Source organism: Leiobunum rupestre, chromosome 4 (assembly GCF_980474605.1).
Source record: "Leiobunum rupestre chromosome 4, qqLeiRupe1.1.hap1, whole genome shotgun sequence".
Lineage (NCBI taxonomy): Eukaryota > Metazoa > Arthropoda > Arachnida > Opiliones > Sclerosomatidae > Leiobunum > Leiobunum rupestre.
In genome coordinates, this window is record NC_143387.1 from 63,928,555 (window position 1) to 64,000,643 (window position 72,089).

Below are 72,089 nucleotides of genomic sequence, written 5' to 3' on the forward strand. Positions count from 1 at the left end.
TAAAATATCATACTCTTATAAAAGTAGTATCAAAGCCTTGTAGATGGTTTGACAACACTACTACAAATGCGCTGTAGAATTGTCTTCGTCGATTGGATTTCAAAATGTTTATTTTCAATTTGTATTGTAAACAATTTCATTGGACATTTCCAGGCTCCAGATACATTTTTCAAACTCTGTAACGAAGTTGCCACAGCTCATGAAAACCGAGGGGCAGATCACTTTGTTACAGGGGCTCCTAATAATCACGAATAAAAATGTAATCATGATTTAATCATTTTTATTCTTTGTACAGCCAACTCTACAGATTTAATTTTAATCTAATCATGATTTAATCATACGAGGGTGTCCTAACAATCATTTGAGTGAACTGCCCCTCGTGTAAAACACGGAAATCGTGAATTTAAAAATAGGCCTTAAAACGTCTTGGAAGGTAATTTTACTACAGTTCTATGAAACATTATTATAGTTTCTTGTAAGTTCTGGTATTTTTTAATATTGCAATATAAAGTTTATTTTCGTTAAATTATAACCTTTATACTAAATTAAATAAATTATTTTCTGATATTAGTAAAATGTAAAGTAAAGAATTGTCTGTTAATGAGACAAAATGCTACGGCACGGTCAACAATGCGAACCCGATCGAGTCATTCATAAATTGGATGTCCGAGGCTTGGTCACTTGTGGCCTTGATAGTCCGATGGTAGTAATCTCTCTCGCTTTAAAAGAAACTTGTATAAATAATCGTCTAATTTTGGTCTTAAAAAGACCAGGGAAAATCACCAAAAATGGTCAGGAAAACTAGGGTGAAGTCAGGGAATTTCAATTTGAAAATATTGTGACTACCCTGTATTAAGGGTTCACACAATTGTTGGAAAATTTTCAGGTAGCCCCTCCCCTTTTCACCACTAGACGTAGCTCCACCCACAAAATTCAACCGATTGTGTGTCCCTTTAAGTCATTGTTTAGTAACGGATTTTTGGTTATCTTTATTTTACTTCAGGAAGTGTCACTTAAATAATCTAGGTAAAACCCGTTAAAAAACCTAAAATTTAACACTTCTTAGGAAACCCAAAATTAAACCCTATAAATAGTTAAAATAAATACTAAAATCATTGAATTAAAACGGGGTCACTTTCCCCGAAGAGCATCGGGGGGTTTCTTAACCCCAATAAACAAAGTCTACGGTCAAAATGATCCCAATTTTCATGAACACACCCGAATATTATCATTCATATCTTGGAAATAATAGCGACAATAACGGAAAAATTGAATCGCCTCAAGCTAGGGTATTCCGTTGAAAAATATCGCACGAAACTGTGCCAACGTGCAAAGCGTCACAACCTATCCTCTAAATTCTTTCCTATTACAAACCTGGCACCTTCCAAAGAGGGAGAAATTAGCTAAAAGACACAAGAAAGGGGAACGGGGGGGCGACCATTCATAAGAAAAACTGGCAATAAATTAAAGATAAAAATCCTCCTTCGATCGGAATATTAATCCTAAAATTTGCTACTAAAACTTTCCGTTTCAAGTTCGCGAAAAAATGTTTTTTTAAATTTTACCGCCCCCTCCCGCGTTTCTTATTTTAAAACCACGCCCATATTTTATTGCGCGCGGAGTGTGCGGAGGGGCTTACGAGCGAATGAGCGGGGGACGACAGTACCTACCACCCCTTTCTTTTTCCTAGTATACGCGATATCCGGCGGGCGCTCGTGACGTAGCCGGCGTATGGCATGACGTCATTTTCCTCCCCTTTCGACCGCCCTCCTCTCTCTCTCTCGAGGTGGCCAGAATTCGAGAATGGAGGAAAGGGGGGGGGGGTAGACGACGGCGATGGAATGAATGTAGAATTAAAGTTACGACGCGAACGGGGGGGGGGGTGAAGTGAGAGGAGGGAGGAACACCTATAAGATGACTGAGAGTAAAAAAAATATCTGGCTTTAGTATAAAATATCCCCGCGCTCATGGGTTGGCGTTAATGTCGACGCAAGTACTTTACGGAGGAGACGCGATTCACTCTTTTTCGCGCAGTCTCTAAGGATCCCCATCAATTGCCTACTGTCAGGTCTCTCTCTCCCATTCACTCCAAAAGCGGAGAGGAAACTTGATACGGCGTTGGCCCTTTTGTTTTATTGGCCATCAGTGATTTAAAAGCGACCGCGTTGTCCGGTTTGTCGCGGTCGGTTTGGTCGTCAATGATATTTAATATTATTAATTAACAATTGTTATCCAAATCGGTTCTCGCTGTCATTGATGGTCCTTTCCGGGACCTCGTTATTCGCGTCGGACTTGATGGAGAATTTCGGGAAAAGGACTAAACGTTATTCGTCCAGAAACGTTCTCGAAGATAAATACGTCGTCGTCATTCCTAAGGAATTCGGATTCTGTTTCGTTGGTAAGTGAATGATTAATTTTTAATTAGTTTTAATTTAACTGACTAATTTTTTCAATTTTATAACTATAACTTTTAAGCCTATTTAATTTGTTTTTAAAGTTTTAAGATAGTTTCATTTGTAAGAATAATTATAATTGTTGTATTGTTTACATATTTATTAGCTTATCCTTCAAAAAATATTTTTGTCGATACGTTCCAACTTTATTTTTAATTTTTTTTTATGAAATTTACTAGGAGTTTCGAATATTAAAATCCCTTTTTTAAAAAAATTATTATTCAAAAATGTTTTTAAAAAATTAAGAAATATTTATCAAAATTGTATGCTCTTGAAAGTGTTTTATATTTATTATTCGCGTTGCGGTTAATTTTTTTATATTGTCAAAATTCGTTGACATTAATAAAGCTAAATAAATTCATCCGAACCTCATTTGTAGAAATATATGCCGTTCGTATTTACACTCGACTTCGTAAAAACCCGATTTAGCGAAAAGGTCGGATATCAATAGAGACTACTAAATTAACGATCCTTCCTTCGCGATATTTTGTTTCATTATTGAAAATACGTAGAGGAACTTATGTTCAAATACAAATATCTATCCCGACTCCTTTACAATTGGAAAACCCGGTACCCGTTTCGTCCTGTGATGTAACAATTTTTAACGGTAGTAGACCGGCCCGATCTCGTTGACTATTCGCCCCCCCCCCCCGTTATTCTCCACCCCTTTTTTTGTAAACCTTTTAAATATCTCTCGCCCCCCCCCATCGAGTTAGCAGCACGTGGTCTGTGAAAACACGTGGGTACAAAGGCATAAATCCTTCGTTCGCCGACTGAACTTCGAAACGGCGGTTTGTTCGTCTCATCTCCTGGCGTGGCGTGGCTTGGCTGGGATGGGTACGTGAGTGGCCCGCGGGCCAGCACCCCGAGGGCCGCCGAATCCCGTCTCTCTTTGATCCGAAAACTGGAGGGGATGGCTATCATATCGACGTGACAGCGACTACTTATCATCAGTTAACTAGGATCTAGTAATTATCGGCCCGCCTTGGACCGCAGTTTATACCCAAATCGGTTCCCCCGTAATATTTTGTGTCGTTTCTGCCCCCCACCTCCGCTCTCTGCCCCCGTGTGATGAGTTTACTGGGTTCTTCGCGTTACCAAAAAACTTTGGGCCAAAATCTTGTTTTCCGTTCCCGTGATTAATAGTTATAATTTATAGCATTCTTTTTCGGCGAATGTTTGAAGAGGATATTTTCGGGGAGTGATGTTCGGGGCGGGTGGCGTGTATTTAAATGAGACTCAATCAACTTACCCCCCACATTACGTTTTTATTCATAATAATGTTTTTATTTTATTTTGTAGAGCTATACAGAATAATTATCATAAAAATATAATATCTACAGTTAATTTTAAGCCATTTATTGTAATATTTTCAAGTTGAACAGATTGGGCTGATACATTAATAAATTCAGTTGAAGTTGATTTAAAATCGTATTAATAAATTCGAAAAAATATTAGGTTTAAATTAATATATTATTAATTAAATCGTAAAAAATATTAATACAAATATTTTAGGGATCAATTAGTATCGTATTATTTAAATCATGAAAAATATTACTACAACAATATTAATATTTCTTTAATGCCGTATTAATTGAATTGTACAAAATATTACTATAAAATATTAGGGTTTATTTAATAGCGTATTAATTAAATCGAAAAATATTATTACAAAAATATTTGGGTTTAATAAATATCGTGTTAATTAAATCGTACAAAATATTACCAAAAATTTTTAAGATTTAATTAATGTCGTTGTAATTAAATCTTAAGAAATATTGCTACAAACTATTAGGGTTTATTAAATGTTGTATTAAATCATAAAAAATATCACTACAAAAATTTTAAGGTTTAATTAATATCATACCGTATATTACTACAAAACAGTATTATACAGGTATTGAGATTATTAAAAATTTAATTTTACATCTCATTTTCTTGGTTTAAATTTTTGTATATTAATTTAATAAATGTAATTAAAGTTGCATTAATAACGTACGAAATACTTTCACAAAAATACAAGTTTTAGATTTTATTTGTGCGAAAAAATGCGATCTTTAGATTTGTTTTCTGCAAAAATGTAATCTTTAAATTTACATGTCGTATTCGAGTGTAACTGCTTTAGGCTGTTAAATTAATAAGTATAATAAAGAAGAAATATAAATTTAATTTTATATATTTTATGTTTGTGTATATAAATGCCATATTAAAATTTTAATATAAATGCCATATTAAAATTATAATATAAATGCCATATTGTAATTGTAATATAAATGTCATATTAAAATTTTTTACTCCAATTTAAATTTTAGTTTATAAAATTAATTCATACAAGTAGCTTTGAATTCATATCGTATAAAATATTACTACAAAAATATAATGTTTTGAATTTCATTTGAACCACATATGGGCGTTTTATAATTTGTTATTTAAAACGGAACTTTATTTATAAGAATGAGACCTGTAAATACGTGTTTTTCTCCTGGTGGTACTCGTTAGAGCTTATCCCCATAACAAGTGACCATTACAGAGAGTCGCCTTCCAGGAGAAATACTAAAAAAAACCTTATATTTCCAAATATATATTTTATCTCTTTAACGAATTTTTAAATTGATAAAAATGTTAGATATAAAGTAAAACATTTAATGTAGGCATATAATTGCGATTCGGATGCATGTGTGATATTTTGACATTTTAATGGGGGTAATTCGGAAAAAAAAGCCAATTTAGGGATGCCAGACTCTTTTTGAATAGAACAAGCCAGATACGTTGCTACCGTCCCCGTCAAACCCAAACCCTTAATGTATTGATGTCTTTAGCAAATCCTGGTAATATTTTATCCAGGGAAAAATTGAACTAATTCTTCAATATTTCGACTCGAAGCTGACATTGATAAATAAGTAGTACAATCTCAATTTTGGGAAAAACCATCGGTAAACTTAATTTTGCCATTGGTCAGCGAAACTCCTTCACTGGTCACTGATTGGGGTGAAGTAGAGTTCCAGGATGTTAGTCGTATTTATTTTCTTCGCCATGGTTAACAATTCGTCTCATCTCTCGTCCTTCCATTACATCGAGACTTGAACTGGCATCATGTGCACGTAAAATTAATAAGTACTTAATAATAAGGGTTGACATATGGTATCGTTTAACTTCAATTTTAATCTGGCATCCATATGGCAAATTTTACCCTTAGTTTCGTTGTATTATATTCTTTCGTTGTAGTGTGTTGCGTGTTTTTATTTCGGGTTTATCGTATTTATGATTACAATTGTCTGGGTTATGTATTTATGTAATTATGGTTATTATTGTCGGGGTGATATGTTTAACGTTCATAATAGGCGCTTCAATAAATACCGCTCTCTTTTTCCCCCCATCCTACGCGCATGCGTGCGATTCACTGAATAAAATAGTCGCGTGTTTATGTTAGTTTTATTTGTAAGGCTAAAGTTGATAGCGCGCGCGCATTTTTTTCTTTGAGGAGGCGCGTGCGAAATTTAACGAGCCCTTCTATATTGAAATATTGAACAGCGTGCGCTTTAAAAAGTAACGCTTTTACAAGTATGTCCTGGATCTCTTCTACTTCTACTTAAATCACTGAACAAGTTTTATTTAAACGTCTATTGCAAGGTTCGAAAAAACCCGGGTTTTTAGTGGATTTTTTCATTTGGATGGGTATTTTATTTTAGTATACAATTTCCATATTTGTATTAGACGATATGTAAAAGTATACGGCAACTGCAAAGCTGAACCAAAGGACTGGTAGGAGTACTAAGTTATAAAGTTATAAGTTTCAAGTTAACAAGCAAGTTAACTTTCTAAAGTTTGTATTACATTACAATTCAGTCTAAGATAAGTGGTCATTGCGCATTGAACTAGTCGGTTTTTCATTTAAAATCTGATGGGTGGATTTTTTTAGGTTGGGTTTTTTTGTTTTCGAACCCTGCATAATTGTCGGGGATATTTGGGGGGTTAGTATTGCGTATTATAATAAATGTTAAACTCAAATATGGAAAACTACGCCTTATCACTCCACCTAAACTCTAGTCGCTCAGTTATAGTACTAGTAGTTAATGCTAACTGCGTATTTAGTATATAGTAAAGTATCAAAAATTGCGACTCTATCATTTAAAATAAAGCGCACTGAAAATGGAATATTTATCGAAGATATATTAAACCATTTGTATCGGTTGTATACTATTGGACCGAATCCCGTTTGACCGAATCCCATTGAACCGAAAAGTATTTTCGTTTATAGCCCAACATGGCGGGATTCAGTTGAATGGGAAATTTAAATCTGGTTCGTTTTCACTTCGGGTAGGTTAGTTCAGGTTGGGTTAGGTTAGGTTAGGTAAGGTTGGGTTGGGTTAGGTTAGGTTAGGTTAGGTTAGTTCAGGTTGGGTTGGGTTGGGTTAGATTAGGTTAGGTTAGGTTAGGTTAGGTTGGGTTAGGTTAGATATGGTAGGCAACTATTTCACGTCGGGTCTTATCAAGGTTATTTTCCAAAATTAAACCCGAAAAATATCAAATTTCAAGGGAAAAAGGTCTAAAAATACACGTCGGTACGAAATAATAAATATTTAAGACATAGTTTAGTCCAAATTAGATATACTATCGTCACGTAACCTACGATATATAAATATGTATCACTAACGGTATATTGAATGAAAAACGCGCAAAACGCAGTTTTCGGTCGATTGGAATTCGGTTGAATGGTACATTCGGACGAATGGGATTTCGGTCTATCACGTTCAATTGATTTGCCCTCGTTTTTTGTCGACGCTTAATCGTGAAATCTGTAATCCGGGTTTACACTGGCTTCTTTCCCCCCTTCAAGAATAACAAATTGAAAACGAAAAGACGGCGGAGAAACCTAAATAGAATTCGAACCCAACGCGCCATGATGAAGCATTTAGAAAGTATTTACAAACTTCGAAACTAGGTCTGTCCCCTGATCTCGAAATGTCTGCATAATGATCTCCGTTATTTTCACCGGCGCGTTGCCACTCTCTGATGACACCTCTCAAAGTGACAGAGATGGAACGGCCATGTTCCAAAACACGCGAGATACGGTTATTCTTCGTAAGGTTTCGTATCCGGGTGCACTCGTATTCTAGCCTCTGAGATAAACGTAAAAAATACCTTTGCCAAAGAGTTCCCACGCACTTTTTTTCCATTTTATTTCTGCTCGGTTTCTTAGACTTTATATACTTAGTCTTTAAAACGAGAAGTGTTTAGCCAGAAACCACTTAAAAAATTTAAAAGTAAGGCTTTATCGGTTTTACCCCGAATTGTTTATTTATTCCAACTTTTTAATTTTCTCAGCTCTTTATCGTCTTCAAAGATTTTTAGTTTCACAAACTTGATTTAATCATAGCGCTATTATCTAATAATTTACAAAAATTCTTATCGAAATCATTATTTAATATTTATTTTATAAACGTACAAAGAACCCTGTGAAATCTGTTGGTTTTATACACTAATTAATTATATAATTAATGAGCTCAAAGTAACAGGATTCTTACGTAAGGCTAGTCAACAGATTATAAGATTAATAGCAAAATTAACGTATATTATACATTATTATTTTTATTAAATTATATATTTTGTATTATATGTAATATAATATAATTAGCGCAATATAATTAACGTAATAAGAAACAATAATGAATTTAGAATTAAATTTAATTACTTTTAAAGTGACTCGTAGATTAACGCATTTTATCTTGTAATTCAATTTGGAATATTAGTAGAGAATATTAAATATATGCGGATGAAGATTTACCAAATGATCTAAAAATTAAGACAACTTGAGTTTAGGTTTTCACTCGGCAAAAATAATTATTGTAAGAGGTAAAAAGTGAAATAATTAGTTTAAGTTAGCGAATATTCTTGGGCCAAACCCACTGTATGCCATTAAGAATTGTTTTAAATATTTAATTAGTATACGAGATGGGCTCCAAAAAGTAATCAAAACAAACTTTAAATAATAACTTCGGTAGACGGCGCTGCGGGTCAAAATATCCATTAACAAATTTAACAATCGGTGTTAAACTCCTGTAGTGGCAAGAATTTCCCACCCAAATTCTTAGATAAGTCTAATATTAAAAATTATACTCATCGAGACTAGACTTGACGCATTTTTTCTCTACGATACCGGTATTTAATTGCGTTTATAACTTCATTAAGGGAGTTATTTTTTATTTTAAGTCTTTTTTCTCTCTCTCCGATTATTATTATTATTAACGCGCCTCTTTTTATTATTAAATTTATTATTTATCTAATTATAGACTTTGCTCAACCAAAATGATTTTTTCCCGCTCGTTCCCGTACCCAACCCAACTGCAGGAATTTCTTTTTTTTTAATAATTTTAATTTTTTTTTAAATCGTTTATGGAAAAATCCACCCATGCTAATAAAACTCGATATTATTTTTCATATAGTACTGGTAATTAAATAAATACCATAGAAAATATATTACTGTTGGTCATCGTTTTGTGAAACGTTTATTTTAAATTTTCAATAAGGAACAAAATATGGTTGTTAATTTTCCGGAAAAATAAAATGCGGAAAACTTTCCAGAAAATTTTCCGCAAATCGGAAAAATAAAAAAATTAAACATAAATTACTTTTCAAGGGATTTTAATGTTTTAAACTTTTTATCGATTTAAAATGACTAATATCAGTAAACATAATACAAAACATTAATAGTGTTACATTTCAACCAGTTTAAACTAGTCTATAGGTTTAGTTTTACTTTTAGATTAGAAAACATTAGGTGAAAATGCCGCTTTATTTAAATTTGCAAACAATATATTAGACAAATCATGGAATGAAAACGTTTTTAATATTTTTCGGAAAAATACGGAAAATTTTCCGGAAAAAAGGCCTCGGTCATTTTCCGGAAAATTTTCCGACTTACAACAGTAGAACAAAATATATATGATTAATGAATGTTATGGATTTTTTAGCAGTTTACGCCTACTTTACTAGCAGGTAGACTTTTATTATATATATAATAGTAATATTTTATTAAAAAAATATCATTGTTTTTAATCAATAAAATATTATTGTTATAAAATTTTATCGAACATAATTAATATTAATCAAATTTTATCGAATAATATTAATATTAATCTAATTTTATCGAATAATATTAATATTAATCAAATTTTATCGAATAATATTAATATTAATCTAATTTTATCGAATAATATTAATATTAATCAAATTTTATCGAATAATATTAATATTAATCAAATTTTATCTAATAATATTAATATTAATCAAATTTTATCTAATAATATTAATATTAATCAAATTTTATCGAATAATATTAATATTAATAATCAAATTTTATTGAATAATATTAATATTATTAAATTTTATTGATTAACAATAATAACATTTTATCGAATAATATTAATATTAATCAAATATTATTGAATAATATTAATATTTCATTGATTAGTATTAATCAAATATTATTGAATAATATTAATATTTCATTGATTAGTATTAATAATATTTTATTAATAATATTATTTAAAAGTAATATATCATTTGTACATTTCTATCGTTGTTGTAGTCAATGAATGGTTTATTGTGGAAGAGATTGCAATGTTTCTCTCCTGTTTCCAAAATGCGGAGTCACTGCTCAGGAATTCCCCAAATTTTTGCCTGTTCCCTCTTTAGCGCCGTGCCCAAATGAATACAGTCTCCTCTTCCTTTCGAAGCTCCCCAATAACTTCCACTCTCTTCGCTTTTCGGACCTGTTCGGACATGAAATGTTTCGAGGTGGACGTTTAGAACATTTAGCCCCGCTATTTGGGGAGGGGTCATTTCCTTCGTGGGGCGGGGGGGGGGGGAGCCACCCCAAAACTCACTGAAATATTTTAAGGCCCTAGTCATAGGACAGTTTTCGTAAAAATGAGTGTCGAGTAGATTTTCGGAAAAGAAAATTACCTCTTTTTGTGTAGGATACGACAAAGATTTCCTTTGAACTCGCCGTGTTTACAATTCCAAAAAAAAAAGATTCTTTACTTCGGCTCCTAAGCGAAATTATTTGGTGAAAAACACCTCAATAAAGATGTCAATATTTTTGAACCTTCGAATCAGCTTACACTCTCTTTATTGTAAGTGTTAAAATAAAAACGAATGGCTTTAGTTAAAGAGTTAGTTACGACGTCACAATGACGTTCGCGACGCCCTCTTTTAAAGTTGCATAAAATCAACAAGTTTCTTCATTCGAATTTCCAACGCGGGAAATCCCCCTTTCGAGTCGTTTGTCGGCTCTTACGCAACATTCGCGAGTTGTTAAATCCATTCTTGGCATAAACTATTCTTTGGAAACTAACGAAATTTATTTTATCGCAGTTCTGTTCGGAGTGACGCTGTTACTGAGCACGGCTAAATGTTCCTCGGCCAGTCCAGTCTGGTCCAAACTGACCAGGGTGACGAGGAACTCCGAAGACAACAACTCGTCCAACCACATCCTGGCTCCGGAGGTGGCCGAGAAGGTCAAGAGGCCTTGTCCGCCGGAGTACTACGAAGACGAAGCGGAAGGCAAGAAGCCACGCCTAGTGGTGGGTCGCAGTTTGACCAATTACCTGCGGACGGGTCTGCTACCCGAAATCCGATTGATAGCGGATCGGTTCGTCAGAGAGGTGAGCTTTCGTGTTCTGTCTTCTTGAGGGCTCGATTAAAATGGTTCCGCAGTGTTTATAGCTAGTGTTGGCTAGAAAACGAAACGATCGGTTACCCATATGGCGATTTTATAGATTATTCGGTACCAGTTTAAAATACCGATTGTCACAGAGTAATAAGATAAAAAGTACCGATACCAATTCGACTCATTTTGAAATTTTTTTAAACCGATTTTCTTAAATACTAGAATTACACTGTAATCTAGCTAACATCAGTTACACATGGTCGGGAAAAATCGGCATCGGGAAAAAAATCCGAAAAATGTGCATCGGGAAAAATCCGGAAAATCGGTATTAGTAAAAGTAGTCAAAATCGGTACAAGTATTAGTAATAGTCGTGAAAATCGTTACAAGTATTAGTAAAAATCGGGAAACTTGATATTAGTAAGAGTCGTGAAAATCGGTACATGTATTTGTAAAAATGGGGAAAATCGGCATTAGTAAAAATGGGGAAAATCGGAATTAGTAAAAATGGGGAAAATCGGAATTAGTAAAAATGAGGAAAATCGGCATTTGTAAAAATGGGGAAAATCGGCATTAGAAAAATGGGGAAAATCGGCATTAGTAAAAATGGGGAAAATCGGCATTAGTAAAAATGGGGAAAATCGGAATTAGTAAAAATGGGGAAAATCGGAATTAGTAAAAATGGGGAAAATCGGAATTAGTAAAAATGGGGAAAATCGGAATTAGTAAAAATGGGGAAATCGGAATTAGTAAAAATGGGGAAAATCGGCATTAGTAAAAATGGGGAAAATCGGCATTAGTAAAAATGGGGAAAATCGGCATTAGAAAAATGGGGAAAATCGGCATTAGTAAAAATGGGGAAAATCGGCATTAGTAAAAATGGGGAAAATCGGCATTAGTAAAAATGGGGGAAATCGGAATTAGTAAAAATGGGGAAAATCGGCATCAGTAAAAATGGGGAAAATCGGCATTAGTAAAAATGGGGAAATCGGAATTAGTAAAAATGGGGAAAATCGGCATTAGTAAAAATGGGGAAAATCGGCATTAGTAAAAATGGGGAAAATCGGAATTAGTAAAAATGGGGAAAATTGGCATTAGTAAAAATGGGGAAAATCGGCATTAGTAAAAATGGGGAAAATCGGCATTAGTAAAAATGGGGAAAATCGGCATTAGTAAAAATGGGGAAAATCGGCATTAGTAAAAATGGGGAAAATCGACATTAGTAAAAATCGGGAAAATCGGTATTAGTAAAAATCTGGAAAATTGGTATCAGTACCGATTTGCCATATCGTTAAAAAGTCAGTTGAAAGTCAAAATCGTGATCGGTATAGCGATAGCGGGCCGCAGTAGCATATTAGGCGTAACGATGAGCCTCGGATCGTTGGCATACAGAGCCCAACCTTTAATACCTTACTTAATTGGTACGGTTCCTCGATCAAAATTCTTACCCCAAGTTAATTAATTTTTCGTAAATCATTAGTAGCGCTTGATATGGAGTAACTGGCGTTAGGCTCGTGTCTTAATAACAGGGAACTGAAACCAAAGATTTCTTTGATCCTCTTCTCCGTGAGCGGATGATGCGACAATTAGGAGAAAAAATCGACGCGCGCCTTTCTCGAAGTGCAGAGGCTACTTAATTATACACGCGCCATAATAATTAAAATGAAAGAAAATTGACTTACAGATCATTACGGAAAACGTATAACGGATTCGGGCAGATGTTACGTTGTTGCCCCTTAATGACGATTAACAACTAATTAGGAGAAAAACCCAGATCTCTCCTGTCATGTTGTTCTCCGACACTTGATATACCCGTTTGCGATCTTAGAAAGGGAAACTCGCTTTTTAAATAATACCATAAGTCACTTTATAAAAATAACAAAAACATCTCCGATTTCCATAGTTATTACGCTATCAATTTAAGTTAATTTAGGTTTCTAAGTATTCTCAAAGACCAGAGATGCCTGATTTGGATCAATTTGATTAAAAAAACCTAATTAAAACAATAAAAATACGATTAAAATCAATAAAATACAATTAAAATTTAAAATCCATAAAAATACGACTTAAATCAAATAAAATACGACTTAAATCAATAAAAATACGACTTAAATCAATAAAAATACGACTTAAATCAATAAAAATTCGACTTAAATCAATAAAAATACGACTTAAATCAATAAAAATTCGACTTAAATCAATAAAAATTCGACTTAAATCAATAAAAATATGACTTAAATCAATAAAAATACGACTTAAATCAATAAAAATTAGACTTAAATCAATAAAAATTCGACTTAAATCAATAAAAATACGACTTAAATCAATAAAAATACGTTTAAAATCAATAAAAATACGTTTAAAATCAATAAAAATACGACCAAATAAAATAAAAATCAACAACCTTTCCAAAACTAAGTACATTGGTTTGGATTGTTAGTAAGAAATTTAGCATTAAAACAATAGGAAGTTTTGTCCTTATCGTAATAATGTTACTTATGACCCCGATTTTAATCATACGAGCTGGAACACTGATCAACAGAAACTTCAAGCAGTCAAATTCAAAATTCCACAGAACAAGTATTGTCATTTTTGCTCAAAATATAATTCTTCCCTTTCTAAGTTTGCACCGAGTATATTCTCATCTCTCAAACAGAAACAAAATGACAATTCCCTAATTTGATATTTTTTAAGACGAAGGCGCTAATGAAACATTTTGAGGAGCGGCTCAAATAATTATATTTTTAGATATATTCACAACAGCCTTAAACATTCTGTTTACATTTGTGGTATTTCTATTAAGCTGCGCTAATGGATAAAATATCTCCGGTTATTATATGGGATAGAATTGTTCAATCTAACCTGTTTAAAACGAGATTTAAATCAGACTTAGACCAGTTCAAGACAAATGTAAAATCAGCTCGAGTTCAATTTAGGACCAGCACTGCGGCACTAATCTAGGACCAGTTTACGACACTTCTAGGACTAGTACAGGATTGGTTTAAAGTTACTCTAAGACCAGTTTGAAACACGCAAAGGACCAATCTAAATTCAGTTTATTACCAGTTTTAGACTAATATAGTGGAATCTAAAATCGGTCTAGGATTAGTCCCGGATCAAAAAAGTACCAGTATAAGACCAACCAAATATAAGATTAGGACCAATACTGAACCAATCTAGACGAGGATAGTACCGGATTTACTGAAGGTGGGGCCCTAATAGGTAAGGAAAGCATAACCTCGCGTGTCCCGAAGCTGAGATTATGTCCCAAGAACAATTAATTTTCAAACAATAAAGCAACAAGCCTGATATGTTTTTCTCTTAAGCCGAATCAGTGAAATATATCCATTGATTTCATCAGTGATGGGGGCCCATAGGCCTAGTAATCCGGCACTGGACGAGAACTAATTTTATGATCCGTTTAGGACAAAGGACTAATTTAAAACAGGCACCAAACTGAAACGATACTATAGGACCAGTTTAAGATCAGCTTAAGACTATTACAGAACCAATCTAATATCAGTCTAGAACCTGCAGTCAGGGACCCAGTTTTTAACGAAACTTTAAGGAAAGGTAACTAAACTTATAGGCCCTAAATAGATCTTCCCTGGCGAGAGAATATAGAGTATAAAGCATATTTGAGCGCCACCTAGGATATCTGGTTCCCTCAGGAACTGTTCCAAGGCAATTGCGAGAGTCGCGGATCGGTCTATGAGACATAAATTAAATTGGGGAGCGGGGAATTTAAAGAATTCGCCGACGCGAGTGGAAAATACGAGGGCAGTGATGAGTACCCCGAGCGAAGAAATATTGCGAGCTCACGGCGTACCTCGCATCAGTTGCTCGGTCACGTAAACCTCCGCCCGCCGTTCACGGTCACTTGAGGGTCAAGAATGGGCCCTAAATCAGGGACAGGAACGATACCCAGTTTTAATTTATAAGCCCCCCTCCTCTGTTTTCGGGGCCAGCGGATATCGCCGCTAAATAACTAGTTTTAAACGTAGCGTAACCGTAAAAAAGCGACTGTATTGACGTCCATTATACCTGCCACGAGTAATTAGCAGTTCAGACGATATAATTAAGATACCCATTGATAAGTTATGTCGCGTAAAAAAATGTCGCGCGCGTAATCACGGTACTCTAGCCGTATCTATCGTAACCGGTATCGTACAAGACCGATTATTAGCGACAGCACCTGGCGCAGTTTAATTACACATTAAACAAAGTGTAGCCCCCCCCCCTCATCATCTTAGGTGTCCTGCAAGGTCATTTTTAGAGACTGGGAAATGTTTTTAAACATCCAGTATACGCGTTGTTATCGCTTTTGAACCGAGTTTGATAATTAACTGGCGCGGGCTTAGAGCGCGTGCTTTTCTCGTTGCTGTATCTATGGGCGACTCAGTAATCAGTTCGATATATCCTTGATAGAGTTGTCTTTAATTGAAGCGTAGTAAACGTTCATCGATTTTACTGAAATTTTCGACGTAGCTTGATCTAGCAAATTTTGATTTCAAATTTTTATTTGTTTTTTCGAGATATTTGGGGTTAAAATTTATAACACGCGTATCTATTGAAAACTATGGCCCCGTGATAAATGGATAAGCGATAGCATAAATTGCAAGGTATACGGGGTAACACGAGGGGTCGGACATTTACCAAAATCCCGTACACTTTGTCTAAAATCTTTGAACTCTCTCTATGGTAAATTAACATTGAAATCCCAAAATCATTTCAAAAAGTAATGAAAAAATCGCCAAAATCTCTACGAAATCCCGAAATCCCGTACAAAATAATGGCAAGTGTCCGACCCCTCAGGGTAACATTTATTTCGGGAAACATTTTAATTTTGTGATAAGTTATGTTTTTAAATATTTATACTTTTTTTAAAGAAAAATATATTAATTTGTTTAAGTTAATTAAGCGACGACTCGGACAATAGTATTAGTATTGTGTAAATTGTGACTAGAAAATTGTAAAAATAATTAAAGACTTAGACTAGAACACTTTTTTAACCTAGGCTTAGTGAAGCAGCCCCTATGTTTTGACCACGGCCAACCCCGATCGCGGAAGCGCGTTATAGAAGTTGGCAGTGCTATGACGAATTTTCGGGAACATTTTAACAAGTTAACTAAGAACAAAACAATTTATGCTATCGCCTATTTTCAATCCCACCAGGAAGGTCTAATTAATACCCATAGGAACCATTTTAATATAACCGCCCTTTGATGGTGTGTAACGAATTATAAATGATTTACAATATCTAAAATTTGGTTTTGTTTCTGCGTCGATAGCGTCCGGAATACTGCAGCTACGACTACGCTCGATTGACTCATTTGAAAAGTCCGGAATCTTTGCAGGTACGTTTTCATCAAGGTGTTTTTGACTTCGGTTAAAGAATTGATTTTGTTGTTGGGGGAATTATTTAGTCGTTGAATGTGTTAATGTAATAGGTTAATATTAATACGTGATACATTTGCTAAACTACAGGAACGTTTATAAATATTAAACCATGGATTTGCTATTAAAGGGACATGATTGAAAATTAAGTAGCCCCTCCTTTTCCGAAAGCCTCGTGTTAGAAGATCCGACCAATCATATTCTAGGAAGACCGCAACAATAGGTGTTTCTATAAAATAAAACGATAGAAATTATAACAATAAAATATTATCATCTACGTCACGAGCGCAAGTTATTTATGCGCTTTACTTGCACGCGAAATTTGCACGCGGGTATCAGATTCAGAAGGGTCTCGCGCGTGCTCTCTACCTTCAAGAGCTACAGCTATGGTTACAGCTAGTGACGTAGACAAAACATTGTCATACGACCTCCCGTATTTTATAGATGCACCTATTTTATACAGGGTGTTTAAAAAGGTTATGCAAAAATGTTAAGGAGTTGTAGGGGGTGAGATGAGAAGTATGCCTGTTTTTCCCCATTTTCCTACGATGAGTTAAAAGAGCGCCAGAGAGCTTCAAAGTGTGGCCCCGGGAAGTAGGCTGCAACAAGTGCAAAACCAAGCTGCAGGGACTTTAAATACTGTTTAAGTTTACTTTTTTTAAGGTGGTTACCTCGATTTGTTAACAAAGTCCTTTTTTTACCTATCACACGAACCCAAACCTTAATGTTCGCGTTTCCTTGTTGCTTGGTTTTGCGCTTGTTGCGGCCTACTTCCAAGGGCTAGTAGGACACATTTTGAAGCTCTCTGGCGCTCTTTTAACTCATCGTAGGAAAATGGGGAAAAAACAGGCATATTTCTCAACTCACCCCCTACAACTCCTTCAAATGTTTGCATAACCTTTTGAAACACCCTGTAGATTACCTCCGCAACTGGACGAGGACCAATTTTATGATTCGTTTAGGACAAAGGACTAATCTAAATCAGTCAGGCACCAATCTGAAACGATACTATAGGACCAGTTTAAGATCAGCTTAGGACTATTATCAGAAGTAAATGAACCGAAGTTATCGAAATAGCGCTCAGAATCGGATGGCGGTTTTCTTAAAAAAATGATGAGAAAATCGAGTCAAATAAAAGCTAATTTCCATCCCCGTCTTTTGACGCGATAAATTGCACTTGGGAATTGTGGGTATAGCTATTTCTATGCATAAAATATGGCTTCCTAAAAACAAAAACAGTTTTTTTTTGCCTAGGAGCGCGCAAAATTTGAAATTCGAGATCAAAATTTATGTAACTTCATAAAGAAACCCCTCCAACATGGGGAGTATAGCAGTCTGATAACTTCGGTTCATTTACTTTTGCTATTATAGAACCAATCTAATAACAGTCTAGTACTTGCAATCAGGGACCAAGTTTTTAAAGAAACTTTAAAGGCCTAGGTTTTCTTATGCCTGTCACCCTTTAAATTTCCTTTCCTTCCAAACAAATACCCTGGTGGTAGGCCAACAGCAGAACACGTTGGTCTACCACCAGGGTATTTGTTTGGAATAAAAGTAAATTTAAAACGTTACTGGCAGAAAAAAACCTAGGCCTTTAAAGGCCGACTACATAAATCTTCGGTTTACTCTGTCTTTCACTGGAAGTAGGCTTACTGCAATACACGTGCGCCATGCAGTCAGCCTACTTCCAGTGAAAGACCGAGTAAACCGAAGATTTATGTAGTCAGCCTTTAAGTAAGTCGCTCTCTTTTGGATGGGTATGTTAAACGTACGATCCCATATCTTAATGAAGCTCTTCTCTGTCCACTGTTCAGAACATGACCGTCAGCCGCGTCATGGAGTACCAGTACGACTTGCTGGTGAGACACGCGGCCAACCTGCTGCACATGTACGACGACGAAAAGAATCGTCCTCTGGATTGCGCCGACGACCGCAACTACGCCAACTTAACGGGCACCTTCGAAGTCCTCAACTCGCGCATGCGCAACATCTTGTGCCACGTCCAGATCATCTCGCACAGTTTCCAATACCAAGTGGACTTCAACGCCACGGCCAACTCCGCCTTGGATGACTCGGGCGTCGTCTCCTACTCCGATTGCGGGTCGAGGTTGACGCGCTACTGCCAAGTCGTCAAGAGTTTGTCCGCCTCCGTCGAGACTTTCGTTCAATACTTGACCTTGACGAACAACGCCGCCTCCGAAGATGGAGGCGCCACCTCGAGGTGACCTACGGTACTGGCCGCGCCTTCATCTTAACACGCTCTATACTTCAAAAAAAAACAGCAACCTCAGGAATATTAGCGAAGACAGAAATTGCAGATTTGTGTGACAAGTTGCGTTTCGTGGATACTTAAAAGAAAAACTTAATAAAAAGTGGTTGAATATTTGCACGTTCTTAAAGGTCACTTGACTTAAAATGTATACCCAAGGTACCTGAACCATTTATGACAACGAAATTACAACTATACAATTTGCCAAACTTAAATCCCTACTTTAAAATATTATTATATATATATATATATTATTTTTTTTTAAAAATGGCGAAGTACTTTTTAAGGTGACAATAAACCGAGGACGATCTTATAATTAGGTTTTTTTTATATAATAACAATTAACCACATGGAAGCAGTGGGGACAAGTTCCTAAACTAAATATCAAAATGTGGAGAATCTCAATTAAATATTTGAGGAGATGGAGGAATCAAAAACCACGCCATTCTAGTGTCTTAATTTTTGCCAAAAAGAATGTTTTAAACTTAAAAAGAAAACGCTTCGATCGTAGAAGCGACATTGCCAAGCAATGATGCCAATTTTGAAACTGTGATCCTGTCAATTGAACCCCACATCTCATACCCCCCATCTTCGTATTTTAAACACTTAATTTATTTTCTTTAATATTAATAGTATGTAGATTTTATTTAAAATTTACAACTTTCTTCATTTTAACCGTATTTATAAAAAAAAAGACACTAGTCAACAGTTACGATCCGATGAAATCATCGACAATTGTTATAAAAACCTGACCAAAATTTCGCTGTCACAAAATGTACCGTATTTCGTTTAAATCAAACAAGTTTCTTTTTTAAATAATTTATTTCATTTTTTAGATAATTTATTGTACATGCGTATTTATTTTCTAATAAGTGTATTATATTTTCACAATGCCATTTTTGCGTGTTTTGTTTGAAACATGAAACGAAGCAGAAAAATCTAGTTTTTTAATAAATAAATGAATATATTTTAAATAATATTTATTGTCGTTATTTTCCATTCGTTAAAAGTACGCGAAGAATTTCGTAGTAAAAAAGCTAATGCGAATTTCGCATGTCGTTGGCCAATTTGAAGTTGGCGATATAAAAACGTATTAATTGTTCGGAGTAACCATCGGAAAATTCTGTGTCGTTCAAACCGTGGTCGTTATTACGCATTACGAATTTATGAGAATTCCGAGCGATGATACGGCGCTTAGAAGCACTTTGCCGCGACTTCTGACGACGAAAACAAATTCGACCTTGAACGGATTTTCGGTATTCAAATACAAGAGAAACAAGAGACCGCGTTGCTTTCTCTGTTTAAAGACCACCCCACGTTTATTCACTTGTTATAGTGATAGCACCAAACCAAAATCATAAACAACCTAAATGTGACACTTTCAGCTTTATTTTTTCTAGCTTTATTTCTTCGCTGACAATTTAGTAAAAGCATTAGTAAATGAATATATAATATATATATATATAAAGAGAATATATATATATATATATATAAAGAGAATATCAATTAGAAATTAGATATATATATATATATATATATTTTATAGCAAGAAAAAATTTCTAGCTATTCTCTTTTATTGGCGAATTAGTAAAGGGATTAGTAAATGCATAAACTTGAAATTAGTATTACTTGTAAGGTCAGACAATTTGAAATTTCGCCAACTTGATATTGATTTCGAAACCCTTTGTAAAGTACCTAAGCCTCTTTCTCATAATGTAAACTAAATACGTTGCTACCGATAATTCGATATTTTATCGATATTTTCGCATCACAAAAGGATGTAGCAATATATTTTTTGGAAGTATCCTAATTATCGATCTTACGCTACTTATAATACATTATACGCATGATAAATATTTAAATAATATTCAGAAAATTAAATTGATTTGCATGTCTGTTTCTTAAAATAAGATTTAACACCTTGTAACGTATATCGAAATCTCAAGCTCGTGAGCCAAAATCGACGTGTTAATTTACTAGGAACCAACGTTAGTTTTCGGTTCAATTATAGAGTCGTTGTTACCTAATAATAGTACTGGAAACGGCACTGGCAATATACATAACTTGTTCCAAATACTAAATTTGGATAACAACTACCGACTGAATTTTTTTATCACGAGCTAGAATGAGCTTTACGGTAATTAGGAGGTCAATTTTGAATAAAATATTTAAAAACGTTAGTGCAAACGAAGGCAGACTTTTTCCGTGCCTTAATGAAATGTCTAAAAATTTAAATATTACAAAATGTATAATATAAATTGAAAATAAATATAAAATATTAAATTTAAATTGAATATAAATATAAAATATTAAATATAAATTGAATATAAATGTAAAATATTAAATATAAATTGAATATAAATGTAAAATATTTAAAATAAATTGAATATAAATATAAAATATTTCATATAAATTGAATATAACAGCAAAATATTTCATATAAATTGAATATAAAATTAAATTATAAAAGGTTTAATTTAACATAAATATAAAATATTATAAAATGTTTAATTTAACATTAATATAAAATATTATAAAATATTGAATATAAATTGAATATAAAATATTGAATATAAATTGAATATAAAATATTATAAAATATTGAATATAAAATATTATAAAATATTGAATATAAAATATTATAAAATATTGAATATAAATTTAATATAAAATATTGTAAAATATTTAATATAAATTTAATGTAAAATACAAAATATAAATAAAATGTAAAATACAAAATATAAATAAAATATTAAATATAAATTTAATATAAAATACAAAATGTAAAATATTTAATATAAATTTAATATAAAATACAAAATATAAAATATAAAATATAAAATATTTAATTTAAATTTAATATAAAATACAAAATATAAATAAAATATTTAATATAAAATACAAAATGTAAAATATTTAATATAAAATACAAAATGTAAAATATTTAACATAAATTTAATATAAAATACAAAATATAAATAAAATATTTAATATAAATTTAATATAAAATACAAAATGTCAAATATTTAATATAAATTTAATATAAAATACAAAATGTCAAATATTTAATATAAATTTAATATAAAATACAAAATGTCAAATATTTAATATAAATTTAATATAAAATACAAAATGTCAAATATTTAATATAAATTTAATATAAAATACAAAATGTCAAATATTTAATATAAATTTAATATAAAATACAAAATATAAAATATTTAATATAAATTTAATATAAAATACAAAATATAAAATATTTAATATAAATTTAATATAAAATACAAAATATAAAATATTTAATATAAATTTAATATAAAATACAAAATATAAAATATTTAATATTTAATATTTAATATAAAATATTTAATATTTAATATTTAATATAAAATATTTAATATTTAATATAAAATACAAAATATAAAATATTTAATATTTAATATTTAATATAAAATACAAAATATAAAATATTTAATATTTAATATTTAATATTTAATATAAAATACAAAATATAAAATATTTAATATTTAATATTTAATATTTAATATAAAATACAAATTATAAAATATAAAATATGATAAAATAATGATTCTTTTAATTCGGAGTGTCTCCAGTACGGGTCATCGTACCCTCATGGACATCCATAGACTGGACGTTGGTAAGACAGTCGTATGATCATTTCGTGAAAACCGGGTAGAAGAAAAGCCTTGCAGCAGGTCCATGGATATTTGAAATATCGTTGTCTCGAAGAAAAGTAATAAAGCAGAGAGAGAGAGAGAGAGAGAGAGAGAGAGAGAGAGAGAGAGAGAGAGAGAGAGAGAGAGAGAGAGAGAGAGAGAGAGAGAGAGAGAGAGAGAGAGCCGGCCAGATCGGAAAAGGGGACTCGAAAAGCCTCTCTAGCTATTCCCTTGAAATGGGTAATACACCTTTCGCTCAGGTGTTTCCTCTTTGCTTTTTCTCTTTAAAATCAATGGAGAACGTATCGTTGGCTCAGACTCAAAACGTCGTAACTTCCAGTTTTACGAAAAATCAATTTAAAAGTTTTGAATTGCTTGAATTTGAAAACGGGTACTGCAATCTAAATGTTGTAAGATTTTCATTTACCGTATGTCCGTATCTTTAAACTCAATTTGCTAAAAAATATTATAGTAACTTAAAAATTACTAACAAGGAGAGTACCCGAGGTATTTATTGCTGATTTTGTTCAAAGTCGGGCGTAATGTAGACCTATATGAGATATGAAATTTCCCAAAAGGGGACGTTGCACTACCCAGTCGATTTGCCATGGCAACCGAAAATGTTTTTGACCACTTAAAACAAAAAAATCTCCATTTAAAAAAGCATGGGATATTCTCGGTTTCACAGGACCTACGGAAATTTAAAAAAAAAATTAAAAACACGAAATGGGTAATTTGGACCACATTTAGGTAAATTTCATCAAGTTTGGGTAAAAATGGCAATTTTTGGGATAAAATTGTAAGAATGTTTGGGTAAAATAGGGAAAAAATCTTATTTTTGTTTTAAGTGTCCAAAACATTTTCGGTTGCCATGGCAAAACGAATGGGTAGTGCAACGTCTCCTTTACGAAATTTCATATCTCATATAGGTCTACGTTAGTTAGTGTAGGGGGCTGTTGGCTCTCGTGTCATGAAGGGCTTGGCACCACCCTCCTACGCATTGTAAACCGGCCACCTGTTTAATGGCATTATAAGTCGCTAGAAGACTTGGGCCTAAGGTCGTGCCTTGGGTATTAGTCTAGCTGATTATTATTATTATTACGCCTGTCTTTGAACAAAATCGGCAATAAGCACCTCGGGGTAAGTTAATATTAAATTAAGCTACATTTTTTCAAAGTCATAATATTGCAATTTGACGGTTAAATATCGTAGAAAATAGATAAAACCAAAGCGTTTTATTTTAAAAGCAAGTTAATCCATTTTTATCCTCATAATATTGCAAACATGCATTGTCCGTTCTATAAAATAGAGTAAATTATAGTAAAGATTACACCATTTTACGCCCACAAATGTTAAAAACCGAGTTTCGACGAAGTTAGAGTTACGATGTTTTTAAACTCAGGTAACGATATGAGTCGTTCGGAGACTTTGTTTGTAAGGGGGGGGGGGGAATGGATACCATTTGATGAAGGGGGTGAGGGTCAGAGGGGGGCGTGAAACATCGTCTGCTCTCGCGTGCTGCTAAACGCTTTTCCCTAACATCCTTTATAGAGAAGAGAGCCCGGATTTTCCCAGAAATTTTTACCTAAAAGTTTCACTTGTTTTTTTGGCGCGTTTCAGTGCTGGGTAATAGACCAGCAATTTCTTTCGTCGATACATTCTCACTATAACCAGCTCCTCGGTACCTTTTCTGAAATTTCTGACAATAAGATAAACTTTACGTTGTTTTAATATACAGGGTTCTCAAAAGGTTATGCAATAATTTGAAGGAGTTGTAGGGGGTGAGTTGAGAAGTATGCCTGTTTTTCCCCATTTTCCTACGATGAGTTAAAAGAGCGCCAGAGAGCTTCAAAATGTGGCCTACTAGCCCCTGGAAGTAGGCAAAACCAAGCAGCAGGGACTTTAAATACTGTTTAAGTTTACTTTTTTACGCTGGTTACCTCCAATTGTTTACAAAGTCCTTTTTTACCTATCACACGAACCCAAACCTTAATGTTCGCGTTTCCTTGCTGCTTGGTTTGGCGTTTGTTGCAGCCAGCTTCCAGGGGCTAGTAGGCCACACTTTTCAGCTCTCTGGCGCTCTTTTAAATCATCGTAGGAAAATGGGGGAAAAAAGGCATACTTCTCAACTCACACCCTACAACTTGCATAACCTTTTGAAACACCCTGTATAACAGATAGACCCGTTGAAATTACACTAAGATAGAGATTGTGCCATAAGTAACAATATAAAAATAAGTATAACCATTCCTAATGGGTTATTGCTCTGACCAATCCTTAAACTCGCAAACCGAACTGAGTATATTATTGTCCTGGGTTTTTTCGCTTGGCCATATTTAGACACCAGGGGGCTCTTTGCTGAACCAAACCTGGATTGAGCAATAACTCTGAAAATTTCGGTTAGGATTTTTGGTAATTGTCATACTTACTTATTTATATTATGTTACTTATGCTAATACGCCATACTACATTTTGTATACGAGAAACAAAATTTGTATAATAACTTAATATTCGTAATTTTGTGGATTTTACTGGTGACACTTACAATTTTCCAAGTGATTCATCGACATGGTATTATTCGTTTTTAGCGATTAAATTTGGAATGATAAATATTAGAATGACTAGAGAGGAATTGCTTACACGTTTTCGGGGAAATATTATTTCATTTAAACTTAATTTTTTAATAATTTTAACACTATTAAATTTTATCCATTTAAAAATAATAATTTTTCATTATTTACATAAACAACTAACTCGCAACTTACGGACTTAAACATTTTTCTTAGCGAGCGTGAGTGTAATGTAAATTTACATTTTACACTCACGCTAGCCAAAAAAAATTTTAAAGTTAATTTACATCTTTACGTCTGTCGATTTACAATGTTTTCCGATTAGTTTCGGGTTTTAACAATCTGTTTTGCTATTTGCCCGGTATTAACTGCGTTATCTGATAATATAACATTGAATTCGTACATTACAATATGTATATAATGCCAATTAAACCACCACTTATATTTGAACACCCTTATTTTGTTATTGTCGACAAATTAATTAATTATTTACGTGTACCGCTTTTCATTTTGCCATTATCAGTGAAAACAATTGCATTTGTTTTTCGGTTGACCTTGACCAGTCTTCTCAGAGTCCTTTGTGATCGAGAACATATAGGCATTAAAATTGGCATGTCGGCTTCACTACTAAACGATAAACGAGAAGCCAAATCGAAAAAAAGTGGGCGTTTTCGAGTGAAATTCCTCGTGGCGTGCGCCGGGCCCGGTTATCGCGTGCGGAAACAAATCTAGGCCAGATCGACGGAGCCTCGTGTGATGAGCATTTTTATTACCACTTCGGTACCACTAACCCCATCTAACGGGAAAAATGCGCGACTGTAAGCTGAATAATGCGCGTTTCGTTGCTTGTGTGTAAAAACGTTGTTCTAATTATAAATGTTAAAATTCCGATCCATGGTAAATTTAAATTTTAAAAATAAATAGATATCAAAGGAGCTGATACTTCATGGATATAAAAATGTTTTTATTAAAGTTTTTCGGGAGCTTTCAAACCGTGGTCCTTCGTCAGCCGTTACATCTTTAATACTGAACATTAATACAGAAATTTACAAAATTAAAAATTAAAAAATAAAAATACTTAAAAAACAATTCTATATCCCTTTGATATTAAACAACATTACCCCATGCGTCTAGTACTTTTTTTTTAATTTTTTAATTTTATTCCCCCCACCCTTTAAGTTTATATTTCCTCTGTCTAAATTTAATTCCCCCCTATCGTTAATATATACCGCCTCTTTAAAACATCGGATATAGAATTGTTTTTTTAAGTATTTTTATTTTTTAATTTTTAATTTTGTAAATTTTTGTATTAATGTTCAGTATTAATGATGTAACGGCTGACGAAGGACCACGGTTTGAAAGCTCCCGAAAAATTTTAATAAAAACATTTTTATATCCATGAAGTATCAGCTCCTTTGATATCTATTTATTTTTAAAACGTTGTTCTAAAATTGTAACTTAAAATATAAAGTTTAAAGAAATCGGTATTTTAAGATATTTAACAAATTTTGCATTATTTTATTATATTTTATGGGAAAGATCAGTCCAAATTGTTTTTGAAAATATTGAAAACGTAGTTACAATAAAGTCACGACTTTTTAGTTATCAGGTAAAGGATTTCCACAATTTACTGGCAAATAGTTCTCTTTAACTTTATTTCGAGCTTGTATTTTCCTTATTATTTATTTAAATAATTGTTTAAATTATATGATGAATTCTGATATTTGTGGCGAAAACCACAATCTTCTATCGCAAATAGTCGCGAAGATATCAAGGTTTTACTACAGCTTTCTTTAAAATATTTAAATCTATATTAATAATATTAATATTTAAATCAATACCACTAAAAGTGTATTTCGCTTTGAAGCTTCGATAAACGCTTCCTATTTTGCATAAATAACAACTATTTTATTTATTATTGAAAAAAAATTAGGGTCTTTTAAAGGAGACGGTATGAAAAATAATTGAGTTACTCATTTTTCGTGACTCAGGTGAGCTTGTAGATATACCTGGCGAAAGAGGTATTCAATATATAGACCCCGTGATTGTCCCGTAATTTAGTGGCTTTGTCACGCTAAGGTGACTACGGATCCGGAAAATCCGTTCTCCGGCTGCCGTAGTTTAGGCTCGATTAACTTGCAACTTGAATAGAAGCTAGGACGGTTAATACGATTCCTCTATTATTATTATTTATTTAAACAATGCTCCGCGTGTCGTTGCGGTGGATCGTGTTATTTCAAAGATGAGGCGAATCCGGGGGTGGCCAAAGGTGACTTCCACACTCGGAGAGAGGACTCAGCATTTTTTTGTCACTCTTTGTTATTTAATGATTAGTCTTTTGTGACTTCGGTCGTAGTCAGTTTTCTATTGGGTGACTCACGGCAGACGCGGTTAATCGCAATACGCCTGCTTTAGTATTAGTCAATTTTAAAATTCCTCCTCTCTATTTCGTTGCGTTACAGCCCACTATTTTTATTATTTAATGTTAGCGGTTCGTTAAAAGTGGAAGCTTAAATCTATTGTGTTAGATTTTTTTTGTGGTTTGTAGTTTTTAAATAATTTAGCCCTATAGCGTATGATACAACATTGAATAAACAAAAGTAATTATTTAAATAAACATAAATTTTAATATATTTAACTTTAATCAATGCCGTTAAATCTATTTACGGGAAATTTAATTTCCTTGAGGAACTTATTGAAATTTAAAACATTTAAAAAATAAAAACTTACCTGTTACGTTGGCTAAAACAATTTTTAATTGTTGAATCGTAACCTAAAAAATTCGTCTTTGTTAATTTACTACGTACTTGTTATATCAAATACAATTTACCAGATATTTCAAATACAAGTTACCAGATATTTCCAATACAATTTACCAGATATTTCAAATACAAGTTACCAGATATTTCCAATACAATTTACCAGATATTTCCAATACAATTTACCAGATATTTCCAATACAAGTTACCGGATATTTCCAATACATTTTACCAGATATTTCAAATACAATTTACCAGATATTTGAAATACAATTTACCAGATATTTCAAATACAATTTACCAGTTATTTCCAATACAATTTACCAGATATTTCAAATACAATTTACCAGATATTTCCAATACAATTTACCAAATATTTCCAATACAATTTACCAGATATTTCCAATAAAATTTACCAGATATTTCCAATACAATTTACCAGATATTTCCAATACAATTTACCAGATATTTCCAATACAATTTATCAGTTATTTTAAATTAAATTAACCAGATATTTCAAATACAATTTATCAGTTATTTTAAATTAAATTAACCAAATATTTCAACTAAAGTTGACCAGATATTTTAAATGTAAATTTCGTTTTAAATATCTGTTAAATTTCATTTTAAATATCTGTTAAATTTCATTTTAAATATCTGGTAAATTTCATTTTAAATATCTGGTAAATTTCATTTTAAATATCTGGTAAATTTCATTTTAAATATCTAGTAAATTTCATTTTAAATATCTGGTAAATTTCATTTTAAATATCTAGTAAATTTCATTTTAAATATCTAGTAAATTTCATTTTAAATATCTAGTAAATTTCATTTTAAATATCTAGTAAATTTCATTTTAAATATCTGGTAAATTTCATTTTAAATATCTGTTAAATTTAATTTTAAATATCTGTTAAATTTCATTTTAATTAGCTGGTAAATTTCATTTTAAATATCTGTTAAATTTCATTTTAAATATCTAGTAAATTTCATTTTAAATATCCGGTAAATTTACATTTATCTGAAATAACTAAAGAATTTACAGTTATATGAAATAACTATAAGGAATTTCCAATTATTTATTTCTAACTAAATTACTGGTTATTTCAATTTTCAAGTAATATGGTATATATGTAAAATATAATATTTCTTTCCCATTAGATTTTTACATGATCTAACCACAGAATGCGGTTTAATGTAATCAAATCCATTTAATTCAAGGAGTCCAAAGGAACTTCCGGTCCTGATTCCTGAATCGGAAATCACCTTTTCGTTTGTGAGTAAAACCAAATTTTTGGTAAAATTCTCCGAATCCAAGACGAGATATTATACTATAGATCCAATCTTAACATCTACCGTATAACATCTCCCACAATATGTGAAATCTCTAATCTATAGAAATTGCACTATTTTCACAATCAATATATAAAATAAGGCTCATTTATTATAAAAAAATCAATATTTTTGGGCGATCCCAAAATTTTATTTAATATAGAATTAGCGAATTGAAGATTGCAAATTCTTATCACTTAGCTTGTAAATGAAATTAAAAGTACTTTACTCTTAATCATAAGTAACTTGATATTGGTAAGTATGGTTTGGTTTTTTAGACATTTTAAACAATAACAACCTTCAAAACGAAGCTAATGTTAATAATGAACATTTCGATATTTCGTCATTATTTCGTCAAAGTAATCGTCATTTGCACTTTTGAAAGCGTTTTAATTTTCAATAAGCCTTGGTAGCTCCAAAGACTAGTAACAATAGAAAAACTAACGTCGAGCAGTGGCCTAGATAGAGGGGTTTAAAGTTTAGCCCCCCTGGGTTTAATCAGCTAGGCTAATACCCGAGGCCTAAGTCCTCAAGCGACTTTTAAAGCCCTTAATTTAGGTGGCCGGGTTACAATGCGTAGGTGCTTTGATGAATTTTTGACGTCGACCTAATGGGTCATGTCACACTTATGGAAATTATTTTTCTTACCCAACCCCACTTGGGAATAGCTTTAACTCCTTCCGCGTTGAGTTTGCAAGTTCTCTCCCCACTGGTTTAAGGGGTTTTCCCACGAGCTCTTCAGTTTCCCCTTCTATAAAAACTTGTTGAGGTTAGCGGTAATAGTTAGTGTAGGGAGCTGTTGGCCGGACTGACATTGTTAGTGATCTTGGGCCCATAGGCAGATAAGGAGTCTGGGCCCTCTTTTCTCGCGCTGCATTTACTCTTATCCCTGGAACTAGGCTGTGCCTGAATTTCCCTGATTCAGCGTAGAAGTCTGAGCTCTACCGTTATATTACTAAATAAAAGCTCTTAACAATCGTCGACTAAATACGCGATAATTACGCAACATTGCGATTTAAGGCTGCGTCCGTAAACTGCCAGGCAGAAATTTTTGGTAATTTTAAAACCAAATCTTCTACCTAGGAATTTCTCCAATATCAATTACGATTGATATTATAGATTTATGCCCTCGAATACAGTAATTACGGTCACTGGAAGGCCCCTAGGCCACGGCATAGGTTGGCCTAGGTGGAAATACGGCACTGATTGTAACCCGGCCACCTGAATTAATGGCTTTAAAAGTCGCATGTTGACTTAGGCCTAAGCGGCTGTCCCATGGCAAAACCTTTTAACCAACACGATCGTAATTTTGAGATATTTGACTTTTTCAAAACCTAAGTTAAAAGATTTTAACGTGGTTTTTAATGCGAAAATTATAAAATCCAAAACCATTTTTTAAGTCATAAATAGTTAAATATTTACGACTTTTACCTGAAACTTTTACAGTACTTTTGTGCATGCCTTAGTAACACAGATGCGTAAAAATCAAATTTTTCCAAAATTTGTTGGTTAAAAGGTTTTGCCATGGGGCAGCCGTAAGGTGGTGCCTTAGTTATTAGCCAAGCTGATTATTATTATTATTATTATTAAAATATTCTAAGTTTTCACTTCCAAGGAAGTTTTACCCTGAAATTTGGCGTTGAGAGTGCATGGGTCGTGTCACACTTATGACGTGTTATTTTACTTATGGTGAATTTGAGTTTTCACGGAGCGCTGGAATAAATTCCGGCGGATCTAATTACGCGCCGATTGTCATCTAGTCGTCCCGCCTTTTATCCTGAACGGACATTTGGGGGTTCCGTTTTGAATTTTATAATGACAAAATATTGGCTTTAAGATTAAATTATATACGCTCTGATCTCAGTTTCTATCGTATGGGAGAGGTCTAAAATCAAAAGGCATTACTTTTTAGTTTCCATGCACCTAAAGTGTAAAAGGAAAGCTTAAACAAAGAGATTAGTTCGACTTATCAAAGAATAATAGGCATTATTGTAATGACTAGGCCATCAATAACATTGTTCGCAAATACTATGACATCCTTAAATATTCTAATATATAGAATTGAGTTTTTTGATATGATGTGTATGTCTGTCCTTCGTTATTTAAATTTAACTAGTACGGATGTTAAATTTAACTAGTACAGATATAAAATGTAACTAGTAAATATGTTAAATTTAACTAGTGCATATGTTAAATTTGAATAGTATAAATGTTAAATTTAACTAGTGCATATGTTAAAGTTGACTAGTATAAATGTTAAATTTAACTAGTACATATGTTAAATTTAACTAGTACAGATGTTAAAGTTGACTAGTACATATGTTAAATTTAACTAGTACATATGTTAAAGTTAACTAGTGCATATGTTATATTTAACTAGTATATATGCTAAATTTAACTAGTATAGATGTTAAATTCAACTAGTACACATGTTAAATTTAAATAGTACATACGTTAAATTTAACTAGTACAAATTTTAAATTTAACTAGTAAATATGTGAAATTAAACTAGTATATATGTTAAAGTTAACTAGTAAAAATGTTAAATTTAACTAGTAAAAATGTTAAATTTAACTAGTATATATATTAAATTTAACTAGTATAAATGTTAAATTTAACTAGTATATATGTTAAATTTAACTAGTACAGATTTAAATTTTTGTTTAACGCTATTGAAAAAGTATTACCGAGTATTAGATAATTTTAGAAGCGTAAAACGAGTATGTATAAAATATAGGTATATGAAAACATTTTTAAAGAATAATTTGGGGTATGCCTCAGTTTTAGTTCATGTAGAGTTATTCGATTTCTATTTACACTTGAAACACTAATTTCAGCTGGAGTTAGAATTAATAATCAGCTAGGCTAATACCAAGGCACCACCCTAGGCCCGAGGCTCGTAAAAGAAAAGCATGCCCTAGGCCCAGGTCATCTAACGACTTTTATTGCCTTTAAACGGGTGTCCGGGTCACATTGCAAGCCTTTCATGCGACGCGAGCCAACAATTAATTCGATTTTTATCTAAATCAAGTTATAAAAAGTAACTTATTTAAATCACCTATTACACTTTAATGTTTTTATGAAAATGCCCGCCAGTCATTCTATGCGACCTCCCCTTTTTAATTACTTCCCTGAGAGTGACTCACCACCAATTAGATATTGGTCCTTAGATAAATACGACAGAATAGCTATCATTAATGGCGTGCTTGTATCGAAACTAACCTATTGTATAACTGACGGTATTTTTTACATAGGTGTTTTACCCGCCATGTTTTAATATAACCAAACGACCTTGACTTTATAACGATAAATATTTATAAACTATGTAATACAATTTCCGTAATTATCGGTACTTTTTAGTGACGTGAAGTATTGCGTCTAATACTAATTTCCACGAGGCCATCTATCGGCTTTGAAAAGAACTATTTTGAAATGAGTAGCGGGAGGTCGATTATCGATATGGTCTAACTCAAACGCAATGTTTTAGCACTTTTAATATTTACAGAAGTGGATTTGCTTCCGATATTTACAGGAATAGATTTACTTCTGATATTTACAGATCTAGATTTACTTCTGATATTTACAGATCTAGATTTGTTACTGATAATTACAGATCTAGATTTGTTACTGATATTTGCAGATCTAGATTTGTTACTGATATTTACAGATCTAGATTTGTTACTGATATTTGCAGATCTAGATTTGTTACTGATATTTACAGATCTAGATTTGTTACTGATATTTGCAGATCTAGATTTGTTACTGATATTTACAAAAATTAATTTGGGCTTCTGACATTTGCAGAATAGGATTTGCATTTGATTTTGGTAGAAATGGATTTGCTGCTGATATTTGTAGAAATGGATTTGCTACTGATATTTACCGAAATTGATTTACTTCTGATATTTACAAAAATTAATTTGGGCTTCTGACATTTGCAGAATAGGATTTGCATTTGATTTTGGTAGAAATGGATTTGCTGCTGATATTTGTAGAAATGGATTTGCTGCTGATATTTGTAGAAATGGATTTGCTACTGATATTTACCGAAATTGATTTACTTCTGATATTTACAGAAATTGATTTGGGCTTCTGACATTTTCAGAAATGGATTCGCTTCTGATATTTACAGAAATTGATTTGGGCTTCTGACATTTTCAGAAATGGATTCGCTTCTGATATTTACAGAAATTGATTTACTTCTGATATCTACAGAAATAGAGTTGGGCTTCCGATATTTACAGAAATTGACTGGGGCTTCTGATATTTACAGAAGTTGATTTGGGCTTCTGATATTTGTAGAATAGGATTTGCATTTGATGTTTGTAGAAATGGATTTGCTTCTGATATTTACCAAAATTGTTTTACTTCTGATATTTACAAAAATTATTTTGAGCTTCTGATATTTACAGAAGTTTATTTGCTTTTGATATTTACAGAAGTTTATTTGCTTTTGATATTTACAGAAGTTGATTTGCTTTTGGTATTTACTGAAATTGTTTTGGGATTCTGATATTTGTAGAAATGAATTAGCTTCTGATATTTACAGAAAATAATTTGGTTATGTACAGAAATTGACTTGGTCTTCTGATATCTACAGAAATTGATTTTATCTTCTAATATCTTAAGAAATTGATTTTATTCTAGATATTTAACGAAATTGATATTTTTAACACAGTTCAGAGATTTGGCTTTAAGAATAATATTGAATCATATATAAAAATTATATATTTTTAAGATTGTCTAATTTTGCACAATTTATAAGGCCAATAAATATTACTAATTCATCCTATTTCTATCACTTTTCCCCCAATTGTTCCGATGTGGTGGCTGATATGCGACATCGTTGTGAAATAGGTATTTGATACGATCAAAAAAACTGCAGATCATTCTATAAGGTTTATTACTCAACGTAGGTTAATACCGGATATACTAGCCCTACTTATTCTTCCTTAGCGTAACCTTTCAAATATGCATAAATTATTTCACGCATTTAACACAATCATATTAATTTTGTGTACAGTTTAAATTAATTTTCTTTTAAAAACATTCCATTGAAATGTCGTTAAAATCTTGACGAGGTGTTGAAACCTATAGTGCGTTTGTACTTATAGGGACCTTGTGTTGAAACATGGAAGAATAAGTAATTATTCTTCCATGGTTGAAACATGGTTGAAAAGTCGATTTTCCGTGTAGATGTTGGCGCCATCTAGTGGCTGTTACCGACACTAAAACAGGGTGAATTCGAGCGTGTCGTGAAATACGCGGGTTTTTTTGGTAAATTTTTATTTTTATTCTCTTGTTAAAATTGAGAAGAATAATGATAATGATAGCATTGTTAGCGATAGTTAACCCGGCTTGTATTTTGTGCGGAATAATTCTTCGAAAATTGACGAATTTTGAAGCTATTATAGAAAAACTTGCGTCATTTTACGTTTAAATAATAATAAAACGGTCCGCAAAACCAGATGAAATCTGGGAAAATTTAGGGTAAACCCGTTCTTTTATCTAAATTTAGTTTATTTCTGAAGCGTTTCTGACTAAATGACACGATGTTTTCAACTGATTTAGAACGTGTAATTTTAAATATAAGTTGATTCCTTATTTGCGTGCGGGTGTAGGTAGCATCTGCCATCTATAAAGGTTGTTTATAAATAATTATTACTTTCATTATTCTATAACACAATATAAAATAAAATATATTTAAACTTTAGGTCACGTTGGATAATCGGGTGAATTTGTGTTATAAATATAATGACATAAATTATTTCTCTAAATTTCACATTCGCTACCAGGTGTCACTACGCTACAGTGAAATTTCTTGACATCGATTTTGATAAAATATTTCGAGGAAACTCATAGAAATGTCAATCCCCGTCTGTCGGTGTTATAAAAGATTTTTCAAATCCGTAATGGGTAACCGTGTGAATGTTGAGTACGTTTTCTGCCACCAGATGGGGTAAGAATATCACTCAAATAAATTGTCTATAACCAAAGGAGAGTAAGAGTCTTCACACTTGTGTTACGTGTTTATAAGTGTTGAAACCAAATGTGACATAATTACTAAAAATTCCTATACTTTTCAATGCTAAAGATTTACTGAATGCTACTATCGAGATAGACTACATAGATGGCTAGGCTAGGATGGACGATGCACCTTTTTTCCTATTTGTTCTTTCGTGTTGGTATTAAAACGTTGATAGATGCCGGTAGCGTTTCTTAAAAATTGATTTAAAAATTATGAAAATTTATGGTTTTTGAGTTGGTTTGTCGAGGTTAAGATTTAAAATAAAAGTAACTAAATGGTTAATCAAATAATTAGCGATGTTCCTAATCCCCCTCCTTAAACTTTAAATTGTCCCGGTTTACCATTCAGGGTTCATACAGACCTGGAAAACCTGGAAATGTCAGAAAGGTCAGTGAAATATAGAGGTCGGAGACGGTTAATCATTATCCATGATTAAATTAATTTTTTTCGGGAAAAAAATTTAAACAAAGAAATTTAAAGGTTAATATTTCGGAAAATGATTAAAAAACATGTATTATTCGGAAATTTTGAGTTTTTTATGGAAAAAAACGTCGTTTTTCCGATTAATTTTACAAATTGATCAAAAAATTAATCGGATAATACAGAAATATAAATTACTTGATCAAAACGTTTTACGAATAATTTTGGGAGCTTTATCTATTGACTAAAAGTTAACCATCCCCGACCTCTAGTGAAATATCAGGGAAATTCCATTTTTTTTGTAAAAAATTAGGGAAATTTGGGAAATTTGTGAGAGTTCAGAAAGTTGGCTCCAAGGCAGTAGCGATTTTCCCCACAGGCGCACGAGGCGCGCGCCCTAGGGCCCCCGATTTTTAGGGGCCCCATTTTAGCCGAAAAACCTAAATCCGGAGAAGCTCCAAATCCAAAGCTGATACTTAAAATAAATTAGTTCCACTTATTCTAAAATTCCGAAAATTAATAATATTAAAAAGATTTCCATTTACCAGTGAATCACAACAGACTTGCAAATAGTGATATTTTTAACAGGGGCCCTATGGGCTCTCGGCCCCCTTTAGGTTTATTTTATTTGAAGGCCACTGGCCTAGGGGGGTGGAATGGGGGAAACATCTTAAAAATAGGGAGGAAATATACTATAATAACAATTGGTTACGTTACTTTCGTAAACATTAATTGACTTTAAAACGTTAACTTTAACGCTATAGATTTCGCTCTCGACTAGAGGAGGAATACAGCGTTTCAGCAACGGCGTAAAAAATATTTTCCAAAGTGTCCGTGAAGAGTTTTATAACTATTTTTATTAAATTTGGGGGCCCCGGTGGCCCGCAACCCACTTTAGGATGATTTATTTTAAGGTCCCCTAATTTTTTTTAAGAGCCAATGGCCCCAGGACTCCCGCTATTTCCAAGTCTGAATCGCAACAAAAAAATTCTGCTCAATGTCATTTTCAGCTGAGAAACGCTGTATAAACATGATATCGATATTGACAAGACTAGGGATTAACTCCTTTAGTTTTTGATCTACTCTAAAGCAGAACGTCTCGAATCGCCATCACAAATGTATGAAAATATACAACGGGGTTTAAAATCTACATTTCCGAATGTTGAAATGCTATTACAAATTTATCTAACTATTCCTGTCAGCATATTTAACATCATTACTCATAAGTATGCCACTGTATTTTATTTATTCCATTAAAAAATCTTCACTAATGGTTTGTTTCACCACGAACCAGTAAAAAGGTGGATTACGTTAGATTTTTACCTTTTTATTAATCCTAGTAATTTTGGGAGTCACACTATTGGCTACTTAAATATTTATTTAAGCCAATGGAAAACTTTTAAATTGAGAAGGAATTTTTGGTGACGGAATTTTAGTCAACCCAATGGAGATTTATTGAAATTTAAAAAATTGCTCGGTTTGTGCGGATGAAGTTAAATATTGAGTAGTTTAGGAAAATAAAAGGAAAATGACCAATAAGTGATCGCTTTCCGAAAATGGAACAAGTCGTCGAAGTGGGATATTCCACCAGCGTTATTAAGACCCATATCAAGCCTAGAAGAGTTAGACCTAGGCTCAAAAGAATCTGCAAAGACTCCAAACTTGTAGATGCGCCAGAAAAGCTCAACCTGAATTTCAACTATTTTTTTCAATAAACCCGCTTCTTTTATTTGATAATGCAAACTAAAAGTAAACAGAAATTTTCCTCAATATTTTAAAAGAAAGACCACAGAGTCTGAGTTCGAGTCAATAGAAATTGAAAAGTTATCTGTACCAACGCCACAACGAAATACGACATACATATAAATGTGCTAAATAGCTTTATTTTTTGTAATAAATTTTTTAAACAAAATTAAATTTATATAAATAATAATTTATTTACATCAACATTAAATAAAATTTTCAGGCCATACTCAGCTACGCTATACGTTATCTGTAAATTCCTAAAGAACCCCCCCCCCCCCGAAATGAAATCCTGGATACGCCCTTGGCTTAAATGGCCTTGTGAAAAAAAGGGCCCCAAAATCAAACTGTGCCTAGTGCCACAATTTACCTTAACGCGCCGCTGCTCCATGGAATACAAATTTGCATCAATAATTAGTTTTTCTTATTAAAGATTTGACTTTGATTTATTGAGCCATTTTAACTTAAATGACAATCATGAAATGAGTTACTCTGTAAATCTTAGTTTTTTTTTATCTTGCACCTGGAAAAATCAGGGAAATATTCGTGGGAAAATCTGTATATATCAGGGAAATGGGGGGGCAATAGCTGTATGAATCCTGTCAATGGTTACCTAAGACTCACGTCTTCTCACGCGATTGAAGGGGATGCCGGTTACGTATTCGACCATAATGATCTCTACATAGGCATTCTCCATAATTATAAAAAATTACATTCCTGGTTAAAATTTAGAGTTAAATAAGTTTAATGAAGTTTAATTCGATGGAGAAGCAATAATTTTTCCAAACTAAAGTCATAACGGACGTGACCAAATTACCGGAAGCTTGAACCTTTCTAGTAAGTGGTGACTATTTCCTTATTAAGCCTTTTCCACCGACCAAATGTTGGGCATTTCATTAGTTCCCCTTACATTTAAATGATTGTAAGCGCCAAATATCGCTTAAAGGGAATATAACCTGCAAAACAATCTTTATGGAAGACCCCTTCAATTTTTCAAATTTTCCTGTACAGTGGCGCCAAACATTTTTAAAGTCAAAGGCAAGAGCGGCCAGAGCTGAAAACGTTGGTGTTCCACACCAAACACCTGAGATTAAATTCCCTTTAAGAGACTGTTTCAAACGGATATCCGTGGAAAGTGAAAATCGTTGCAGAGGAATCGGATTTAGAAATTGTTTTACCCGCTACAAGCGAGCGTGAGAATATCTCTTTAAAGGGAAACTCACGGAATGTCACGTTTTGTGTAATTTTTTTTATCAGTTTTACTTGCCGTTTGATAGAATAAATTTTTGAGATAAAATTATGATGTTCTTAAATTTGTTTAGAGCAATGGTTTGATTAACTCTTTAGTTATTTAAAAACAAATTTGACAAATCTGCTCAATATCACATATTAAAAAAAAATTATCCAATTTATTATTATGAAAAGGCCCCTGTTATTAGAGATGGCCATGAATCTATCCGAATCTTAGAAAAAAATTGGAGAGCGTGGAGACATCTTTTAATGGGAACGGAAGCTAAAATTCAAAATAGCGAAACAATAACGTCGTCAGAGAGCCATTATAGAGTATTATATTTAGACTACTTTAACTCTGTTTAGTGAACTTTAACCTAAATTATATATCCCATATAAAATATACTGTAAACAATTACTATAATTGAAGTTATTGACAAATTTACAAACGAGCCAATCAACGCGAAGCATACTTTTATGTCCCGCCTTTTGAGTCAAAATGTAGCTTCAGCATCTTGTTTAGATTTCGACGCTAGCGACATCCGTTGAAAAAAAGAGCTACTTCACCTAGAGCCGACACTTGCTTTAATGCCTAATTTTTTTTAAATTGGCGTTGTAAATCATTAGATCTCGATATTTATAGCACTTTCCAAACTATGTTTTATCATTTTTATGACACTTTCAACACTTCTAAACACGTAACGGCTCTTAACTTTTAATTTGTTTATTTTGTGGCCGACTTATGAATTAATACTCATTTCTGATTAGGTTTTATTTATTTTAGCAGAAAACTATATAGGTATACACTTGGAATGTCTAAGGAAGATTTTTACGGCCGTGATGAAGCTCGTAGTCATGGTTATTATATTATTAGCTTACCTGATTATCTCTTTTATAACCATACAAATACCGGAAACTAGGTATCACAACGCTTCAAAATATTAAGTACGATAATAAATTGAGGTTTTTAAATCCATTGTTTTATAAGCCTTTTTTTGCGCGGGAAGATCGTCTATTTGTTACCATGACGACGCATTCTTTTGGCGTCAAACCTCGAGCCAATGAATTTGAAATGTCGTGTTACGTCTTACACGTGACTTGACGTAGTTAAGCCCCGCCTTTTTCTCGACGCGCTTTCGTATCATCGTCCCAATGGAACCTTAGACATTCCAAGTGTATACCTCTATAGTTTCCTGATTTTAGAGATAAGTTTCCTGATTTTAGAGATAATTTAACAATACGAAGGGAGCCTGAAGGAGGAATGTGGGGTGGTTCGCACTTTCGCCTCGCAGCGAGAGGAGCCGGGTTCGATCCCAGCTTGTGGCACTGGGTGAAAACTCGGAACAACTCCTCCTGTGTTGAATTTGCAAGTTCTCTCCCCACTGGTTTCCCCTTCCATAAAAACTTGTTGAGGCTAACGGTAATAGTTAGTGTAGGGCGCTGTTGGCTCGCGGGGCTTGCATTGTGACCCGGCCACCTGATGACTTAGGCCTAAGGTGGTATTAGCCTAGCTGATTATTATTACTCCATCTAGTGTCTGAAAACGTTACTTAACATTCAAAGGGTCTCCCTTCAGCCACTAGGACGTGTGCTCTAGGGAAGATCCTCGACTCAGTTCGGATTTGGTACTCCTGGCGTAATTGAAGCCGCTGCCCACTCTACGTCAATCAGGATCCGAAGGTCCTGATTGGAGTGATTGACGTAGATAGATTTTCTAAACGCGTTTAATATGATCCATCGCGACCGTCTCCTCGCGTGCGTTTACAAGGAGCTTCCAGAGCTCTTTCTCTATTGGCGGCAATTCTATAAAGTCCCAACTCATCTTACTTACGGGGAATCTCTAATTGCTTCTGAGTGGCGTGTCCAGCGAGGCAACCATTGGGTCCATTACTTTTTGGTCTCCTTGTGTAGAACATCGGAAATACCTGGTACCTGGATTCGACTCGTCGCTAGGTGATATCTCTAATATCATCCTAAATTACCTATCTCTTCTCCAACATCTCACTTTCGACATCGGCCTTGAAATTAATCCGTCCAAGAGCGAGCTCCTAGTTCTCAATCCCGGCGGCCTTGAAGAACACTACTACAAAAGTATGTTAGTCCCGCTCCAGGAATTAAAATTGTCCCTGGCTCTGAGTAGTACGTCCTCCTGGGTACGCCCCTCGGCCCTTCAAGGGTCGCGGTGTGCAATAACTGGTGGCTTTACCGGGGAGTCGGGGTCTGGCTCTTGTCACCCATAAGAGCGGTGGCACACTGGGAGATGTTAGCCGTGATTAAATAGCCCTATCTCCCCTCCGTCTTCGGTCAGGTAGGGGCTGAAAACTGGTTTTCGGCCCAGGCTAACAGAGAGGGTCCAGGCATCCTGTCGCCTCGGAGGACTGGGTAGCCTGTTGCGTGGCCCTCCGTATGAGGCGCTGTGGCCCTGTTTCCCGGCCTTGTGGGGCCCACCGGGATCTCCGGTGCCAGCTCTGCCGGGTTACGCTGGGCCACAGTGTGCCCGTCGTTCCCCTTTAAGCACCGTTTCTAACGGGCTTTGGCTCCTTACCTACGTAGGTAGGGTGCTGGCTTTCGATGCTAGAACATCTGCTCTGTGTGAAATGAGGGGTTGGTCGTCCCATTGCTGCACCTTCTGCTGGGTTGGGCGACTCGCGTCGAAGGTGGTAGGGTTCTCTCGCTGCCTTGGCTGTTATGTCACCTGTCCGGGCTGTGGACGCTGGAGTAGGGCATTATGATGTGCGCTCTGTTTGCGGTACACCGGGCTATAAATCTGATCACATGGTTGCGCCCCTCTCCGAGCAAGCTGTTTCTTCTGGCCTTGCAAGTAGGGCATTATGATGTGCGCTCTGTTTGCGGTACACCGGGCTATAAATCTGATGCACATGGTTGCGCCCCTCTCCGAGCAAGCTGTTTCTTCTTGCCTTGCAAGTAGGGCATTATGATGTGCGCTCTGTTTGCGGTACACCGGGCTATAAATCTGCAATATTTTAATGGACGAAGCTCCTGGGGCACAGTCTTCGCTTCCCGTTACAAAGGGCGGGCTTGGAATCCGGCACCCTTCCAAGTTAGCCCGATTATTGACGTTATCAGCGCGTGTGGGAATGCCCAATTGTCGACGGCTCCATCAAATCCTTGTCTGGCTTTGCGTCGTGTGACCGTTATAAAGTGAGCTTGAAAGAGTCCGGTGCCTGGTTAAATGCCCTACCTTCGCCGTCTTTGGGTAATCATTTAACCGATAAAGGTTGGTTTTCACTAGGGCAAAAACGCCTCAACGGTGAGAGTCGACGCAAAAATATTGCATTAGGCCTAACGGGAATTTTGTGCGTCGACGTTCACCGTCGAGGCGTTTTTGCCCTAATGAAAACCAGCCTTGACACTTTCAGCGTCACCGTTGGTCTTCGGATGGGCGCCCGAATTTGCCTCCCTCACACGTGCAGTTTAGGAAGCCAGGTGGATTCTGTTGAGGATTCAACTAAAAAAACAAAGTAATAGCTATGCTAAATGAAGACGACTGTCTTAAACGAGAACATCAAGCAATTGTTATATTTATTCAGTATTGTGAAGAGTTTATATACAATGAATAAAAACTAATGTTAGATAAAAACAAACAATAGATAAGGAGAGGTGAGTTCGAACGAGACGTAAAATATATGTTTATCCTTTTTAACACTCCCCCTTAAACTATATTTTAATGTTAAAATTTAAATTAACTTAAGTAACGCCATCTGTAATCATTCCCATCAATAAGCGTAACTTCTGCAGCTGTGTTGGTGGAACGGCTTTTGTGAGAACGTCTGCGAGCTGATCTGAACTTGCTACATGATCGATGCGTATCTCTCCAGATTGATATCGTTCTCGGATGAAGTGATATCGGACATCAATGTGTTTTGTTCGTTGATGAAATTCAGGATTCTTGATGAGACGGATGGTACTGACATTATCAATTTGAATAACAGGAACGGTACTCAACGGCGAAATATCTTCAAAGAGTGTCTTTAACCATAGGATCTCCTTGACAGCTTCACTGGCCGCCATGTATTCCGCCTCTGTCGATGAGATTGCTACGGACTTCTGTCTACGACTGGCCCAGGAAATGATTCCCCCGCTGTACAAGAAGGCTATACCGCTCACTGAACGTCGACCATTAGGGTCAGCTCCATGATCGGAATCGGAAAAAGCATCAAGAATTCCTGTTCTGTAACTGGCCTTGTACTGAATGCCCCAGTGCAGAGTTCCTTTTAGGTACCTCATGATACGTTTGACCAATCTCCAGTGTTCCATCGTGAAGGTTTCCAGGAATCGGGAGGCAAAACTGACAGCAAAAGATATGTCAGGTCTGGTACATATCGCCAGATAGTTCAGACAGCCAACCGCTTCTCGATAGGGTATAACCTCGCCTTCGCTAGTCTCTTCTTCTTTCTCTTGGAGATGGTAGCCTTGAAAAGGCGTAGATACTGGTTTTGAATCTTCCATTCTAAATCGTTCGATAATCTTCTTGGTGTACGCCGCTTGAGATATGAAAATTGAACCGTCTGGGTTTTTCTTGATTTGAATACCAAGGAAGTACTCGGCGGGCTGAACGGTAACTTTGAATTGAGTTTTGAGTTCTTCTAGAAACGTCGTTCGTAGGACTGTATTGCTTACGGCTCCAAGACCATCATCGACGTACAAAACTATTATGAGCTTATCGGTATCGCTGTAGAAAAGACACGGGTCTGCTGAACTTTCTTTTAACTTGAATTTGAGAAGAAAGTCAGTAAATCGTCTATTCCAGCATCGAGGTGCTTGCTTCAATCCGTAAAGACTTTTCATCAGTTTACAGACTTTGCTCGACCCATCGGTATACCCTTCGGGCTGTTGCATATAGATCTCATCTTCTAGCAAGCCATACAGAAAGGCGGTTTTCACGTCGAACTGGAAAAGTGACAACTTCTCGTTTGCCGTTATACTGAGAATTGCTCGGATGGTTTCATATCGTGCAACCGGACTGAAGGTTTCTTGATAATCAATCCCTTCCTTTTGCGAGTACCCACGTACGACTAGACGAGCTTTATAACGATCAAGTGTGCCATCCTGACGAAGTTTGACTCGATAGACCCATCTATTCGATAGCGCTTTTCTTCCCTTCGGCAAGTCGACCAGCTCCCAGGTTGTATTTTCCCTCAGTGATTCCATCTCTTCTTCCATCGCCGCTCTCCAGTCAACGGAATGACTTGAACGCGTGGCTTGAGTATAAGATTGAGGCTCTTCAACTTCAGAAACCATGGCAGCATAATACTGTTGGGTCGATCTTGCTCTGGTTTTTACTGTCATAGGATATCTTTTGACATCTGCCCTTGATGAAGCAGATTCAACGGAGGGTTCGTCTGATCTTTCGGAATCGACGGAGGGTTCGTCGGATCTTTTGGAATCGACAGAGGGTTCGTCTGATCTTTCGGAATTGACGGAGGGTTCGTCTAATACCGTCGAGTCGGGATTCTCTTTTGCAGCATCCCCTATGTCGTCACGATATTGTGATACGATCTGTCGGGAAGTACAAGACGTTTCTGGCTCGAAGATAACCTCTCGGCTGCGAATGAGTTTATCGCTTTCTTGTATCCATACTCTGTACCCCTCTACATCGGTGTTATATCCAACTAGAAATCCTCGAATTCCCTTTGGATCCCACTTCCGTCGTCTTTCGTCAGGTGTCTTCACGTAGCAGACTGCACCGAATGATTTTAAATCTCGTACTCTTGGTTGTTTCCCATAGAATAGCTCGTACGGCGTTTTGCCTTGGACCCGACTTGTGCCAACTTGATTTAAAACGTAAGTTGCCATGTTAACAGCCTCAGCCCATAGCTTCTTAGGAAGTTTCTTGGCTCGTAACATAGTTCTGGCTAAGTCCAAGAGAGTACGGTTCGTGCGTTCAGCACATCCATTCTGCTGAGGTGTGTATGGATTTGATTTCTTGAACTCTGCTCCAATTTGCGACAGAATTTCTCTGACCTCCTTATTGTCGAATTCACCACCACCATCGGTTAGCATGGATTTGATCGGATACCCGCTCTGTCTTTCTATGAATTCTACCACGCCATCAACAGCTTGACGAACTTGGGACTTCTCCTTGAGGAAATAAACCAGGCGGAATCTGGAGTAGTCATCCGTGAAACAAATGAAGTACTTGGCGCCTCCACATGACTGTTCTTCCATCGGGCCACAGACATCGGCATGTATCAGTTCGCCGATACTGGTTGAGCGTTGCGATCGTGCAATAAATGGTTGTCGGCTTTGTTTCCCTTCTACGCAGGCGGCGCAGAATTCTTCTTTACCTTGGTAAGGAATATGCATTCTTCTCAGTACTGATACAACTTGTTTCTTGCCCATGTGACAGAAACGTTCGTGCCAGAGCTGTAGTGATTCAGTTCCAGCGATATTTGCTTCGGGTACCCTGATACAAACATTGAGGGTATAGAATACGCCATCGTAGTCGGCTACAAGCTTTACAGCCTTATCTCGTACGAAGTGCATCTGTGGTCCCACGTCTTGAAAACGTAGACCCCTCTCTTTCGCTGCCTTGATGGAGTACAAGTTTCTTTTCAACTCTGGAACAAAAAGGACATCGGTAATCTTGGAATGCGACAGCTCACCCTGGATTATTGCGTCGACTTCAATTGACCCTTTTCCAATAGCTGGAATAAGTGATCCATTTCCCAATTTAATCTGAATTGGCTCTGCAAATTGTTCGTACTCTGTGAACCACTGAAATTTAAACGACATATGATTCGTCGCTCCCGTATCCACGATAAAACGTTCTGATATTTCCATGTGAGCTGAAGCTTCTCCGACCAACAGCTCAAGGGAATTACAACTGGAGGCTTTCTTTGTCCCCTTCTGAGCTGTGCATTCGCTCCGGTAATGTCCCCGTTGACCGCAACCAAAACATCGGATCTTCTTTCTCTTCTCATATTGGCTTTTCTGGTCAGTAGAGGTACCGGCTTCGTCGTGGCTCGTTGACTTCGAACTTCGTGCGGTTACTTGTTTCCTGTTCCGTGAACCTCTCGCCTTCACGTAGAGAAGATCTTCACTGGCGACCGGATTCTCGGTAAGTTGAGTTTTTCGAAGACTATGTCGTTTTTCGGCTGCTATCAAGGTAGACGTGAGAACATCAATAGAACGATCCGCTGCTGGCTTAATAAACCAGACCTCGTTTATGGTCTCATAGCTATCCGGCAACCCATGCAGTATCTTCACCTGAATGCTAGCCTCGTTTGGTTTGATTTGGAAATCAGCCATCTTGTCAGCAAGCTCTCTGATTCTGGTGATGTACTTGGCCATCGGTTCTTCCGGACTTTTGATCATCGGCTTGGACCATTCGAACTGAAGGTTAAGCGCTTCTTGCTCAGTCTTTGGCTCATATACGTTGTGCAGCGCCAGCCACATGTCTTGAGCACTCGTGTGACGTCGTATAAGAGGGAAGTCGCTGGAATCCACCATCTTGGCGATGATGACTTTAGCCGACCGGTTTCCTTTTTCCCAAGCAGCCATTCTCTTCGCATGATCGGCTTGTTCAGCTACACTTGCTGTCGTAACCAAAGGAGGCGGAATGGTTAGTTCGCCAGACACGACTTCATACGCTCCCGGTTTGTCCATCAGCAGAATCTCGACTCCAAACTTCCAATTAGTCCAGTTAGAGGACCCTTGAAGTTTCTGGAACCCAGCAATGTCATGTTCCGCCATCACGAACAGTCAACGACAAGTATGCACTGACAGATTGGCAACTTAACTTGCGATATAAGAAACGACTGCGACCAGGACTTTCAGCGACAGAGTTGACAGTGACAACGGACTTAATGAACTGCTTTCTCATCAGCACCTAGCCATACTTAACAGGAACCACGCTCTGCTACCATGTTGAGGATTCAACTAAAAAAACAAAGTAATAGCTATGCTAAATGAAGACGACTGTCTTAAACGAGAACATCAAGCAATTGTTATATTTATTCAGTATTGTGAAGAGTTTATATACAATGAATAAAAACTAATGTTAGATAAAAACAAACAATAGATAAGGAGAGGTGAGTTCGAACGAGACGTAAAATATATGTTTATCCTTTTTAACAGATTCTACCGGCACACACGATCTCAGTCACGGTTCGGTGAGCGACACTTTAAAGCGCGCGCTTATGTCCACGGGTGTGCCGTCTATACTCGATTCCCCAGGGTAGACGAGAAACGACCGGATGGGATGTATTTGGTTCCCGAGTCTGGTGGTGTTCCGACCCCTCGCGCCCTAGTATTTGGCTTCTTCATCTACAGCCCATCTCTGGGTCGCCACCCAGGCTGAAATGAAGAAAAGATCCAAGGACGCTGGGCTCGAACACCGTTACCTGTTTAAAGCAGTGGTATTCGAAACTCTCGGTTTGTTTGGTCAAGAAGGCCTGGAACTAATCCACGCCATAGGCCGTAGTATAAGGGTCGTCACCTTTTCTAAAGAATCGGGATCCACATTCACCGGGGCAACGCGGCGTCCATTTCGGACACGCCCCCGCCCAGGCCCAGGGGCTTCCCTAGAGGATTGCCTTTTCGCGTTGTAAATGATTGGCAATATTTGTAATTACTAAATGTTATAATACAAATTTTGTTTAATAAAATTGAGTGTGAGTTAGTGGCGTATAAGTAATACAGGGTGTTTCAAAAGGTTAGGCAATAATTTGAAGGGGTTGTAGTGGGTGAGTTGAGAAGTATGCCTGTTTTTCCAAATTTTCCTACGATGTGTTAAATCCCAGATGTAAAGAAATTTATTACACACAATTAGCCAATGATACGCTTCGCATTTTCTGACGTCATGGGTGCCGAGAAAGTCTGGAAATTCGCCGAAAAACTCGATTTCCACCATTTCGACTTCTTTTTATAATAATTCAAAGACCACTTAACCGATTTTATGAAATTTTCTGTACTTGCTATAAAATGTTTGCTCTTTCTAATGAATAATTAATTAGCCATAGCTAAAATTAATGCTCGCGTTTCCCTGCTGCTTGGTTTGGCGCTTGTTGCAGCCTACTTCCAGGGGCTAGTAGGCCACACTTTGAATCTCTCTGGTAGAGGTCGGCGTTTGAATAAGAAAATATCAAATTATTTATTTTTATTCATAACCGCAAATTATCCAAAAATATACGAAAAAACCGATTATTTTTGCATGTTAAATCGTTGTTTATTCGTATAAAATGTTGATATAAAACAATTAACCCAACTTTTTATGGTTAATCGAAATTTTGCCGGTTAGTTTATTCGTTCCGCCGACCTCTACTCTCTGGCGCTCTTTTAACTCATCGTAGGAAAATCGAAAAAAAAAACAGGCATACATCTCAACTCACCCCCTACAACTCCTTAAAATTTTTGCATAACCTGTTGAAACACCCTGTATAGTAATGTCGTGTTTATAGAAAATGTAGATTGGTTTTCATTTTTCCTTAATAATTGTATTTCCTTTATACAACTAAAAATCAATTTTATTCTTTAAATTTTAAATGTTTTCTTTTAGGCAAATGGTACAACACTCAAAATAACTTTTTTTATTTATTTATTTATTTATTTGAAAATAAAAAAATTGTAATTAGTAAATTTAATTTAAAAATTTAATCTTCTTAATCTTTTGCGCCGGAGGAATGTAAATTTAAATAATGAAATAAAATACATTAATAAAGTAACTTTAATTTAAAATTTGATCTCGTTAATTTTTTAAATAATATACAAGAGAGCCGTTGCTAAGTATTTACAGCGGGCGCCGCCTTGTTATTTTGTGTTATTAATGACCGAATAGCTGACGAACGGCCACAGGTCTGTAGGACTTCGACGAAATCGGATTTTGCAAATCGGATTACTTCCACTTCTTTTGTTATTCGAATATTGGGAAATTTTTATTAAAATTCCGCCAGTACATCCAAGATCAAAGGCCTAAGAGGCCACCGACACAAAAGGACCCATTTTTACGCCTTATATTTCAGACGGAATTAGTAGTTAGTTAATGCCTCGAAAGTAAGGAAGGTAACGTTGACACCATAAGTCTATAGTTACCATCCGTAAGTGTGTTCGGTACTAGGAATATTAACTGGTAGTAATGTATGGAAAATAAATGAAATGAAATACATTCAAATGAAATGTATTAAACGAAGGCAACTATCACACTTGTGTGAAACGAATGGAACTGATACCCTTGTGTGTGAAACGAAGGGAACTGATACACTTGTGTGCGAAACGAAGGGAACTGATACACTTGTGTGTAAACGAAGGGAACTGATACACTTGTGTGCGAAACGAAGGGAACTGATACACTTGTGTGCGAAACGAATGGAACTGATACATTTGTGTGTGAAACGAATGGATCTGATACACTTGCGTGTGAAACTAATGGAACTGATACCCTTGTGTGTGAAACGAAGGGAACTGATACACTTGTGTGCGAAACGAAGGTAACTGATACACTTGTGTGTGAAACGAATGGATCTGATACACTTGCGTGTGAAACTAATGGAACTGATACCCTTGTGTGCGAAACGAAGGGAACTGATACACTTGCGTGCGAAACGAAGGGAACTGATACACTTGCGTGCGAAACGAAGGGAACTGATACACTTGTGTGCGAAACGAAGGGAACTGATACACTTGTGTGCGAAACGAAGGGAACTGATACACTTGTGTGCGAAACGAAGGGAACTGATACACTTGTGTGCGAAACGAAGGGCACTGATACACTTGTGTGCGAAACGAAGGGAACTGATACACTTGCGTGCGAAACGAAGGGAACTGATACACTTGTGTGCGAAACGAAGGGAACTGATACACTTGTGTGCGAAACGAAGGGAACTGATACACTTGTGTGCGAAACGAAGGGAACTGATACACTTGTGTGCGAAACGAAGGGAACTGATACACTTGTGTGCGAAAGGAAGGGAACTGATACACTTGTGTGCGAAACGAAGGGAACTGATACACTTGTGTGCGAAACGAAGGGAACTGATACCCTTGTGTGCGAAACGAAGGGAACTGATACCCTTGTGTGTGAAACGATGGGAACTGATACACTTGTTGTGAAACGTAGGAATCAGATGCACTTCTCAGTGAAAGTAGGGAACAGATGCCCTTTTAGGAAACGTAGGAATCTGACTCACTTATCTGAAACGTAGTAATAAACTTTTGCTAACACACATAAAAATAGACTTTGAACCTCGATCCATTCTTCGTGAAAAACTATTTAGTGAAGGTACTCGGATCTAGTCTATATCGGACGTTGCCCTAAAGCCATTTTAATTTCGATTCCCTAACGAGGTAAAGATGGCGCTGCTATTCGATCCATCGTACCGAAAAAATGAACAATTCGCGCTCCTTTAAAAGGAACTCACGAGGGGGCGCCGTGAGGGGCGGAATCCTTTGAACAATCGCCGACTTTTTTTCTTCTGTCGAGTAGTTGGGCGATGCTTTGGCGGTAAATTCCGCTTTTATCTCTTCAACCCCATCTAACGGCATAAGTTTCAGTATAAGAGAGAGAGAGAGGGAGGGACGGAGTAGGACCCATAATCCCCCCCACCCCTGCCATATATTTTTTTGGTCCGACTGGCGAGAGGACGTGATGAAAATCAATGAACATTTTTTAAAATTACCGTTACAGGCTTACAGCCTTTCGTTGGAATTATCGAGCAAAAACATTTCCCCTTGTTCGGTCCGACGCTTAATATCGTAACTTTGCAGTGCCAGAATGTTTATGGCTATTTTATCGCCACTTTTAATTTAGTTGTATGGCTACTAAAATGTCAGGAATTTTCAGCTTGCTTCATTCGGATTTCTGATTGCCGTAGGCCTAAAAAGTGTTCCAACCGCGGGAAATGAATGAATAAATTTTTATTTTCTATTATATACACAAATATCTTTTTAACAAAGAGTAACCCAATTATTGGGTCCACGATAGCATTAAAATTAGCATTAAATAGTGTTGTTAATTTTCCCAAAAATTAACTGCGGAAAATTTCCCAGAATATTTTCCGGAAAATTTTCCACAAATCGGAAAAATAAAAAAAAATTCAAACCTAAATTCCTTTTTAAGGGTTTTTAATGTTTTTAACTCTTAATCGATATAAAATGTCTAATATCAGTAAACATACTACAAAACATTAATAGTGTTACATTGTTAATCAGTTTAAACTAGTCTAGAGGTTTATTTTTACTTTTAGATTCGAAAAAATGATGCGAAAAAGTCGCTTTATTTAAATTGGCAAATAGTATATTAGACTAATCATGGAATGAAAACTTTTTCTGGCTTCTCGCGGCGCTTCGATGTTCAGGGTGAAGTTAATTTACAGGGTTTGGTCTACTGACGCCATCTATACAGGATATTGTATACTATGGCCGAGTTTTCGAACAATGAAGAGTTTTGAACTAACTGGTTTTTTCTTTACCGTAATGGAACGTTATCTCTAGCCTTAAGCTTTTGGCTTTTAATCAAATATTTTTTCATAGAACCAAGAATGTATTTATTTATATTTAGGAAGAATGATTATGTTGCGACAATCGCCGGGCACGTTGAACACCTTTCCCCCGTCTCGCGCGGGGGGAAAGACATAACGTCACCGGCGTTTGATTTCCATCGCGTTAGGTGACGTAAATTTTAAGCAGCCAATGAAATACCGGGACTATTCGTTTTATTTCAAGCGGAGGAGCGTAATGGGGGGACCAACGGGTGGATTGAGAGAAAGGCTAAAAACCGTCTCGACATAGACATTCTCCCTAAGTATAAATAAATACCTTCTTGATAGAACTATGATATTTATTCTCGAATTTTTTTGAACCAATTTTTTTTATTAACCTTTTAGGTATTTTCAAAAATATTTAAGTTTGACGAATTAACTCGAAACCAAACATTTTGACTATTTTGTAAATAAATTTACATTTTGAAAATTTTTTAAATAAATTTACATTTTGAAAATTTTTTAAATAAATTTACATTTTGACAATTTTGTAAATAAATTTACATTTTGTCAATTTTGTAAATAAATTTACATTTTAAAATTTTGTAAATAAATTTACATTTTGACAATTTTGTAAATAAATTTACATTTTGACAATTTTGTAAATAAATTTACATTTTGACAATTTTGTAAATAAATTTACATTTTGACAATTTTGTAAATAAATTTACATTTTGTCAATAGCCTAACAGTTTCCAAATCAGGGAGAGTTATAAGTTATTGGTCACGTTGAGATTTATGCGCTGATTGTCGTTAGAGACTATAATAACAGACATAGTTGTCATACTTGGGGATCAAAAGTCAAAAGTTTTCCAAATTTCAGCCAGAGATTCCAACAGTAGACCGGTTTCGCCCTTTTGGGGCTCATCAGTACTGTGTAGGAACTCTGGCTTTACTCGGAAATCTGCCGATATCAGTAAAACTAATATACATTCAGAGTGCCCTATATATGAGCAGTCCATTGCAATTTATAGTGAAATTCTTTACCAATTATTGCATGGCGGTCGCTATTCAGCAGACATCTTTTACGAAAGGGCGAAACCGGGCTACTGTTGGAATCTCTGCCAAAAATTTTGACTTTTGATATAATTATCTTAACGGTCGCCTGAGCGTATAAGATGTCTGCTGAATAGCGACCGCCATGCAATAATTTGTGAAGAATTCAATATAAGTTGCAATGGACTGCTCATATATAGGACACTCTGAATGTATATTATACTTGGGATGTTTTGTTACTTATGACATAAGTAACATAATAATTATAAGTATGACACTTCCTATTGTTTTAATGCTAATTTTCTGACCGACCTTTTTTTTTGACACGGACATTATCACCAAGCTCCGACTTGGACTTGCACTCGGACTGAGTATCGTATTATTTGCCTTCTTAGTAGTATATTTCGCCTTAGGCATATTTAGACACCAGGGGGTTCTGTGTTGAGAACTAAACCTAGATTGCGTAGAAGCTCTGAAAATCAGTTTGGTGATAATTTTTCCCAATTGATAACTTATAGTTATTATGTTACTTATGCTTATGATTATGGTAATATTAGATAAATAAATTTCGTTAAATGTCGAGTGAAGCTACGCTTAATATTTACCAATATACATTTTTATTGTCGGGTGTAATAGCTAAGGGTAAACGTGCACAGACTTTACCCTACACGTTCCCTCTAGTATGGGCTTAATCTCTCTAAATCTCCATTTCGAAAGTTATAAATATTCGTTCTGAAATTTTTATTAAACACATTTTCGGTTGCCATAGGAAAACTAAAGCCCATTGCAACTTTTCCCTTTGGGAATTTTCATACTACCATAAGGTCTACCTAACCCCCGAGTTTCAACAAAATCGGTGATAACCACCTCGGCCGGGTAGGTTCCTTGTTAGTACGAACTTGTTTTTAAGGACCTCATAACTTAGGGAAAAATACGAAATTTTCGACCAAACCAATTTCATAGAACATTTTTCAGTATTCCCTACAACTTTATATTTGAAAAGTTGCGTCTACCACCTAACGGTAAAAAAATATTTTCTAAAACGGTAAAATATTTTCCAGTTTCTCTGAAAATTTCCAATTAGAGAGTTTTCTATTGCAACAATATACTCTGAAAATTTCGTAGCTTCAGATAAACTTTATGATAAAAATTGCCTGTTATATACACATTTATTATTCATACATAAAGAAAATATAGATAGCAGATGAGACAACTTTTACAAGTCATCTGCATTTGCATCTGCTCAAACGAATGAATACATTCTTTATTGGTCTTCTATTTACAAAGATTCTTCTCAAATCAGACAGGAACCAATCAAAACGATTCCCGGGTACACAAAAGAAAAACATGGTTATGATAATAACAGAATTTACAAAACCAATTTAGGTTTCATAGCTGTCAACGAAAGGTTTCGTTTAAAGCCGATACAAGTTTAATTATATTGACTACCACTGCCCCCCATTGCCAACTTCTTTAATAGACAGCTTGGGAAAGGTCCAACCTTGGATTAATAATTGTGTTACCAATAATGATTTTTATTAATCGAAGGTCCGACACTGCTCTACTTAAAGAAGATACACTCAGGGAATGGAAAGTAGCGTCTTATTGACTTGAGAGTTTCCGGTAAAGAAGGTGAAATAACCAAGAAATAAGGTAGCTACAGATTCTATTCCTGGAGTATGTAATTAGATCCTAGTGCCGCCGATCTAAATCAACTAACGCCACCGTTTTTAACTTCATTTTTTTTCCTTCAAAACATTTGAGAATTTATTTTGCCAAATTTTCAAAAGGATGGAAACTTTTGCCCCTTCACGCCACCGCCGCCGAAAAAAATCAACGCCGCCAAGGGCGTATTTAAGGGGGTTTTGCTGATGACCGGGGGGGGGGGGTGCCTAATAAAAATCAGTGAAACTTCCGTCAGCACCCCCCCTTGAAATTTTCCATCAAAACTCCCCCAGAAATAAAATCCTGGATACGCCCTTGAACGCCGCAGAGGTTTTTTAAAAGTCGGTGCGCCGCGCCGAAACCGCGTGATTTTCGAGAAACGCCGCCGCCCCAAATCAAATCTAGCTACAGTAATAAGTGTGGCTAAATCGGTCCAATATTTAGTTTATAACTAGCTATTGAAAAGGATTACGATGTTATTTCCTTTAAAGGGGAACGGTCAAGCTTTAACCAGTTAGATAGCCATATAGCCCATTAAAAGCTAAAATTTATGGCGAAAACCGAATCAAAAAATATTGAGTGGTTAATTTTTAATAAAATAAAGAAATTTCGGGAAATCGAAAAGCGTACGTCCGCCGCGACACCTGGTGAGAAGTCGGTGAGACGGAAAAACAACGTAAAAGCACGCGCGCTGCTGAAGACGCGAAAAATTGGTTTTGCACGCGCGGCGCGTTCCAGTTATAAGAGACCTAAGCCTAAATTGCGCGATTTTAAAAGTTAGGATAGTCAGCAAATCGCTCATGCGGGGTTAGGGGCGCTGGCGGCAGCCCCTAAGATGGCGGCGAAAATTCATACCCAAACACCTGGCGTTATTTTTCGTTTCAACTTTTTGGGCCAAAAGCTATTTTTTCAAGACAAAAAAAAGGTACGTGTTAGTATATTGAACGTCTTGGTAATCTTTTGATAGGCCATATTTGAAAAAGCTTGGCCGTTCCCCTTTAAATAAGTTAACACGAGCCATAGAAAACCACTAGAATTCTAGAAGCTGACCTTTGTAAGTGGGACGTTTAAATATCGCTGTAGTATCGTCCAATCATTTATAGCTTCGTGTGTTCTGGTTTATCACAGAAGCAGAGCATTAGACCGCAACGCCGCGAAATTTTGCCCGGCGGCGGCGGCGGCGGCGGCGGCGTGACCGGTGTGCACCGACTTTTTTGTCGGCGGGGGCGTGGCGCGGCGTTTATATGAAATTTCATTTTCATTGTAGGACGTTTTAACAATCCCTTTCCTAAGTCCTGATCCAATCGGGCGATGGTTTTTAGTATCGTTCAATCACTTTGTTTCGTTTTCGTGTCACGTGTGTCCCGGTTTATCACAAAAGCTAGCGAGCGAGTGGTATCCTGTCATACCCAAACGCGGAACTTTTTTGCGCTGGTTAGAGAATCAGTTCAAATAAAGCGGTTTGGAACTTGTCACTTGTCCTTAAAGCCCCTTAAGTCGGTTTATTTGCCATTTTTACCTCTCCGAGGGGACTTTGTACCCTAGGAGGGGTTATACGACCACCGTGTCTGTCTGTCTGTCAGGCCTGCTAAAGCGTTCGCATTTTCGAGGCAAAGGGTAATCACTGCGTACGCAGTTTCTTAGAATCAGGGAAAAGGTTTTTCCAAAAGCGCCCTCTTTTTGTCATTGGGTGTAGTATAATTTTTTAATCGGCCGGGATTCGAACCCGAGCCCTCTTGAACGACAGGTGAGCGTTCTACCGCAGAACCACGGATACAGTTACGCTTCACTGAAAATTAAAAACTCTTCCGAGGAGAGGTATATTTTGGCAAGCTTGCCAACTTGTTAGTTTCCCATCGAATATATATTCGAAGTGACACTATTGCTATGGACGGAACGTCGTTAAGTTTTGTTTGTTTGTTTGGCGTCGGCGTCGAAAGCGACTACACGGTAGATGGAGCTGCGAAAAATAATTTCTATTATTAGCGACATTGGGATTTGAACCGAGATTTCTGGCCGCGTAGTCTCTAAAACCGACGCCTTTACCAAGTGAGCCACGCCGTCCTCTTCGAAAACCTCGCTTGAACTTTTAGTGTTGAACACTTTTATAGTTGGTCCAGAGATTTTCCGCCCCCTCACGCAGTGCCGTTAATTTCCGCCCCCTCCGACCAGCCCCCTTAAAGGGAGAGTCACCGAATGGTACCATATCGTACGCCACGAAAATTGTAATACGCCCTAAAAATTGCGATGAAATCATCGCACTGACGCGTCTTCCCATTTTCCGCAAAATTACATTCATGGGTATTTTTATTATGAATTTACGTATTTACATGACTTTTGGTGCCTAAGCTACCCAAATGTTCGATATAAATTTCCTAAAATAAACACATTTGAATCCCAGTTTAAGAATTTCTTTAATTCATATTTCCACCAATTTCAATAATTTAAATGAATTATGTTCGTCGTATTTAGCTTACCTATTTCACCTTTGATACTTTCCGTCTATCAAACGATAGGAAATCACATGGCCTCAACAGAAATTGTATTAGTTTGCCTACCTGTGTCTACTAAGGGTGTATGGGTTTGCCCACCCGAATACGCCGATGTGGAACTAATATTACGGCCTGGGCGGACTTGTTTACAAATAAAATTGAGAGAAAATTGTCATGGTTTCAAGTGATAATGTGAACGTGGCTTTAAATCTGAAGTTAATTAGTGACATTTAGGGCAGTTGTTCCAAAATTTTTAATTTAGAAAATCTCCATTTTGAAGTTCTAAATCACCATTTTGAAGGTCTAAATCACCATTTTGAAGGTCGAGACAGCCTTGTTTGCATTAGAAATTGTTTTTGCATATGATTTTCATAAATGTTCAAGATAAAACGTTTGATGGTCGAAAACCCCTTGTTTATAAAAGATATTTATTAACATAAGTTTTCAATACATTTTCGAGATAAACCTTCTGAAGGTCGAGATGTACATTTTGGTTTTGGCTTTCGTGTGACCATTGCTGAAGGCCGCTGAAACTGTATAGAAGTAGACACTCACCAAAATTTAAAACTTTAAGCGACCATGTGCCGTGTCCTACTACTGTCGGAATCGATCTGTGGCTTTATCAATTTAGGGCGAGGATAGACGAAGCCCTATATATAAATATATAGAGTAAACTAAGAAGCAGACAACCCTCAAAGAGTTATGGCATTAAACCTGTCTCGGACCTTAAATAATAAATGACCAAAACAAACAAAAAAAATGGCCAAAAAGGGGAACATTCCTTTTTGGAAACTTATCCAATCAGCGGACGACATATACGGAAGGGGAAGCGAGAGAGCCAACGAAATATTTTCCATCTGACTTACTCTCTACGGCCGTTTTAGTCCGGCAACGTCTTAGATGCCACCAGATTTATACTTTGATAAAGAGGCAAATTCCATAAATTTCAGTTAGGTTGACAACAACGTATAAAGGGCGTTGAATTTGTTTTCTCCCCACTGGTTAAAGGGGTTTTCCCTCGAGTTCGTTGGTTCCCCTTTCCATAAAAACTTGCTGAGGTTAACGGTAATAGTAAGTGTAGAGAGTTGTTGGTCCGCGTGGCTTGAAGGGCTGGCACCACCCTCCTACGCAATTTAACCCGGCCTTTTGAATTAATGTCGTTCAATGATACTATACAGGAATCCACTTCTACTTGGAATGCTTATCGCGGCAGATTTTCGTCTCGATGTGGCTGACGGTTTTATTGACGTCACTTTCTTAACTGAACAAACAACGACGTGAGAGGGGAGCTCGCGCAAAGGGGATTTTTTTCTCTCGTAGGCGGGGCCAAAGCCGTCAGAGTGATAATAATAATAATCAGCTAGACTAATACCCAAGGCACCATCCTAGGCCTAAGTCATCATGCGACTTTTGAAGCCCTTAATTCAGGAGGCCGGGTTACAATGCGTAGGAGGGTGGTGGCAAGCCCTGCATGCCACGAGATCGAGCCAACAGCTCCCTACACTAACTATTACCGTTAACCTAGACAAGTTTTTATGGAAGGGGAAACCGAAGAACTCGGGGGAAAACCCCTTAAACCGGTGGGGAGAGAACTTGCAAACTCAACGCGGAAGGAGTTGAGTTTTCACCCAGTATAAAGCTCTATATAAAGCGGCCGGAGATAAAACTTAAAAGCATAACTTTTGAATTTAATTTAAATAATTATTTAATTTATATTAAAGGGAATATAACCTCAGGTTTTATGTGTGGAACACCAACCTTCGACCATTTCCCGCTCCCTCCTATGACTTTAGATATTTTTGGCGCTGTTTAGTGACTTCCCGCCAAAATTGTTTACATAAAAAAGCATAAAAAACATAAAAAGTGACTTGAGGTTATATTCCCTTTAATGTTTTATTTATCGCTAAATGATCGATTTCACGGTAGATGAGGACTAAAGCGTCGGAGTATATTTTGCTTTTGGATAGCTTGTTTTCCTCAGTCGTATTACACAAACCCGGGGGTTCGTCGCAAATTCGCGACTCGTCGCTATCTCCTTCCCTTATACGAGTAAGCGTTCGAGTAAATGGAATTGCAGCGGTTGTATTAGATTTATTGGAAGCTGTTATCGATTGGGGGAGGGGTGGAAGCGTCAATTTCATCTCGAGTTTGGGTCATTTATAATGTTCGTTGCTGAAAAAAGGCCAAACAAAAGGGAATCATTTCGTTCTTAGTCGGTAATTGAACGATATAATTGTATTCCTAATCGAATATTTTATGCCAAGAAAAATCGAAACTTTTTTCCTTTCAAGTTTAAATATTTCTTTAAGCGTCAATCTTTTCTCTTTTTATTGGCTTTGAAATTAATGAAGATACATTTTGTAACCAAATTAAAGCTGATCATAAGTCAAGAATTATTTTATAAGTGTGCCAATTAGTCGCGCATAATTACTGAGAGCAATAATATATTCTGGTTATTAGAAAATTTAAAGCCGTAACTATAGCCTGTTTTCATGACTTCCTTAAGATTTGCTCTGGCTAGTGCCTACATGGAAGAAGTAGAGAAGGAACGGCGGCGACATGTTAAAAAACCTGTCGCAAAAAGCTTTAGAAATTCCCCTTTTTTGTTCATTCCCCCATACTTTTACCCGGCATCAAGTTCAGTGGCGGCGCTACACTCAGGCTAAGTAGGCTATAGCCTATGTAAAATTTTTTGTAGCCTATGTAGCCTATAATAGGGGGCCCCCATTTCATGAAAAGGGGCCCAAATATGATTCTCAGGATACTTTAAAATTATAAATATTTTCTGGCCCCCTCAATCGAAGGCTTCAATTTAAGCTGTAAAATAAATAGCGCCTATATACTTTCTAAACTTTTCGAGCCTAATTATAGTAACTTTTAAAATAAAAAGTTTTTTGAATCGATGTTTGAATTAATTTCATTTGGGGTGTGATTCTACTCTGATCGTTAAAATTTTAACGGAAATAAGAAAACAATTTCAATTAGTGTAGAATCGCTCGCCCCTGACCTATTTATGGGGGCCCCCTAAAACCTTCTATAGCCTACTCTGAATAAAGTCTTAGCGCCGCCGCTGATCAAGTTTCGTTTGCGCAAACCTCACGCGCATCCTACCTTATGTTATTGGTCTGAATGTCCGTATTCAATGCTCTTTAGTAAGGTACAACTTATTTGTTTGGTCATCTACTGCGTACTATAATACTATTTTTAAAATTTTAACGGATATTTTTTCATGTGTAAGGCTTAGGTAGTATAGTTAAGTTAGAAGAAACCACCTATGGACTCTGCGTATTTTATCATCCTTAGGTAGTTTAGGGCAAATTAAATTGCTGATTTAACTTTTAATTATAATGGTTATATATATAGCTAAACTTAAAACTATTTAAAAAAATGTAAATAAATTAGGCCTTTGCGCCTTGTGAAGCTCAACACAAACACGCGGAAGATATATTGTAATGTTTACAGCTGACTAGACTCCGCCTCGTGACGTAGTGCGCGTCGAATAATGCGCAATAAGGACGGAGTGCCCTAACCGAAAGGGGGTTGAAATGAGGGAAGACAACAAAATTTTCGGAACCGGCTTTCCTATTCTGGCCGCCGTTCCTTCTCTACTTCTTCCATGGTGCCTACACGGAGAGATAGAAGCTGCGAGCGTACCGGATTGTCTCCCCCCCCCCCCCTTACCGAGAGAAAAGGAAAATATTAAAGGTGGATGGGCTTGGGTTTTCACTAGATAATCACGAGACCAACAAGGTGCTGTCCACTGATAGTTGTGTTGAATGATATCGAACTGTCATCATAATCTAAATATCACGCGCCAAGACTTAAGTATGAATTCCACCAAACATAATAATAACAACAATAATAATAATCAGCTAGGCTAATACCCAAAGCACCACCCAAGTCATATGTGTGGTCATTTTAGAAATGACTCCTGCAAAAATTTTGATACGATAGGGAAATTAATCCTAATACGAATCATAATTATAAACTTATGCATGAACTCCGTGTAATTTTTAGTTGCTATTTCGGAAATGAGTGAACTTGAGATGACGCCATCGATTTATTATAATGAGAATCCTTAGAGTTTTATTATAAAGACCATCCTTAGGGTTTTATTATAATGAGAATACTTAGAGTTTTATTATAAAGACCATCCTTAGGGTTTTATTATAATGATAATCCTTAGAGTTTTATTATAAACACCATCCTTAGGGTTTTATTATAATGAGAATCCTTAGAGTTTTATTATTAAGACCATCCTTAGAGTTTTATTATAATGAGAATCCTTAGAGTTTTATTATAAAGACCATCCTTAGGGTTTTATTATAATGAGAATCCTTAGAGTTTTATTATAAAGAAAATCTTTAGAGTTTTATTATAAAGACAATCCTTAGAGTTTCATAATAAAGACAATCCTTAGAGTTTCATAATAAAGACAATCCTTAGAGTTTCATAATAAAGACAATCCTTAGAGTTTCATAATAAAGACAATCCTTAGAGTTTCATAATAAAGACAATCCTTAGAGTTTCATAATAAAGACAATCCTTAGAGTTTCATAATAAAGACAATCCTTAGAGTTTCATAATAAAGACAATCCTTAGAGTTTCATAATAAAGACAGTCCTTAGAGTTTCATAATAAAGACAGTCCTTAGAGTTTCATAATAAAGACAATCCTTAAAGTTTCATAATAAAGACAATCCTTAGAGTTTCATAATAAAGACAATCCTTAGAGTTTCATAATAAAGACAATCCTTAGAGTTTCATAATAAAGACAATCCTTAGAGTTTCATAATAAAGACAATCCTTAGAGTTTCATAATAAAGACAATCCTTAGAGTTTCATAATAAAGACAATCCTTAGAGTTTCATAATAAAGACAATCCTTAGAGTTTCATAATAAAGACAATCCTTAGAGTTTCATAATAAAGACAATCCTTAGAGTTTCATAATAAAGACAATCCTTAGAGTTTCATAATAAAGACAATCCTTAGAGTTTCATAATAAAGACAATCCTTAAAGTTTCATAATAAAGACAATCCTTAAAGTTTCATAATAAAGACAATCCTTAGAGTTTCATAATAAAGACAATCCTTAGAGTTTCATAATAAAGACAATCCTTAGAGTTTCATAATAAAGACAATCCTTAGAGTTTCATAATAAAGACAATCCTTAGAGTTTCATAATAAAGACAATCCTTATAGTTTCATAATAAAGACAATCCTTAGAGTTTCATAATAAAGACAATCCTTAGAGTTTCATAATAAAGACAATCCTTAGAGTTTCATAACAAAGACAGTCCTTAGAGTTTCATAATAAAGACAATCCTTAAAGTTTCATAATAAAGACAATCCTTAGAGTTTCATAATAAAGACAATCCTTAGAGTTTCATAATAAAGACAATCCTTAGAGTTTCATAATAAAGACAATCCTTAGAGTTTCATAATAAAGACAATCCTTAGAGTTTCATAATAAAGACAATCCTTAGAGTTTCATAATAAAGACAATCCTTAGAGTTTCATAATAAAGACAATCCTTAGAGTTTCATAATAAAGACAATCCTTAGAGTTTCATAATAAAGACAATCCTTAGAGTTTCATAATAAAGACAATCCTTAGAGTTTCATAATAAAGACAATCCTTAGAGTTTCATAATAAAGACAATCCTTAGAGTTTCATAATAAAGACAATCCTTAGAGTTTCATAACAAAGACAGTCCTTAGAGTTTCATAATAAAGACAATCCTTAGAGTTTCATAAGAAAGACAATCCTTAGAGTTTTATTATAAAACTGTCCATATTGATGGTTTTGGTTTAAAAGCGAGCGGTTAACCACTTCCTTAAATTCTGTACACCGATTACAGAGAGTACAGCCTTTGGTAGTGCTAAATCTGTAATCGATTACGTAATCACTTTAGTGCAGTCAAAGCTACGGGCTTGTACACCGATTACGGATAGTGGTCAGCCCCTCTTTTAAAAGGGCACATTCATTAAAAACCAGCGATGTTGTTCAGTGCGAGTAGGGGGCCAATATCCGGTATTGTAAGGAAAGAACTCGAAGGTTCCGAGAAAACAATTTTCAACGAAAAGGTCAGATTCGCTCAGGGTTCCAACGAAAACCAGGATCCGGAAACGTCGTTAAGCGGTGAAGTTCCAGAACGAGAAGTGCGGGGATAATTGTACCTGAGAATAGGGATAGCGTCTTCGGACTGTGCTAGCAATGTCAGTTGGCGTCTGCAACGCGTTTCTATTCGCCAATTTGAACTACACTAAGAACATTGACATGCACTCACAATTGGTAAGAGCTGCCAGAAGTTCGGAAAAAGGGTGGTCATGGAGTCCGCGGTCGGCGTTACGACGTGAATGAGCTAAGTACCGTAAGACATTCAAACACTATATGGCATTTCCTATACTATGGCTAGCAACGTTACATGGATTAACAATAACTCACAGGGATAGCTCTCTTCGAAAATAAGTTTGATTCAAACGCCATCGGTCCTAGCGGGTGAAATCAGAACTAGGCCTAAGCGGAAACGATTCAATTCGGCGAGCAGACGGGCAGTTTTTTGGGCGCCGCGAAATCTAATGAATTTTTTGCATCGCGTTTCTGTTTTTAGTTTTTTAAATGTTTTCATCAAGTAAATTTCTTTTTAAATAATAATAATACAATCCAATAACTGTTGAATTTTTATTGATGTAAAGCTAATTGCTATTTACCTATGCGATATAAGAAAAATTAAGGCTTAAACAATGACCAATCCTCGTAAATTCCGAATAAAATAATCTGCGGACCAATTTTACTGACAATCGCCATTTTTAAAAACGAGATGGCGTTACTATATCGGGATTTGAATCGTTTTTGGGGCGGAAAGTGGGGAGTGTAGGACTGTAAGGGGGGAAGAGTTTGTAGCAAACGTATTTTTGGCTGGCAATGATAGTTCTATGTATGAGAACTATCCCTGTGAGTTATTGTTAATCCTTGAACGTTAATGGTTAGGTTAATTATGATTGTTTTTAACCGCCCATGATAGTATCAACAGTACACTGACCAGTAACCGCCAGATACTTATTCTTTGTATATTTTTAGGCCCTTTCTGAACCGGATGTTTGGTGGCGAAGTGATTAACACTTTCGCCTCGCAGCAAGAGGAGCCGGGTTCGATGTCAGGTTGTGACGCAGGGTGAAAACTCGGAACCACTCCTTCCGCGTTGAGTTTGCATGTTCTCTTCCTGTTGGTTACACCTTCCGTAAGAACTTGTTGAGTTTCACGGTAATAGTGAGTGTAGGGAGCTGTTGCCTCGCGTGGCATGAAGGGCTTGCCACCACCCTCCTACGCAATTTAACCCGGCCACCCGAATTAATGCTTTTAAAAGTCGCTAGATGACTTGGTGCCTTAGGTATTAGCCTAGCTGATTGTTATTATTACCGTAATATTAGCTTTGACTTTTCAGGCATCCGTTATTTAATGTTACTTAATATTGTATTAATAATTTTCACAACGCTTAATTAAATTTTTATGTTTAGTATCTTAAATAGAGATCCTGCTCTTCATTTGCCATACATTTATTATTTAAGATTAATTAGATTATATAGAATTTGTTTAGCAGACTCCACTGAGCTAGTGGCCTTTAAGATCCGAGGAGGTTGAATCCTTGACTTTCCCGTTCTTATCAAAATCGGCTGCTTAATTCCTCGGTTTATATACACCAAAGTAGTTTCTTGTTTACGGATTGGAAAATTCAAAGCTCATTTATTATTTAAGCATATACTCCATTCAATCTCCAACTTTAGTAATCAAAGTTTGTCTTCGTCGTGGAATAATGCAAACAAAACAATGTACAAAAATATGGACCTCTTAAATATTTAAATACCATATAATATCACCAGACTGACTTTATGAATTTTTAAAATTGCTTTCGTTTGTGAAGCGTCTTCCATGTCACCCATAAATGCTTATCGAGATTTACAAATAATAATTTACGATCCCGAATATAATTTCCGTCGAGTACGAACTTAGCTTTTTTAAATTAATTTAATATATTTACGGAATCGGTTGGATGTCCTAAGAACTGTAAGGTAGCCGTGGAGAATAAGTTTTCGCCAAATGAAGTGAAAAACTTTACTATATTTCTTATCGAATTAGAGACCTATCCGGGATTGTAATCGAGTCTCAGAGTTTTTCTTAGCGATCATTAAGTCTCCGGCGGATCAAATCCACGAGCTATATTTCTCATTCCATTCTCGTCCGCGTTGGCTTTTTTTATACTTCCGTCTGATAGTTCAGGCGGCAGAGGGCGCTGGTGGAACACAAAAGAGAATTATGGCTCGAATCATAATTCCGTCCAATGAGACGTGAGTGGCAAACGGAATTCCACTAACTTCTCTTTTTCTGTGAACTGCGTTTTGATCTTCGAGTACCGTCGCGGAGTGCTCCCAATATATATCTCTCTCTGGCGATATGGTCTTTACTCGGAAGCCGTGCCTCTTATCGGGAGTACGTCAAATTCCTAAGGTGTCAGATATCCACGCGCTTTTCTACACACTTATCTTCGCTATATTTCGTGGTATTGTATATTTTTTTCTTACACTCTATACTCTCGCTCTTCCTATAAATAAATCATCTATAGAAACGTATTTATTTCTTCTGCTATTGTTTTGATCGCTGTATATTGGGCTTTATTTAGCCATTTATATATGCATATATATAAACATATATTTAATGTACACACATACTATACTATAAATAATTTTAAATAGCCAGACTCAATTTACAAGCCAGACTCAAAGAGCACGACGCTGACATACGACTAAAACGACCCAAAGCTATAGTCGAACATGTAGGCAGGGGGCGTGGACATCAAATTGACATAAACGAAGCTAAATTAATTACCAACGAAAACCCCCCAATTAAGCTAAACATTAGAGAGTCAATCGAAATAATAAAACTAAAAAATACCAACCTCCTTATCAATGACATTGACGGCCCCGCCCATGAAAACGTCGTTCCCTAAGTGAAATTGTTCTTTTAACTTAAAAAACTTGGTACGAACTTGTTTTTCGGGACCTCATAACTTGGTGAAAAATACGTAATTTTCGACCAAACCAATTTCATCGGAACTTTTTTTAGTATGCCCTACAAATTTATCATTCAAAAGTTATGTTTACCACCTAACGGTAACAAATATATTTTCTAAAACAGTAAAATATTTTGCAGTTTCTCTGAAAATTTCCAATTAGAAAGTTTCCTATTATATAATCAGCTAAATAATCAGCTAGGCTAATACCCAAAGCACCACCTTAGGCCTAAGTCATCTAGCGACTTTTGAAGCCTTTAATTCAGGTGGCCGGGTTACAATGCGTAGGAGGGTGGTGGCAAGCCCTACATGCCACAATATACCCTGAAAATTTCGTAGCTTTAGATATATATTCTGATAAATATGGCCTGTTATATACACATTTATTATTCATACATAATTCATATATACAATATATATTATGTAGATACATATATATTATATATATATATAGGGTAAAATATAGGTAGCAGACGAGACTGCTTATACAAGTCGTCTCGCTTTGATAAAGGGCGGCATTTACGAGCTAAAGTTATTACCCAACAGCGCTCTCTCACTTACAGATTTATAAGCGCATTGAGTGCCTTTGTTATCGTCAGCCACCACGGTTGTAGTAAGATTAAGCTACTACAAACGCGTACGGGGAAACGCGTATTGAAGATAAATCTAACTCTACGAGCCAACGACTGATATTGTGATGATTATTGCTTCGCTTACCACTCATATTGGCATGATTTGGAAAGAATGTTGATCCTAAAACCGTACACATTCGACGAGTTCCGAAGCTCGTATCAATGTCTGATTTAAGTTATTTACGAGCTTAAACCTTAGCGCGAGTGTCGGCTCCAAAGAAAACCCCTCGGATGCTATTCATTATCCACAAAATTTCCGATTTATTTAACAAAACTTGGTAAAAAGAATATAATTTTAATTATGGTTTTTTACGCAACCAAGCATTTATTTGAATTAAAATGGTATTTATTATAAATAATTGTTTGTTTTGTTTAAATAATAGGCTTATCCACTTTCGATTATTGAAACATTTTACAATTATTATTCAAATATTGGTTATTTAAATAAATATTATTGAAATATCGCCGAACTTATTTTATCCATGGATAAAAGTTAATCGAACGCCGACCTCTAGCTTTTCCGTATTACACCAAAAACCAACCCAGTAAAGTATCTCCCCTATCGTAGCCGCAGTGTTAAATATTTATCAGTTTAATCCTCTAAGAGAGTTAACTCCTTAAAAAATACATAACCTTCTACAATCTCTGATTGTAACAAATAATGTAGGTGTGTATCTGTTCATAATTTAACTTATTTTTCTCAATTGATAAGATGTTTATTACAATTTACGAATAAAATTCAACTCTAAGCCTGGGTCATAAAAATTCAAGAGTCTAGTTCTTGAATCAGGAGCGGATCCAGGCCATCAAGTAAGGAGGGGCGACCATGGGCTTTCAAAAGTCGTCTGCTATTTCTTCACAAATTTAGTTGGCAGGTATTAAAGTAGATGGCGCCATCGTTTCTAAGCTCGAAGCCTATATGGAGCGTGATAATGTAACGTGGAGCTCTCATTTTCGTTTGCTTAAACGAAGTACTTTCTACAACTAGAAAGTCTAGTATACTCTAGTCTCTATAAATATATTTCAATAACTTAAAAAATTGTTATGTTTTTTTCAAGTATTCTAAGGGGGGGGGGGTGATCGCCCCCATCGCCCCCCCCTATGGATCCGCCCCTGTCTTGAATAGCACCGTTTGCAATTGTACGGCAATAGTTGATTTTATAAAATGTCCTTACGCTTGGCCAACTTGTTGAAATGTTGCCCTGGAATAGTTCAGCCAATGCCTAAGAATGAGTTCATAAACTCTTTAGTGGGAGAGAAAACGGATCCACAGCTGAAGCGGGGAGGCAACATTTCAACAAGATGGCCATGGTTATTTTATAAAAAGAACTATTATTTAGTCCCCATAACCGTAAGCTTTAGAAATCTCAACCATTCGGACATAAAACACTAGGTTGGAGGAACTACAGATAACGACATCTATCGTACCATTCAGGTACTACACTAGAGCCGAGACTTGCTTTAAGTTTCTATTAAGTATCTTTGGTAATTATATATTTACACTTGTTTACAAAATCTACCAACTTCAACCTCATTCTCATCGAATCTCCCCGGATTGTTTATTCCGTAATGTAATTTAGTTTTTCCCTAGAAACTACGAATGGAGTAAAGAAAAAAAATACTAATTTAAAACGTTATTTCCCCGTGGGCCTTTGTTACTTGAATTTATCATTAAAAATAAAGAATGTTTCTTTTTTTGAATTTTTTCGAAATAAAATCAAATTTATTTCGACGATTTTCGCAGGAAATTGGACGTCGAAGTTAGTGTTTTTTTGAGCGATAAGACTTTGGTAATCCGTCCGGAAAGTAATCATGTGGAAAAAAATGGATGGACTTTTTGTTTTTAGAAAATTGGGAAAATTGAAGGGAATAAGACCCGTTCAAAAAGAAAACCCACTCCCAAAATTTAGATTCGAAAATCGAATTTCAATAAATTGGCAAAAGAGGGCTTGTACGAACAATTCCGATCCGGGTACATTTCGCCTTTAGAAATCGCTATGGCGATTCTACTCGGCTTAAAGCCACGATCTGCGCTTGTCGCGAAACGTTGAATTGGTTATTTTACTATTACCATAAGTAACATAATTCCAAAATTCAAAAGTATGACACTTAAATATCAGTTTATCCGTATTTACGTTCAGGTAATGCTAACCAGATAGTTTTTTACCCGAAACTAATCTGAATTCATTTCAAATCGAAAGACCGAAGGTGAGCGTTTTTGGTATCTTCCCATTGCGCCAAATCCCATTCGACCGAATTCCCATTAGACCGAATTCCGCCAATGTTTTTGATGAAATTAGCCCAAAGGCGGGTTTTGTATTTTTCTAATCGACCGACGCAATATTCACAATTGAGCGAACGCAAAAAAAAATAGTTTTTCTTGCCTGGTTAGGTTGGGTTAGGTTAGGTTAGGTTAGGTAACACTGCATGCTGTTCTGACAGATGCTGAAACGGATAAAACCGAATCCAAAACCCGGAGAAGTGCTGGTTTTTCGGTCGAATGGTACAATCCCATTAAACCGAATCCTAAATCCGCCAAAGTGCGGATTTTTCGGTCGAATGGGTTTGGGTTCGGTCGAATGGGATTCGGCGCAATGGAACAGATTCAGCGTTTTTCAGGTGCCTCACAGTTATCGAATTTGCATATCACTCAATGTTTTCCTTTCAAAATTGTATTTACTGCTTATTTTGATTTGCTTTTCTAAAGATTATGTATACTAACCGTGTAACTTAGATCAATGTTTTTACTAACTAGTCTTCGTAACGGTCTTTGTTGGGTAACGGTGTTCGAGAAATCGCCACCGACAACCTATTTGAAGGATCAGCCAACGCTAAAATTAACATTTACTTTGGCAAAACAATGATAAATGAGTGAATAGGAACATAAAATTGGATATTATAAACTTTCCCATCGTTTCTGAATGTAGTTATTAATATATAATAATGAGTATTTACCACCATTAAGGGGGAAGAATACAGTAAAAGCCTCTTTTTCGTTCAAGCTGAACGTTTCTGTTTTAACAATTACATAATTTAATTATATTTTTATTATTAGTTAACGCGATATAAGGTCCTAACTAAAGGGTAGTTTGGGCGCTTGCCCAACTTGTATAGCTCCGGGGGTCTGAATTAAAACGTACTAACTTAATTACTTTTAAATTTAAAATTGTCAAAATTATTTTAAGAACTTAACAAGAGGCTGTTCTACACTGAAATATTAATTTTATAAATTAAAATACAAAATTAAAAGAGTTCAGCTTGAAATAGCGCGAAAGTAGACAATGGCCACTGTAGTCTTCCCCCTTAAAATAAACTGTCAGTAATTTTGACAAATAAGAAAGTAATGTGTAAAGTTTCATCTAACAAAACTTCCGATAACTCCTCAACAAACTATATCATTAACCGTCACACTTATGTTTATTACGTTACTTACGCTATTACCACTTATTAGGGGGGTATTGAAAGCGGCTTCCATAACGATCAATGTTAATTCTCGGAATTGGGGACAGTCGATAAAGGAGAAATATAACGCTAGCTTTCAAAATTTAATTACAGATGGAATAGTGAGTGAATTTTACGGCAACTTCTTATTATTGTTTAATAAACGGTATAAATTTCGGAATTGAAACCTTTAGAGACGATAGAGTTTGACGGCATTTGCAATTGCCTAACGAGTGCGGATATAACGGTCAAAACCACGTCGACAGCAGTGAGAATACAATCTCCAAACTCGAGTGTCAATTTGGGCGGCGGTGACATATTGCTAATTGAATTTCAATAAGGGGGGGGGGGAGGTGGAGGAATTTTCGGCGGGTCATTAAAGGGTTATCATCCTTTTTTGTCGGCGAAGGTCTAGTTTTGGCTTGGCTGAGAAAGAACGTCGAATTGAATACGGAGGCGGTTTTTACGTTCTAAAATATTTATGAAACTCTACAGATCTAACGGCTTATTCACACGAGACAATATTTGTTGACCAACTTACACGAGTCGCGAACCGAGTTGCTACGTTTAAATGGAGTAAAATCTTTACACAAAGTGTTTTAAAAAACGGTCGGTTTTTGTGACCGAGTCTTAGATCCAAATAATTTAATCTAATATTTTTCGTACATATCCTTTTGATTACTCTAAACACAATTAAAATAATAATTTTACCCACCTTAAATTAGTGTTCGGAATTGTTTATTCATTATCCAAAAATTTTCCGATTTATTTAAAAAACGTTGGTAAAAAGAATATCATTTTAACTTATTTAATTATGTTTTTTACACAACCTACCATTTATTTAAATAAAAGTGGTATTTATTTAAATAATTGTTTGTTTTATTTAAATAATAGGCTTATTCACTTTCGATTATTTAAACATTTTACAAGTTTTATTCAACTATAACCAATATATTGGTTATTTAAATAAATATTATTTAAATATAGCCGAGCTTATTTTATTCATGGATAAAAATTAATTGACTGCTGAGCACTACCTTAAATAATGTTTATTTTTTATAACAATATTTTCCTCAAACATCGTTGACCAACTTAGACGAGTCGCGAACCGAGTTGCTCAGATTTTTTGGGTGGTTTTTGTGACCCAGGTTTAGCTCCAAATAATTTAATCTATAACTTTCTGTAAATATTCTTTCGATTGGAGAAAGAGTTAAATTAAAATGTTAATTTAACCTACCTTAATTAATGAAAACTGACATATTTTGTAGTAATACAGGTATTTTTTTAAGAATCACGAGTCAGTTTCTTGGAGCGTGGATTAATTATTTCATGGAGTAGAAATTTGGGCCAAAATATTGGCTGGTGCGAATAAACCTGTCGTGTATATCAATTAAACCACCAAATGGAAACATAACGTTTATTTTTTTCTACTTTAGAGTTTTAAATTCCAGAAGCGTTGCCTTTGAATCATAGAACCTTTAAATTTAAACAGATAAATTGTAAGTCTTTTTTGGTCCTTTTGTGGAGAGTCTCGGTCCTAGTGCCGGACTTCGTTTTGAGACCATCTTTCACAGTGGCTCTAGCTGTCACGTAAAACACATTTAAAGTAGAAATATTCAAAACAGAAATATTAGGTGGTCTCTTTCCTAACAAGTCCATTATTTTTGCCTAAACAATGTTGAATAGCTAAATTCTTTCCCGACTCCAGTAATTATCTTCTGGCGCGTTTTAGGGCAGAATTATCACAGTTATTGTCAACCATTTTTCGCACCGTGCAGTTTATATGCAAAGTGGTAAATAGGTCCCTAAGTATTTATAGGCGGATGAAAGTAGTTGGTGTCGAGGACGGAATATATCAGCATAGTTCATCTGGACTGGGACATAATGGACATTTCCGGCTGATTAACATATTTCTTTAATAACATTTTTTTGTAAGTTCAAAAGGGAAATTTTGTCTGATACAGTTTAAGAAGGGAAACTATAGTTTCGAAAGAGAGTAGATTTTCGCAATTGCAAATAGCCTCGACAGTCTTTGTTTTGTTTCTCTTCTAAGGTTCAAAACAAATTTTTTCTCGCGGCAGATGTTTCCTTTATCGACACTGACACTCTCGCAAAGCTCCGATTTGGACTTACAACCGAATTGGGTAGTATATTATCGTTCTTGGCACTAGTTTATTTCGTCTTTGGATATATTTAGACAATTGGGGCTCTGTGCTGAACCCTTGATTAGTGGGATGACTGGGTGGTTAACACTTTCGCCTCGCAGCAAGAGGAGCTTTGATCCCAGCTTGTGGCACTGGGTGAAAACTCCGAACCACTCACTCTGCGTTGAGTTTGCAAGTTCTCTCCCCACTGGTTGAAGGGGTTTCCAGCAAATTCTTCGGTTTCCCCTTTGCATAAAAATTTGTAGAGGTCAACGGTTATAGTAAGTGTAGGGGGCTGTGGTCTCGCGTCGCATGAAGGCCTTGCCACCACCCTCCTATACGTATTGTAACCAAGCCACCTGCTTAAAGGAATTATAAGTCGCTAGATGACTTGAAAATCAGTTGGTAATAATTTTTCTAAATTGACATATTATTGTTTTTATATTACTTATGACTCTCATCATAATGAATTATATTTATTTCCTTTTTGAAATGATTCAGTTCTATTTTCTTGGGTGTTTTTAAATTATGGTATATAGACATATTTGTTTTATTATTTTTAAAGTAAATTATTTTTATATTTTATTACATTATTATATTATTAA

At 35.5% G+C, this 72,089-nt stretch overlaps 1 protein-coding gene across 1 annotated transcript; it reads left to right on the forward strand.

The window, feature by feature from the left end:
* Positions 1-2,202: 2,202 nt before the first annotated feature.
* On the forward strand, positions 2,203-19,670 carry LOC149948735 (uncharacterized). The gene is made up of 4 exons (XM_090172484.1): positions 2,203-2,398; positions 10,830-11,119; positions 16,414-16,479; positions 18,334-19,670. Exons 1-4 carry the CDS (start codon positions 2,257-2,259, stop codon positions 18,742-18,744), a joined length of 909 nt encoding a protein of 302 aa, XP_090028610.1. The 5' UTR covers positions 2,203-2,256; the 3' UTR covers positions 18,745-19,670.
* The last annotated feature ends 52,419 nt before the right edge of the window (positions 19,671-72,089 follow it).

What these genes read in the sequence shown, in the direction of transcription:
- LOC149948735 (XM_090172484.1), top strand. Translation starts at nt 2,257, where the DNA reads ATGGTCCTTTCCGGGACCTCGTTATTCGCGTCGGACTTGATGGAGAAT. An exon ending in CGGATCGGTTCGTCAGAGAG is followed by an intron (nt 11,120 to 16,413) that starts GTGAGCTTTCGT and finishes CTGCGTCGATAG; the next exon opens with CGTCCGGAATACTGCAGCTA. An exon ending in AAAGTCCGGAATCTTTGCAG is followed by an intron (nt 16,480 to 18,333) that starts GTACGTTTTCAT and finishes TCCACTGTTCAG; the next exon opens with AACATGACCGTCAGCCGCGT.